The sequence below is a fragment of the Quercus robur genome, chromosome 11 (genome assembly GCF_932294415.1).
Source record: "Quercus robur chromosome 11, dhQueRobu3.1, whole genome shotgun sequence".
NCBI classification, from domain to species: domain Eukaryota; kingdom Viridiplantae; phylum Streptophyta; class Magnoliopsida; order Fagales; family Fagaceae; genus Quercus; species Quercus robur.
This window is the reverse complement of record NC_065544.1, coordinates 20,651,959-20,724,047: the sequence shown is the minus strand read 5'-3', so window position 1 is coordinate 20,724,047 and position 72,089 is coordinate 20,651,959. Positions and strand designations below refer to the sequence as shown.

The 72,089-nt window shown below is 35.8% G+C and overlaps 1 protein-coding gene and 2 pseudogenes across 1 annotated transcript; all 3 read left to right on the top strand.

The window, feature by feature from the left end:
• Nucleotides 1–31,106: 31,106 nt before the first annotated feature.
• On the top strand, nt 31,107–37,814 carry LOC126704825 (cationic peroxidase 2-like; annotated as a pseudogene).
• A 2,584-nt stretch (nt 37,815–40,398) lies between these two features.
• On the top strand, nt 40,399–43,679 carry LOC126704572 (cationic peroxidase 2-like; annotated as a pseudogene).
• A 6,160-nt stretch (nt 43,680–49,839) lies between these two features.
• Nucleotides 49,840–52,108, top strand: LOC126704569 (cationic peroxidase 2-like). The gene is made up of 3 exons (XM_050403567.1): nt 49,840–50,314; nt 50,631–50,793; nt 51,596–52,108. The coding sequence occupies exons 1-3, from the start codon at nt 49,922–49,924 to the stop codon at nt 52,003–52,005; spliced, it is 966 nt and encodes a 321-aa protein (XP_050259524.1). The 5' UTR covers nt 49,840–49,921; the 3' UTR covers nt 52,006–52,108.
• The last annotated feature ends 19,981 nt before the right edge of the window (nt 52,109–72,089 follow it).

Below are 72,089 nucleotides of genomic sequence, written 5' to 3'. Positions count from 1 at the left end.
AAGGAAGTGCACCTATCACCTGGAAACACTCGATGGTAAAAAACTGCATCACCTATGGAACACCGAGCACCTAAAGAAATATTAACAATAGACGATATAGTATGCAGACTACCACTCCTCACTCCCAGTCTATCTTTTATCTTTATTTATAGTATTTTTTGGCCAAGAGACAATTTTAATGTAGTTTTCAGGCAATATGTGGTTTATGCATTTGTTTTACCATAATAAGAGGAGTTATTCAGCAACATTGTGCAAATGTGTACTTTTCAACAAAGGTGTGGGTATGTCTGTCCCTTAGCGGACAGATCAAGGAACCCAAGAGGTAACTTGAAATTTATCTGTCCTTTAGTAAACGGATCAAGGAACCTAAAAGGTAAAATTTATCTATCCTTTAGTAAATGGATCAAGGAACCTAAGAGGTGTTGGGGGCGGAAAAGTGTTCCTTCCGACAAATGAGATTTGTGTTGGGTTGAGGGCCTAGATCGAAACTCAACAATGGGCTTGAAGCACGGTCCAAAGGCTATTGGTGAATATTTAAAGAATTTGCCTTATTTTATGCCTTGGGCCTAGGATGAGATTGACAAGGGCTATGGGATGGCCCAAAAAAACTTCCTACAACAGACACGTCAACACAATAAAAAGCATACTGCAATAAAGAAATAGCCCAGTAGTAAAATAATCCAGTAGTAAATATTCCAGCAGTAAAGCATTCCATCGGTAAAATGAAACAAAGCAGAATGAACTTCTAGTCGTTAATTATTTTATAGATTAAGGAAAGTATTTGCATCTTCAAAATCATAATTCTCTGGTTCTGGAGAAGAGTCCTCTAATACAATAACATGAGGAAAAAATTCTATAGTAACAATTACATCATAACCTTCAATAGTAAATGAATAAACAAATACCATGGACTCCATTATAACAAATGATGAGGAGACTTAGTGTGAGAAGAAGGGAGAGAGAGAGATTCCAGCTAGTGCAGCAAGATCATTACGATGTCAGGGTATGCTTATGGATATAGTACATGTAGTGAGTAGTGAGGTTCATTTTTAGGTAGTATGAGCAGTGAAAGAGAGTGTTTAGTAAAGTTGCCAGGGCTTGCTACTGGGGATGAATAAGAGCTTATAGGCAGGGGTGTGAGGGGTATTTGTGAGCTAGGGGCTAAAGAACTTAGTTCCTAAGTTTGAAACTAAGAACTCAAAGACTCAGAACCTCACTAAGAGTTTAAAGAAGATTAGAGAGGAAGAAAATAGAGAAGTTTATGGAAGAGTTCTTCTTTATTAGTGTATCTATTGGTGTGTGTTGAAGGATTAGTGGAGAGTTCCATTTATAGTTGAGTTTGAGGGGATAATTAACAAATAATCTCTGTTAAATCATCCTCAAGCTTCAAAAAATCCTTGAAGAATCGTTCCTAGGATTTGACCAAGAGTGGTAAGTTCAACTTTAGAATGTTCTTTGCTGTTTTGGGTAATGGCAGCTGGAGTTCTGACTTAGCATTAAATGTTGATTGCCCTCAGCTGATAGGATTACAACATGTATTAGGTTAATGATCTGGGTTTTGCTGCTGCTAGAATCAGAGCTCCCTAAGGTGGATTGTATCACCCCAAGCCAAGTGTCAATCTTGGAGCCCTTTGCTGGAAACTCTGCTGGAGATCTCTTTGGTGCCTTCTAAACCACATTTCCCTAAGTTTTCCCATTTGGGTTCATGTGCTTGGTCCATGAACCAAAAAGTACACGTTTTTGCCATGATAATGAACTGTTTTCAAGCTATTCCAGAAGCTTTCATGGTCTGGTTCTGGTTACCTTTAGTCCTTGACCGAATAGGTTGGAGAAGAAAGGGAAGATGCCCTCCCCAGCTTTATGTCATATCATCTCAGCTTTATATCACATGAGAAATGATGAAAATCAGCTTGGCAAGGAAGGGAAGGGTTTAACCCCTGCTGGACACGTGTCCTTTTTTGATTTGATTTGACAAGTTGTAATTGATAGTAATGGGCCCCTAGCTGTCTAGTTGTGTTGAAATTTGACGCTATTGATACTGAATTTTGTCCGCCCTCGATTTGCGTGCCGGACCCTAGAAAACCCAAAAATATCATTTTCTCTTCATGGGGTCGCAAGAAAATCCAGAATGATGTGGCATAACTTGTTCAGACACTACAGCACCCAAAGTGCCTTTTCCAGCTAAAATGACTAAAATGCCCCTAGTCAACCTAGGGTTAACTGAAGGTCAAACAAAGTCAAAATCCACATAAAATAACACCTTTCATAGTTTTTCATCAAACCCGAGCTTTTAGAAGATTTTTAGCCACTTTGACCAAGTTTGACCTGAAGTTGACTTATGATGGGCCCAAAAACCCTAATTTTGATCCGGCTGTCGGAACAGGTTGAAACCAATCTCATTGAGAAGATTATCAAATTCTTATTCCAATGACTATTCATGGGTCGAAATCGGAGTTAGAATGGCTGAGATATCATGAAAACTGGGTTAACGCACTAATCGATGCACTGTAAACTTCCAAGGGCCAAAACTTTTGATCCGACCGATGGATTTTTGAGTTCCATACCTTTTTAGAAATTGAAAATTAAGACCTATCCAAAGGAGTCATGATCAGCCCGATTAGGTGGGGTTTGAGGCCGGCGGCCTTACAATGGCCGCCGCCTCGATTTTCGCGCCTAGGGCTATGAGTTTCCCCAGGCACGCTCTAGATGGAGGAGGATAGATTTTTCTGAAATTTTACCTTCAGCCTAGCTTCTATCTACATTTTCTCTTCCAAACACCAAAAAACACCCAAAAACACTCCAAAAATCACATAAAAGTTTCTTGATTCTTGCATCTCCACCAAGAACACATGGTATTATTTTTGAACCCTATCTTCCTTTCCTTGGTTCTACATCTTGGATTGGGGGTTTAGGGGTGTGGATTTAGCTTTTTAGCTATCATCCACACCTCTAACCTTCTAAATCTTTTTTCTAGCATGTTCTTGCTCTTTTTACCATAATAATATGTTTTATTGCTTTCTTTGACATGTTTCTTACTTTATCTTGTTTCTAGCATGTTTTTAGCTTAGATCCATGTTCTTTTATGCTTGTTCACACGGTTATTTTTCATGATCTACATGTTCTTGTGCTTTTAGGCCATGTTTTGTGCTTAGATCTGTTAGGACATATGTGATTTGATGTTAGGAACATATGTCAATAGTTTATGTAATTGGCTAATCCTTTGACAAAACCCACTTTACTTGTAATTGGGTAGATCTAGGATGTGTTTAATGCTTCAAGAAACAAAGTTTCAAGTTCAAGTGTTAAAGCCATGAAAGTTTGTCCAAGAATCAAGTGAGAAAGTGCAGGATTTTAAAGCTCGACAGCTAGCATCTATCGAGGTTTAAAAAGCTGTGAAGCCCGAAACTTGACATTTAGCTCGATAGATACCCTATTTGTCGAGGTTTATGAAACTCAATTTTTCAAAATTGTTTTTCATTCAATCCGTGAGTATGTGTTTAGGCATTCTTTTCTCACAACCCTAAACATATATAAAGATTGTTTTAAGGGTCGTCACAACCGTTGCAACTTAATGCAAAAGTTTTTCATAAGCATATTGTGAACCGGAAACATATGCCCTAGTTCATCTTTCTCTTGAAGAAGTTGTTGTGTTTGTACACCTTAGGGTTTTGTGACCAAGGAGTTTCTTGATCTTCATCGTGTGATGAACTGAAGAACTTTGCAACAAACATCTTTCTCAAGTTAGTGATTAAGTTGCGTACTGAGATCCGCGTAATTGGTTAGTCACATACTAAGAGTCATGCATTGAAAAAGAGAGATTGTCACTACAGAACAAGTCCAATTGGGTATTGGGGTAAGGGTTCAACTGTAGGTTGGTATAAGGTACTGGGATTCCTTTACTTGTGTAAAGTTGTGATTTACAATTATGTTTTATGTTGGCTTTATTCCATGACAAAAAGTGTTGTAATTGCTTTAATTTATTTACTTGTATTTTGTGGGATTTTATTTTATTGGGTTTAGTATTAAGTTGGTGAAGACTCAAGCTTAATTGAAAATCAGTGCATTTTTCGACTAGCTCGCGAGAAGTTCGCGAGAAGGGTTCTTGCGAAAAGGGCATGTGAGGAAAACATGAATGGAAGCTGAAGAGTCATGCCAGACTGTCATTTTTGCGAGTGTCTCGCGGGTAAGGCCTTCCCGCGAGGTAGTTGCGAAACATTCTGCTTGAAGGATTTTTAAGTGTGACTTCCCTACCCTTCACTCATACTATATATACCCTCATTACCCACAAATATATAGGAGGCCATTTAGAGAGAAAAACCCTAGATAGGTTTTCTACAACACACACACCCATCTTTTAGAGAGAGAGAGCTACTCATCCTTAGTGAGAAATTATTGTAGCCTCTTCTCCTTCCCTCTTCCATTGTCATACCTTGAGAGGAGATTTGTACCCAAACACAACCCACACCTTTTTAGAGTGTCAAGAGTATTTTGGAGCTTGGGAAGCTTTGAGGAATTTCCAAAAGAAGTCGATGAGGCTTGGTGGATGCAATTGGGCGTATTGCGAGATCCGGAAAGCTAGGCAAGACACGATTCCGAGAAGTTTTGTTGGAGTAGGAGCTTGGAGGGTTTAGGTACATTGGGTAGATTAGGCTTGGAGGGTCTCTTGCTAACCCATGTATCCCAACTGATTGTCAAGTGGATCAATTACCGCTTGGAGGGGCGGAGAGGTTTTTCATCGAGTTCTTCGATTTCCTCTTCGATAACACATCGGCGTGTTATCTTGTGTTTGCATTTTCTCTTTCCTTACTCTTGTGCTTTACTTTTAATGTTTGTTGTTCATGTTTATGCACTAGAGTAGTATCGGTTTATTGTGCTTCATTTATTCTTGTTTCCACACTTAGATAAGTTAGAGTAAAAACAATCTAGCCGTAATTTTTTATTGGGGGTCTAAACAGCTCTTGTGTTTTTAACACATTTTCGAGCTTTCAACTTGTAACCGCTTGTTTTGACAATAGTGGATTTTCGGGAGTTATAATCTTAAAATCACCCGGTGGGGTTTTTGCCATGTAAGTTTTCCCCATTCGTAAACAAATCACCGTGTCAATTTATTTTCCACTACATATTTAGTTATTTGGTGATTTGTTTGTGCTACCACACATCTTGCATGTTAATTTGATTTATTAATAAACTTGGTTAATTAATCAATTAATTTATCATAAGGGGTCAATACATTCTTGACCTATCAAGTTCTATGTTTCTACATGCTTATATGTTTAAATCTACATGCCTAGGGTTTTATACCATGTTTCCTTTGTTTTGTTCCTCTCTTTGCTTTGTGTTGTCGTTAGGGTTACATGTTCACATGTTTTTATGATTTTGTTGGCTATGTCTTGCTTGGATCTATGTGTTTAATGTATTTATTTCCATGATATATGGTTAGATCCTTGCCTTCACATACTTATATGCTTGGATTCATGTTCTTCCATGTTTATGTGTTAAGTTTCTACATGTTTACATGCATGTTTCTATGCCTATATGTCTAAATCTATGTTTTCACATGCCTATGTGATTGGATCTACGTTCTCTACATGTTTTATGCTATGCTCCATGTGCTTGTGCTCTCCATGCCATGTTTGTGTGCCTAGACCTAGGCTATGTTTGTCATGCCATGTGCTATTGTAGCCCTTTTGTCACTTTATCTTTCTTTCTGGCGTTTTGGCCTATTGGTTTGGATCCGATCTAGACCCTATGGTCTTTGTCATTGTCCATACACCTTGGCCTACATCAAAGGGTTTGGACCACCATTTTGCATGTCTATGCTTGCTTGCTTCTATGATTTATGCTCGTGTTAGCTTCTCTTATTCTAGGCTTTGCCACGTTTGACACCCTTAGCGGGTATGTGGTTGTGCGGTTGCATCCGACACCTAGGAGGCCATGTCGGGTTGCTCCGTGTGCACCCTTCCCTTTTCTACTCCGTGTGATGATATGCTTGCCATGCTTGTTTATGCCACCCATTGGCTTTCTACGCATCTTTACACGCTTGTTTACATGTTTATGCATGAGTCTTACTTGCTAGTGTGTCATCCATGCTTCAACACAATAAAGTTATGGACATCCAATCCAAACCTACATTTGTCCCTCGCGGATAACTCCTTTTGTTTGCCTTCTTAATTTGTTTGTTTGTTTGTTTGTTTGTCTGTTTGCCTGCTTTCTCGTTTGTTTGTGCATCTTTCTTGTCTTATCTCCTGCCACATGCTATGCTTGCCATGTCTATCATGTTTATCTATTTTATGCCCCTTTTATATGTTCTTTGTATCTTTTCCTTCCATTGCTTGTCTGCTGGTTTCTTGTCTTTGCCTTTGCATGTATGCATGTGGAGCGAGGACGCATGGAGCTAGGGCACGGTCTCCTAGGTGTAAACAAAAAGGGCGAGGATGCGAGCATGCAGATGTGGGTTGAGCGGCTGTAGTCAGTAGGTTTAGGGTATAGCTTTTTCCCTTTTGCCTTTTAGAGGTGCTGTTGCAATGGGCTTTAGAGGTGCCGTGTAGCAACGGGCTTTAGGGTGCCATGTAGTAACGAGTTTTTAGAGATGTCATGTAGCAATGGGCTTTGTAAGAGGGTTTTGTTGGGCTTTTTTGGGTTTTGCCCACAAGGTAAATGAGTTTGGGCCTTTTTGTGGAGATAGTATGATTTTGTGGCCCAATTTTGGTAGTAGTGTGATAAATTGTATAATATGCAGGATATGATGGGTATTATTTGTGAAAGGGCCCAAGATAATTTATGGGGCTTATATGGGAAATATTTGTGGGAGCCCAAGTTGGGTAATAATATGGAGAATATTTGGGTAATATGTGGGAAGTATGTAGGAAATATTTATGTGGGCCCAAAATAGTTTATGGGTTTGTATGGGTATTTTTCAGTGAGTGGGCTAATGAGATTAGGACCCGAAAATTTGTACCTCAACAAGAGGTAACATGAAATCAACCAAAGTCCCTTAGTAGATGGACTATGGCTATCTTGAAAATCTACTAAGTCCAACCCGTGAGGTGAATGGACCATGGCTATCTTGAAAACCTACTAAATTCAACCCGCATGGTGGACGGATGACCAAGGATACTGATGGGTACCTTGTCCTAAATTTTTTTACAAAGTCCTACCTACAAGGTGGACGGATGAGTAAGGATACTGACGGGTACCTTGTCCTAAAATATTTTACTAGGTCTTACCTACAAGGTGGATGGATGACTAAGGATACTGATGAGTACCTTGTCCTAAATCTTTTTCCAAAGTCCTACCTGCAGGGTGGACGGATGAATAAGGATACCGACGGGTACCTTGTCCTAAAATGTTTTACAAAGTCCTACCTACAGGGTGGACAGATGACCACGGACACCGACGGGTATCTTGTCCTAAAAATTTTACTACGTCCTACCTACAGGGTGGACGGATGACCAAGGATACCGATGGGTACCTTGTCCTAAAATTCTCTAGGTCCTACTTACGAGATGGACTGACAAATAAAGGATACCAATGGGTACAAATACTAAGTGAAATACCTTAAGTAAAATACTGATGCGATAGGAGCATATTCAAAATTTCAATAAAGATAAATGTATAAGTGACAGATATAAAAAAGAGAGGCAATAGATAAAAGCCCATAAAGGGAAAAATATTTACATCAAAGCCCGAAAACGAAGGGGCACCCATTATTTTTTGAAAATAAGGTAGAATACTTAAATACAAGTTTAAAATAAAAAAGGAAAAAGCTAAGACGGAGGAGCATCCACGGCAGTCGGGTTCACAATATTTTGGTCAGATGGGACTTCAGCAGATGAGACCACAGGGGCGATGGGGGCTTTCAAGAACAGGCTGAGCGATGACCACGTCGTTATCCTTCGGGTCTTGTTCCACCGTATGGGCGGAATCGTCAGGTTCTTCACTGACGGTGTCATCTCCCCTAAGAGTCATCTGTACTGCGTCGTCCAAGGTGATCTTGGATAGGTCAAGGTCGGGGTAGACGAACCTAACTTGCTTTAAGCAGTCGTCGAATCCGTCGCCATAGTAATTCCACTATGGCGTTGGCCTTGGCCTTATCAACCTGTTCACGGAAGGTAATCAACTCCAGCCTCAGATTAGCCTTTGCCTTCTCCGCTTCTTCTTAGAGACGGGATTCCTCCTTTAGTTTGGTAGTTGTAGCCATCAGCTCCTCGTTGAGAATGTGGACGACCTCTTTAGATTGGTCCCGCTCCTTATTCTCTATCTCTTAACGCTTGTGGTACCGACGGATCACCCTTTCGTTGGCAATGCACCTATCTTGAAGCTCCCTCTTACGTGCCTACGCCTAAGTCAAGATGTCCGTCAAAAAAAGAATGAACAAAAAAGCGCATAAAGCCATAACTTGAGAGGAATGTACCCTGGACAAGTCGAAGAGGCCCGACACCCCTAAGTCCTTCGTGGTCTAATCAATGCAAGGATCCAAGTTCGTCTCATTGATGATTGAGTCAACCATCTCGACGGTATGATCCTTGTGTGTAAGCAACCTACGGACGGGGCCTTGAACGACGGAGCCCTTCCCCGTCATCAACCCTTTACCAACCTCGTGGCTAGGTTTGGGGGCGACGACTGTTTCGGTTGCTTGTCACTGACCTTGGAGGGGGGGGGTCTATCCCTTTCTTGTGCGGACTGTCATCTTTGCCGTTATTTTTTCCTTTCAGCGACCCCTTAGCGACGACCTTGGAGGCTGACGCCGAGGACCCACCTTGCTCCTGCTGCTTGCGTGCCGCAGTAGCCTGCCTCACCAACGCCTTCTGCCTACCTATCTCCATCTTTGAAAAAGACGGGACAAATTAAAAATGGACGGGTAAGATGTAAAGAAAGGTTTGATAAAAGTAATGATGGGTGAAGGAGCTTACACAGTCGTGAAGAGGTGTGCAATCGTCAGGCTACAGGCCTTAGCTCTGGACCACCACAGAAGGCGTGGAGGGTGTCAAGGGTCACCAAGTCCTTTCACTTCCATTCTTCCAAGGGGATGGCCCAGACCTTCCTCAGAAAGTTTTCTTGCTTGTCAGTTATATCAGGACGGATGGAGGATGTTGAAGATATAGGATGGACTAGGCCGGAGGCTGCCAAATCCACATGGGATAAGGCAGCCCTTGCGGCAACTAATGCTAATAGCAAGACTCTAAATGCTATTTTCTATGGTGTTTCTCCAGATGAGTTTCACAGGATTTCTCATGTTACAATTGCCAAGGAGTCGTGGCAAATTTTGGAAATGACTTATAAGGGAACCAAAAAGGTGAAGGACACCAAGCTCCAAATGCTTACCATATGTTTCAAAGAGTTGAAGATGAGCGAAGATGAGTCATTCGACTCATTTTATGGGAAGCTCAATGAGGTGATAATTGGGAAATTTAACTTGGGGGAAAAGATGGAGGACTCCAAGATTGTAAGAAATATTCTACGATCATTACCCGAAAGCTTCCATGCAAAGGTTATTGCCATTGAAGAGAGCAAGGACCTTGATGAAATCAAAGTTCAGGAACTGATTGGCTCACTTCAAACATATGAGCTCTCTCTACCATCACAAAGGAAGAGCAAATATCTTGCTCTAAAGACAATCAATGAAAGAGTGGAAGCTTAAGACTTATCGGATGATGTCGAAAAAGATGTGGCATATTTTGTTAAAAACTTCTGAAAGTTCTTGAAGTTCAAAAAGAATGGAAAGTTTGCTGAGAAAGGAAAATTCCCAAATTCCTAGAAGGAGAAAAAGGATTTCAAAAAGAAAGATGGGAAGGACTCTCAATCCTCTCAAGGAATCACATGCTATGAATGCAAAGGTCATGGACATCTCAAGAAGGAGTATCCCAACTATTTGAGAGAGAAGGGTAAAGTGTATGCCACCACTCATAGTGACACAGACTCCTTTAATTCAGACTCAGAAGAAAGCTATGATGGAGAGGGAAACTACTCTGCATTCATGGTCATTGCTCCCGTACAATCTTCAGATGATTTGAGTTTGCTAGTGGAAGAGTTTGGGGAGCACACTGAAGTGGAGTCGATGGGGATAGTAGAGAAATTTGATGATGAGGAAGATTAAAGAATAGTGGGACTGCAAGAAACCTACAATTTGCTCCTTGAGAAGACCGGTGAATACGCAAGAGTGGCTAAAGCAACCATTAAGAAAATGAAGAGAGCAAAGCAAGATTATAAAAGTCTTCTAGTGCAATATAAGGAGACTAAGTGTGAAGTTGAGACATTGAACAGAGAGTTAACCGAAGCCTATTCAAAGATCAAATTCCTTGAGCTTGAGGTGATTCAAGCTAATGCTAAAGTAGAGCGGGTTTCCTCCGAGAAGCTTGATGAAGTGCTTGCTCTTCAAAAACCTTTCTCAAACAAAAGTGGATTGGGATAAACTGGAGGGAGAAATTTGAGTACTAATATATCCAAGGATATGAAGTTTGTGAAAGCTAAGGAACCAATGGTAGCTATCACTATTGCTGAGAAAGTAAAGGCAGAGAAGAAGAGGAATGTGACTGACCAACGGGTTTTGATAAAGCCTCCTAACCAATCAGTGGTTAAACCTAAAGCTAAAGGGAAATCACTTCCAAAATCACAAAGAGGTTTGAGAACAAAACATTTTTGCCATCATTATGGACTTCAAGGACACATCAGATCAAATTTTCATAAGCTTAAAGTATTAAAGAATGCAAGTACTCAAAGGTCAGGAGGAACAAGAAATGACATAAGGAATTGGATTGCTGAGCAATCAAAAAGTCAAGAAGGTGATCTTGGAGTGCGGGATGTGATGAAGATGATTGATGCCTTCAATGCCTGTTTGAAAAGCTTCACCAGAAGGTTTGAAAGTCACAACAATTGTAAGGTTGAATTTATTCAACCATCTAATTGGCTTTATTCCGTGCCAAATTTGCTTGTAATTCAGCATTTAGTAACCCTGTATTTAGGTGGGATTGTTGTAAGGGTAGTGAGTGAGATAGTGTGAAGATTGCTCAAGAGTGTGCAAGAAAACAGAGTGTCGCGGCTGGGACTCGCGGGTGGACTCGCGGCTTCAACCCGCCAGAAGATGCACACGTGCCAAGCATGCTGGAAGATGAACAGTCATGCTAGCTGGAGCACTACAGGACAAAACAGGACAACTGGCCATACGGTTAACTCGCGACTGGAACTCGCGACTTAGTCAAGCCGCGAGGTCAAGCCGCGAGCCACCCCTGTTTTGGAAAAACCTGACGTTTCGCATTCCTCTTCACTCCAGTATAAATACCCTTTTAACCCACGATTGAAAGAGAGCTTCCAGAGAGAATTTTGAGAGAGAAACCCTAAAGAAAAACCAGATTGTTTCACCCACAATCTCTACCTTAGAGTCTCATCAAATTCCCTCACTCTCTTCCTCTCCATTGTCAAATCCTTGAGAGGCCATTATACCAAACCTGGTTCTCACCATTATCATCTCTGTGAGACAGACGTTTGGAGTTCTGGGAAGCAGTTAGGAAGGAGCCAATCTTTATTGGTGGATGCTACGGTGTAGTAGCGGAATCCGGAAAGCTAGAAAAGAAAAAGGTTCGGCGCAACCTCGTTGGAGCAAGAAGCTTGGAGGGCTTAGGTGCATTGGGTAGATTAGGCTTGGAGGGTCTATTGCTGTCCTTGTATCCCAACTGTATTTTCTAGTGGATTGATTACCGCTTGGAGGGCGGCGGAGAGGTTTTTCGCCGAGGTCTTCGGTTTCCTCTTCGATAACATATCTGGTGTTATCGCTGTGTTTGCATCCTCCTTCCTCTCTATCTCTGCCTTTACATTATCTGCTGTGATTTATTTTGTTGTGGCTTAGATAGTTGTTTAATCAATTCCATGATATAGCATATGTTAAGTTTCCGCACACTAGTTGTTTAACATATTGCGTGTGTTGATTAAATTGGTTTTTGGGGGTCTAAACGTTCAAAAGTGTTTTTGTACACGTTTTTGAACTTACAACAATCGTACCCAATCCTTTAGGGATATTACCCCAAATGCACGTGTCGTGTGGGTGAAGAATGGTACACATGTCTAAGCATTACAACATGTCCATGCATTAATACTTTCTATGTAATGTGACATTAATTGTTTGTATGCTCTTTGTTATCATTCTAGGCTGGTTTAAAAATTTGTGTTTGTTTGTTATTTACTTTGAATGTTTTTACTTTCCTTTTTTTTTTACTAATCTTTACTTGCTTTTGTGTCAAAAATCCAAAAACACATAAAAAGTAAAAAATCCAAAAAGTTTGATCAGCATTTTTATGTTATGTCACATGCATATTTTGCCATGTACCTTCGTACAAATGGCTTTGTGCATTTACAAGCATAGCTTGTTCTTTATGCACTTATATCATTGTGGGAAAAATCTTGACATCTATGTGACTGTTGTAAATAGATCTTCAAACTTGTTATGAATAATCAGTCAATGGTTTTGTTGATCTTGAGACTTGCATAGATTTGTGCCTATATATCTTCCCACTCTTTTATTTTTGTTTGCTTAAAGAGCTCAACCAATGTAAATCTCATAATGAAAAGAGATAATGAGCTGCAAAAGCCGTCGCACATACTAGTATTTGATTAGGAAAAAGGGAAAGCGACTTATATGAAAATGTATGATGCCCAAAAAGCCAAAGGCTTGTTCATCAATTTGAAATATAAAAAATTTCAGGCATCGATCTCAAAATGAGATGTATTGATTCAAAATGATCAGATGTTATGATGTGTATAAAGCCAAATGAAAAGCTTCAAAGTTTATGTTATCTAGTTTTGTGGGAGGTCATATATGCATTCTTCTATAATTGAGATTGGTCACATTTCCTCGTGCTAATTGTGTATGTTTTGGTTGAATTGATCATTGAAGTTTCACATTAGACTAAGGACTATCTTATCTTTGATACCCACACACATCACACATGTCTATGTTCAATGAATGCCTTATTCATTTGTGTGATTGTACTTCTTTAAATGTGTTGCACATACTCAATTATATGTTGATCAAACATAAATATTTTTGCGTGTTTTAATTGTTTTTGGAAAGTGTTTTTGTTTTGAAAAATTTCAAAAACTATGCAACTCTATTTTGGTGACTCACTCTCGCGAGTCAATCTAGTCGCGAGCTCCTAGTTGCGAGCTTACTCAGAAGCTTTCGCAACTCTCTGGCGAGTCGGGCCACCAGTTGCAAAAAAGACTTAGAGATTTTTTCAAAAATTTGGGTTTTTAGGATTTTCATGACTTAGTTTGGCGACTAGTTCACGAGTGGAAGCTCTAATCACAAGTTTTACTCATAATGTTTGGCAACTCCCGTTATGATTTACTCGCAAGTGGACCTTCCAGTAGCAAAAAAAGCTTAGAAAATTTTTTCAAAATTTGTCACTCGGGTTTTTGGCGACTTGCATTTGTAACTTGTTCACGGCTTATTACAGTTACAAAAAACGCGTGTTTTGTGCTTTGAGGGTTATTTTCAGGACAGTTTTCAAAAACTTTTCAGTTTTCCCTCGCATATTGTGACTGTTCATCATCTCCCTCTTCCAAACTCATCATGTTTACTCACAAAACCTCCATTTTCTTCATCATCTCTTCACCAATCTTCAAGAACAAGGTATGGGTTTTCTTATTTTCTCAAAGAATTTCATGTTTCAAGCCTTTGATTTCTTGGATTTTGTGTTTTTCTTGAGTTTTGAAAAATATGATGTTTGAATATGGTTTAGGTATATCTTTGTTGAGTTTGTTATATGGGTTTTGTTGGTTTTGATTGTTTAATGCTCACAATACATGTTCTTCATGCGTGCTTCTCACTTTTGAGTATTATACCTTGTTTGTGTTGTGTTGTGTTGTGCATATCATGCTCATGGTAAAATGTCTCATAGACATTTCCTTTGTTACTGTGGACTTCATGGTATACAATGTTTGTAGGGATGACCTTGCTTCGCTGATTATGAATTTTTTGTTTGGATATATGATTTTCAATATGCCCTAGGTTGTACATGGTATTATTTGTTAACATAACACACACTGTGGTATGCTAGTGGACTTAATGCCAAGACTCTGTTTTGCTTTGATGATTTGTGCCCTCTCATGTCTTGTTGCTATTGAACTATGCTTTAGTTTAATCTTTGGCCTTATCCTTAGTCCATTTTATTGCTACTAACTTATTACTTATCTTTGGTGTTTCCATATGTTGTGCCTTGTGTTGTAGTCTTTGCTACTATGTTGTGTACAATACTCGGTTCCACTCTATCCAACACTTCGAAAGATACAATCAGTTCTACGCAAAGGCTCCAATCATCCTAGAGCATTTTGTGGACTTGACTGATTTTAAGGATTACTTTATCCGAAGTTGTTTTCAAAATAGAGGTTGGGACAAACTCCTTGGTGATCTCCCTGGGGTGTGTGAACCCTTGATTCATGAGTTCTATGCCAATGCCATTTTACGAGAGGATGAAATCAACTGTTGGATTAGAGGCCATGAGTTCACCATTGACTTGGAAGATATTGATAATGTTCTTGGTTTTGAGGACCTAGAGCATGATTTCACTCACTACAAGGACAGAATGCTATCCATTGAAATGGTTCAATCCCATATTGGTGTTGTTCGAGAAGGCATATGTCTTAATACTACGACTTTTCCACCGGATCTTTGATGTCTTACATACATTATGATGTTCAACCTGTATTCGGTGAAGAAGATGACCACCATCAGTAATGCTAGAGCCATTTTTCTTAGAGAGATGAGGAGAATACTTATATTGATATTAGTGCTCATGTCTACTCCATAATTGCTGATGAAACATGGACAACTTCAAGGGTAAAGCTGATTCTTCCTAGTCTTCACATGAGGCTCTTTCAAGCAAAAGGTGTGGAAATTCCTCAAGACATCAATCTCATGCCCACTCCTCCAGCTATAAATGCTTTAACAATTGCACGGATCAAAGTACGTCTTCCAGGTGATGAAGAGGAGGGTGATCAAACACAAGGAGAACCTATGGATACCAAGACAGAAGCAGAAGGACAACCCTCAAGCTCCAAAAGCCGTGGTAAAAGAAGCCAAGCGTCATCATCTTCTGCTGTACCTCTAGATGCATTTTAGATCATCCCTGAGAGGATTGACAGGCTGCAAGATGTCCAAATGTGCAATCTGACAGGCTGACTACTATCCAAGAATAGCTGAATTACTTTCAGCAAAGTTTGACAACTTCACTACACAGCAGTAGCCCTTTGGCCATTCTTGTAAAAAAGGGGGAGATATGGAATAGGAGTAGCTCTTGAGGGGGAACATCATTTTGAGGGGAAGAAACTTTCAGTGCTCTTGTTTAAAACTTTTGATACTTTGGTTTGATTTTTTTCAGTTTCTATTCAGTACTTTATTTTTGTACCTTTGCTTTGTAGCTCATTACTTTTAGTTAATGTTATGCATTTTCTTTAGTACTACACTCTTGTGCCCTCGTTGGATTTTATATCCTTGATGCAATTACCATGTGTTTTTATATTGGTTGAGTGTTGGACATGCAAATGATATTTTGCATTGAGCTTATTAACTTGCATGTCTGGATGTTCATTCCTTGTGAGAATGTTCATTGTGATCACTATTTATAGTGATTATTCCTGTTTGGTCAAGTCACGCTTTATTACTTTAATCTTTACTACTTGATCGCATTGTGCTTGCTCAATATGCATATCAAGATTTCTGCTTACAATGATCATCTTATGTTGTTGTTTTTAGGAAATATTTGTTTGTATGGTTCAAGAGCTTCACAGTTTCTAGAATTAGGATGTGAGTGAGTTTTGGCAACTGTTCCCAACTCGCATGTTAAGTCTAGAGTTTGTTTTAGGGTTTTGTCACGGAATAGCCAAAGGGAGAGATTGTAAGGTTGATTTTATTCAATCATGTGTTGGCTTTATTCCGTTCCAAATTTGCTTGTAATTTAGCAATTAGATACCTTGTATTTAGATGAGAATTATGTAAGGGTAGTGTGTGAGAGAGTGTGAAGAAATCTCAAGAAGTGTGCAATTCAAGGGAGTCTTGTGACTGGATCTCGTGAATGGCAAGTTTCCAGAATGGCACACGTGTGAAGCATGCAGGGGGAGCTGAAGGGTCACGCTAGCTGGAGCACTACAGGATAAAACTTCTAGTCTGGCCAGGTAGTTAGCTCGCAACTCAAACTCGTGACTCGTTCTAGTCGCGAGGTTGAGTTGCTAGAATGCCCTGTTTGGTTGTAATTGACTCTTCACATTCTTGATACACCCTATTATAAATACCCTTATACCCACGAAATGTAGAGAGCTTCCAGGGAGAGAATTTTGAGAGAGAAATCCTAGAGAAAAACAAGATTGGCTCATCCACAATCTTCATCTTTTGATTCTCCAAATTCCTTTGCTCTCACCCTCTCCATTGACATATCCTTAAGAGGTACATTTAGCCAAATCCTTATATCTCCATACCCATATCAGTGAGGAGGTATTTTGGTGCTTGGGAAGCAGTTCAGAAGGGACTAATTCATTTTGGTTGATGCAATGGGCTATTGCGGGATCCGGTAAGTTAGAGAAGACAAGGTTTGGTGGTTGGAGCAAGAAGCTTGGAGGGCTTAGGTGCACTGGGCAGATTAGGCTTGGAGGGTCTTCTGCTATTCATGTATCCCAACTTCATTATCTAGTGGATTATTGACCGTTTAGAGTGTTTTACCTATTTGGGTTTAGCTTATATTCATATTCTGCACATATATTGTTTGTTTATAAGCTTGTGTTGGTTATTTTAAATTGGGGGTCTAAACGTTCATAGGTGTTTTACACACTATTTGAATTTTCACTACGCTTGGAAAAGCATTTTGAAGGGGAGAGAGGTGATCCAAATGGGTGCTAGATTCAGGGTGGGCAATGGAAAAAATATCAAAATATGGCAGCATCATTAGCTGGCCATTAAGCATCCACCATTAGTCTCTTCCCCAATCATAGAGTCTATGGAAAATGCCACAGTGGACTACCTGATTGACAATAACACGGGTAAATGGGATGATGAAAGATCAAAGGGGTGTTCATACCAGCTAAAGCGGAACTTGTTTGTAAGATACCACTGCCTCGAAGCCAAATAGAGGATGTTTTGTATTGGCCATTCATTGTAGATAGGCAGTACAATTGCAAGTCTGGGTATAAGTTTCTTAAGGACTCGGAGGAACATTTAGAGGTTAGCACTCTTTTGGAGGTGGATAAGAAAGTTTGGAAGTGCATTTGGTCCCTGGAAGTTCCAAACAAATATAAGAACCTATTGTGGCGTGCATGTAAAAACTCACTACCAACAAAATAAAATCTGGTCTGGAGAACCATATTACAAAACCCAGCTATGACCGTTGCTCCTTACAAGTAAAGGATACTTTGCATGCACTTTGGAGTTGCACAGGCTTGGATGAGGAGTGGGAAGGTGACAGATGGAATTTTCGATCAACGACGCATTTTGCTGATTTTAAGGAGTTGTGCAGCTGGATTCTTGAAAATGGGAAGCCAATGGACCGATTTGCTATCCAGGTAGGGCAAAGGAGAGCTAGAATGGGATCCGAAGATGCAATCTCAAGCATAACCGAATCACTTCAATGCCTCAAACAAACTGGACAACACCTGCACCAAATACTTACAAGATCAATTACGATGGTGTACTATCAAATGCAGACAACAAATCTAGGATAGGAGTAGTTGTTCGGGATTGTCAAGGGGAGGTAATTGCGTCACTTGTGCAGCAGCTAGATTAGGTATACCAACCCGTGGAAGTTCAAGCTATGGCAGCGTGTAAGGCAGTGGAGTTTTGTAGTGAATTGGGACTCCATAGAGCTATTGTTGAGGGTGACTCGGTGTTGGTTGTGAAGGCCCTAAAATATAATGATAATGGTTTAGCTCCTTATGCCCATTTGATAAACGATGTGTCGTTATTTTCTGGTTCATTTTCAGAATTACCATACTCTCACATAAGGAGAAATGGTAACAAAGTTGCTCACAGTTTAGCTAGGCTAACTCTGACATCACCAAGTTGTACTGTATGGATGGAGGATGTTCGATCTCACACTTTACCTTTTGTTTAGGCCGATTTGGCCGCTCTTTAGTTTCTTTCAATAAAAGTCTTCATTCTCAAAAAAAAGAAAAAGAAAAAAAAAGAAAAAAAGAACAGGACGATGAGTTCCAGTTTAGACACAGGCTAGGATGTGGTGGATACTTTGGCAGTGAGGTGGAGGCTTTGACAGGTCAGATTGAAACTGGCAAGCACATGGGTGGATAGTCATCATTAGAATCTTTAAAATCACTTAAAAGTTAAAACACCAAGTCATTCAAGTGACCATACATCTCCTCCCAAAATCTCTTTGGCATCATATTCAAGACTTGGTCATCAAATGATGACTATTATTTTAATTGTCGATATGTCTTGTTAACTTATTATTTTAATTGTCGATATGAAATTATGCCACACCAAATGTAGTGAGTTTAATAAGATTGAATTTTATAGTATTTTAATTTTTAAAAATGCCACATCAATTAAAAATATGTCAAGTCATTATTCCATTAGTCATATAGGTAATAACATTAATGACTATTAACAAAAAACTAATAATACTCATTATTGAAACTTGAGGGACCAATAACACTCACTTAGAACATAAGGGACTAATTGTGCTTACATGATAAACTTTAGGAACCAATATGTTAAGACATATGTGTTTCACATGTTAGGAACATATGTCACTATTTTAGGTAATTGACTAATCCTTTGACAAAATGCACTTTACTTGTATTTTAGTAGATTTAGGATGTGCTTAATACTTCAAGAAACCTTATTTCAAGATCAAGTGTTAAAGCCATGCAAGTCTGCCAAGATTCAAGGTGAGAAAGTGCCTGTCATTAAAGCTTGACAGCTAGCATCTATCAAGTTTTAAGAGCTGTTCCAGCCTCGTGGCTTGACAGCAGCTCGACAGATAGCTATTTGTCAAGGTTTAAGAAAAACATATTTTTCTGTTTTGTTTTCTTTCAATCTGTGATTATGTGTTTAGGCTTTTTTTTTTCTCACAACCTTAGACATATAAAAGGATTATTTTAAGGGTTGTTAAAGGTGACACAAGTTACACACAAGTGTTGAGCAAAGTTTGTTCATGCAAATTGTGGCCGGAGACATAATTTTCCCTAATTCATCTCTTTTGTGAAGAAGCTGCCGTGTTTGTGCACTGTAGGGTTTTGTAACCAAGCATCTTCTTGATCTTCATCGTCTAGATGAATTGAAGAACTTTGCAGCCAACAACCTTTTCTAGTTGGTGATTAAAGTCGCGTACTGGGATTCGCGTAATTGGTTAGTCACGTACTAGGAGTCGTGCATTACAAGGATAGATTGTCACTACAGAACAAATCCAATTAGGTATTGGGGTAAGGGTTCAACTATAGGTTGGTAGAAGGTACTAAGATTCCTTTACTTGTAATCACTTGTTTTGATAATAATGGATTCTCGGGAGTGGTGACCTTAAAATCACCCGATGGGGTTTTGCTATGTCGGTTTTTCCCATTCGTAAACAAATCACCATGTCAATTTAATTTCCGTTGCGTACTTAGTATAATTGGTGATTTTTTTGTGCTACCATGCGCTTTGCATGTTAATTTGATTAATTAATAAACTTGGCTAATTAATCAATTAGTTCATCACAATGGGTTAATTCGTTTTTGGCCTATCAAGTGGTATCAGAGCAGGCACACTCTGATTAGGTTTTAATCTTTACTATGTGATCCATTGACCCTTGTTTGTCATGGATAGAGGACATGCTCTTATCATACCTCCATTATTTTATGGAACTAACTATGCATACTGGAAAGTACGCATGAGAGCTTTCTTGTTGTCTCTAGATGAGAAGGTGTGGCAAGCTATTGAGATAGGTTGGACCAAGTCGAAGGAAGCACCGGCCGATTGGGATGATGCCAAGATCAAGGCGTCAAACTTCAACAGTAGGGCATTGAATGCTTTATTCAGTGCGGTCACTAATGAGGAGTTCAAGAAGATATCCTCCATTGAAATTGCTAAGGAGGCATGGACCATGCTCCAGACAATCTATGAGGGAACCAAGGCTATCAAAGATTCAAAACTTCAAAGGCTTACTACAAGCTTTGAAGAAATCAAGATGGAGGAGGATGAGTCATTCGATGAGCTTTATGCCAAGCTCAAGGATATAGTGAACTCAGCTTTCAATCTTGGGGAAACCATTCCTGAACCCAAGATTGCAAGAAAGGTGCTCAAATCTCCACCCGAGAGATTTCATGCCAAGATCACTGCTATAGAGGAATCAAAGGATATTGACAAGATTCCTTTGATAGAGCTGGTTGGCAATCTGCAGACCTACGAGCTAGGGTTAACAAGGATTGGTAGGTCGGGTAAGAGCAAGAGCATGGCACTAAAGGCCAAGATCAGTGACACGGATGAGTCTTCACAATGAAGATTCTAAGATGAAGTCCTACATCACTGGGCAATTCAAGAAGTTCATGAAGAATGCCAATGGGAAGGGCTTTGATAAGGATTGTAGGCAATCTAGTTCTTCTTAGTTCAAGAGCCAAGATAAAGGGAAGAAGGATGCTAGGGATGGTAGTCAGTACACTATTCCCTCAGGACCAAAATGCTTTGGGTGTCAAGGCTTTGGACATATGAAACAGGAGTGTCTTACATATTTGAAAAGCATTGGGAAGAGCAAGGCACTTGCTACTACCTTGAGTGACACTAAGCCTGAGGATGATTCCAACAATGAGGATGAAGAAATCCTGAATGCCTTCACTACCACTGTCAATCCTACTAAGGGGATTGTTGAAGATGTAGATGAAGAAGAGGACTTGGTGGATTCTAAGTTCGAGATGATGGATGATCAAGATGATATCCATACAGCCTATGAGAAACTATATAAGCTTTCTGAGAAGAATGAGAAACTTTATAGGCTAGCCACCAAGAAGCTCAGTGATGTGGAACTTGATTGTGAAGAGCTTTTCACAAAGTATGATGAAGCAAATCAGACTATTGGAGCACTGAGCTTTGAGAATAATATCTTGGCTGAGAAGACCAAGAAGCTTGAAGCGGAGCTATTTCAAGTTAGAACTCAATTGGAGAGGACTTCAAGTGCAAAACTTGATGAGATGCTTAGTATTCAAAAATCTGCTTTTGATTGAACAGGTTTAGGGTATGATTTCTCTTCTTCCAGTATTGCTTCTGCTAGTACTACTGTTTTTGTTCCTCTTGCTATTAATGTTAAAATTGAGAACAATGATAAAACTAAATTAGCTAGTGAGAACTTAGACAAGGATAAATCTATCTTAAGAGCACCCCTTAAGCAGGAGAAGAAAGAAGCTAAAAACCCTAAGGCTAAGCAGGCTAACTCTCAAAAGCCTAAACAAGAGAAGCAGCATCTCTGTCATCATTATGGAGTTGCTAGTCATACACGACCAAATTACTATAAGTGGTTAGCCACTTAACAAAGCAACGACATGATAGCTTCGGGAAACTAGAATCAGCTTCAATCCTTTCTTGCTCCTCTTGGAGATCTTTTCGAAGCCTTCATATTCCTTTTGAACTTGAACGGTTTTAATTCTTCCCCTCACTATCGGTTCAAGGGTTTACTCAAAGGAAAGTTTCTTCCAAGGTGTGGAAGGAAAATGACTTCAAGTGATTCTATCACTTTCTTCTCTCTCTTCTTGTTTTTGTTTTTGCATTACTTGTGTGTTTTGCTTTTATTTTGAGTCAGTCTAGTTTTATGATTTGCTTTGCTTAACATGTTTTTGTCTGTTTATTTTTAGTTTTATATATTTTGTTTTTCATGAAAATAAAAAAAAATTGAAAAATCAGAAAAATACAAAAACAGTGTGTGTTTTGTGTACATTGGTACTTGTGTACCTTGGATGGCCATTGAAACAAAATTTTCTAAATTTTGTATCTTTTGTAGCTTAGATAAGCATCTCTATGCACAACTAAGCAAATGAGCTTTGTGGCTCGTGTTTGTGATAGGTAAGGTTAAGTAATCTCTTGTACTTAACACTCGTATCACTTTTTTTGACGAGAAGGACTAGAAAATCTTAAGAGAAAGGCATAAATAACCATCTCACCATTATTGCTCGCCAATCATGAATGACATTTGTGTGAATATGCAAAGAAAAACAAAAAGCAAAAAGATCAAAATGCTTTTAAATATGATTGCAAGCGTGTATTATAGGAAATGTGGGAGTTATAGGATGTACCTTGAAGGTGATAGTCCCCATCAAACAGTTATGATTGTGTGTGAGTTAAAGTGATTTTCTAATATCTCAAATCGTCATAACTAGTTGATACTTATGCAATCTTGCAATATTTTCACATACAACATGCAATATTCTTTGCTACTCTTGATATATGTGCAGGTACAATGTGATTTGGCCATCACAAGATTTACATGTGTTAATGTATGCTCACTAAACTGTTTTGACTTGTTTTTAAAATATAAAATTGGTTAGACTTTTTTAGTGTGTGCGTGTGTTTTTGGGATCTATGTGCTTAAATTTTGTCTGTTTTTAGATTCCTTAAAACACAATCAGATTAACCTAGTTAAATAGCCAAATGATTACTTAGTCAAATTATCAAATCTAGGTTAACACAAATATCATATTATTGTAAAGTGAGGAAAATAAAGAACACAACAATATGATAACCCAAGAAAACCAAACCGGTAAAAACCCTAGGGAGGATTTAACCTAGCTATTCTCAAGGTAAAACGAATCAACTATGAAAGAATTGAAGTTTACACAACAGCAACTTAGACCACTAACATCATATTGCTACCTCGAGTAGAAAACTTACTATCATGACCCCATGATAGATCCGAGTCCACGGATTACTTCTTTCTTGGATTCCCAGCAAGATCAAGCACTCCCGCTTGTGTATCTTTAAGCTCTTGAAAGCAGCAACTGAATTGATCACCAAGCTCTTGACATTAATCTTGAGATTGGAAACTTTAAGTGTATGTGAAGGCAAACACCTCTAGATCTTACAGAAGATTCACACACACATCATAAAGAGCAACACTAAAACGTGGCTAGGGTTTTCCCTTTTATACTTAAGGCAAAACATAAAACCCTACACGTCAAATGGGCTTGGGCTGAGTTGGAAATTCTGTAGAAAAAACAATCTACACGACTTTCGATCGATTGAGTCCAATTTTCGTTCGACCGAGCCAGGCAGATTTACACAGTAAATCCTGCAGTAACTCGATTCCAACTTTACATAAAAGCACATACTTTGAGCAAGTTTAAACGAGACTAAAACGTTTTGATCATGATTTGCCAACATTACAAAATGAAGTTCTAATACATTAGTTCCTAAGGAAACTTAACAAACTCTCCCTTTGGCAATCCGTGACAAAACACAAACTAAACAAATTGCACAAATTACATAAAAATAGCCCATTACAAAAATATAGCCCAAGACAACAAATTCAACCTAACTAACATCTATCAGTTGCAAGTGTAGATAGCAGCATGACTTAATTAACCTGTATATTCTTGTAACACTTAACAAACACATAAATGCATGTGTGGAAAATACAAATAAAATAAAGTAACTTCTTGATTTCACATAACATAACAAATAAAGATATATATCATGAATAACCTCATAAATATAAATCAATAAATAATGTGAAACAAGAAACATATATCATCAATGTATCTCCCCTTATCATGAACAACCCAATCAAAAACAAAAATACATCATAAGCCAAAAAATGTAAATACATAATGAAGCACCTAGATACAATCTAAAAGCTCCATAGCTCCAAAACACAAAAATCTTCCCCTAACAATAAAATCTCCCCTACATATGTACTCCCCCCTTTTTGTGATGAATTGCCAAAGGGCACGCATTCATCATCAAAAGGAGATGGCGGAGGTGACCGTCTAAAGTGCTTCAAATTTGCTCGCAAGGCACGAAACTCATCAAGCATGTCCACCAAAAGCTGACCATGAGCCGCCTGAACGGTCATGACAGCCTCCAACGTACGACGAATGTTTGAATCGTCCGAGGTAGAAGGTGGAGGAACAGTAGTAGAAGCAGCAAGATCAACAGAATCCTCAGTCGTAGTATCACCTATAGAAGAAGGAGGAAGAGGTGCGACACCAGAAGACTCAACCCTAGGGCGTTTAGAGCTTACTCTCATTTGAGCAGCCCTCTACCTAAGAAAGGTGGCATCGATAGGAGCGATAATATGAACAGGCGCAGATGCCGGAAACTCATCTAATTCTAGATGTAACAAAATTCGATGAATAAAAATGAAAAAGAAAAGAGCATGAGTAGTAGAACCACTCCTATGAACCTCAATCAAGGAAAGAATAAAAAGATGAGAAAAGCTCATAGGAGCATCAGAAACAAGGACATACAAAAACGCACACCTTTCCAAAGGAATGGTGTGCAGATGCAAGATAGGCCAGATGGAATGACAAGAAATTTGAAAGAAAAGATAGTGAATCTTGGTCAACTTGTGAGGGGTGATCAGAGGATCAGAACCCCACTAGATAGTAGTACCAGTAATAAATGACATAATGTCATCAAGGGGCAGAGACTCATCGTACAGATAAACAGGATGTTGGACCAATGGCACCCTAAGAGTAGCAGCCACTACTGAAGGAGTAATGGTGTACTCATCATCCCGTATCCAACTTCTCACAAGAGTGTTGGAATCAGAGGAATGGACAGAGAGGTTTGAATAGAACTCTCTGATCAAGGTAGTCGGAGGAGGATGATCAACATCTAACAAAGGTAACCAGCCCTGACGGTCAAAGTTTCTTTTAATCTCACCATCTAGTTCGTCTAATAGAACCTTTCTCTCAGCCCAAATGTTCCTACGAAGGTTCAGCTTCTCATAAGCTTCCTGGTTTTTCTCACTCAAGAATCTCTCACTATCAAAGGTGGGGGAAGAAGTAAAGGTGGATTTCCTATTAGCTCTAGTCTTCCTAGACATGATGCTAAAGAGCAGAAGGACAGACACAGAAGAGAAGAAAAAAAAAAAAACAGAAAAATCAAGGGCAAACTACAAGTTAGCACAAAACAATATAGAAATAACAATTCTATATGATGCATGAACAATATCAACATATGATACATGCTCTAATGCAGTGAGAATAAGTTCAATTTTACTCTAAGATCACAAAATTGGCTTGAGCATAGAGTTTACATCAAAAACCCCAAAATTTGAAAAACCTATTTTCACAAAATCCAACAAATTGATCAATTGATCATTACAAAAGAGAGATAACACATTATAATGATCAAATGAATCAATCTATCAAGTCAATTTCATCAAATTAAGCACAATTGAACAAAATCCCCAAATCGGGTAGATACAAGCCCTAGAAATTCCAATTTTTCACAAATCATCAAATTGATCAAATTAATTCACAAAGATCAGTTTTATATTGTCCCATAACAAAACCCCATTGATCAATTTCCAAAGAAAAGGCTTAAATTATCAAAAAATCCCAAATTTGCATAGGTTCGAAAATTACCCAACAATGCATGAATTAATGCATGAAAACTGAAAATAAATGAAAAAGGAAGGGCAATATGGTCTTACCGGTCTTGGAAGAGAAAAACCTTGCAAAAAGTTCGAAGGAAAACGACAAAAAAATTGCTTTGACTCCTTGATCGATCGAAGAGAGAGAGAAAGGCTTTTGAAACTTTTGAAATAGTGAATGAACACATGAGAAACAAAGGTTTTTAAAAAACTCCCTATATGATTTTCGATTGAACAAAAATTAGGTTCGATCGATTGAAAATGCCTTCAATTGATCCAGAACCAATCGAGCAGCGATCGAAACGATTAGGTTCAAACCAAAATTTTAATCGCATTTTTGATCGGTCGAAAAATAGGTTCGATCGATTGAAAATCTAGAAAACACAATTTTTTGAAAAATAGAGCAATTTTTTTTTGCAAAAACTCCTCAAAGCATTGAATTTTATGAATAAAATGCACAAGTATGAGATGGAATGCTCTTCAAAAACACTTGTATTGAACCTAGATTTCCCAAAAATATGGTTTTCAATCAATTATCCTTAAATTCTCAAACAACAAACATGTTTTACATAAAACTCAAGGAATTTTCAAACTTAGTTGGCCAAACCAAAATCACACACAATAACATGTACAAAGTTTAGTAAAGAATAATTTGTGTAGTGTATGCAACTAGCAAAAGCTTGAGATACATGTGAGGTGACATGTAAATAAAAATCAATCACAATTTCTACAAAATTCATCACATAAATTTGAGAGAGACTATCACCTAAAGAGGTACATCATATAACTCTCACATCTCCTAGAATAAAAGTTTGCAATAATGTAAGTTTCTTGATTTTTCCTCATAATATACACACCAATTTTATTTGATTAGAAACTTATTAAAATAGCCAGGATAATGTACACACCAATTTTATTTGATTGTGAAGTTATTAAAGCCCAATAATGTACACACTAATTTTAGCATTTAAACCGAGGCTACACCTTATGTTCTTTTTGTGCATGTGCTACACTTTCTCGAGCATAGAATCTTACGATATGCACTAAGGCGTTCATGATTGGCTAGTAAATAGTGGTGAGATGGTTATTTATACCTTTCTAAATAAGTTCAAGTCCGACAATCAAAGGCATGTGACTTCAAGATCAAGATCATGTGATCAAAAACTATAAACATCTTCCCACACAACATGCATTGCAAAGCTCAGACTAGTAAAGTGCAAAAAATAAGCTCATCAAAGCTAAACAAGGTACATACACATGTTATGTAAAAATAAATTGACCAACCTTGATATCAAATCCAAGACAAATAATGCAAAACACATTTTGCTTCCCTTTTCCTTCTTTTTTTTTTATTTTTTTTATTTTTTTTTTATTTTATAAATTTTTGAAAAGAGATAACAAAAAACCTAGAATGAAATGCATGAATGTTATGCAATGCAAATCCTAAAAAAGAAAAGAAAACAAAAGAAACAAAGAAGAATGGTCACAAGGAGTAGAGTGATGAAGCACAAGGACTATGTCAGAAAGACTTAATTAGACTGAGCCTTTTGCATACAAAACTTTTTAGATGCACCTCGAGTATTGGAGTTCTTATTCACACTAGAATGATTACCAACTCCAAGATTGGAATAAAGGTTTAGAGCCTTTACCAATTCACCAATAAGTACCATAGGATCTTGTGCTTGAGGCACAGGCACTTTTGGCTTGTTTGCTCACTTAGCAACTTGCAACTTGAAACAGTTTGGATAAATGTGCCCAGACTTTCCACAAAAATGACAAATTCATGCAGGTCTATCATGCAACTTGCCCTTACGAGGATTAGAAGTTTTAGGTTTAGATTCTTGAAGATCAACCCTAATTTTCCTAGGCGATGTAACTTCTACGAGTTTGACAACCTCACTCACAGGGGGTTCAGAAGAAGGAACAAAGTTTGTGGAATGTGGTTCAGGCACAGGGATGCTTTCTACAAAACCTAGACTAGTTTTGTTTGAGGGAGACTTTTGAACACTCAGCATATGATCAAATTTGGAGCTTGCAGACCTATTAGTTTGTTCTCTAGCAACAGATAATTCAAGTTCCAAATTCTTAACTTTATCAAGCAAAAACATGTTCTCAGTTTTCACATTATTCAACAATTCATTAGCATCAAACAGTTTCACAAGCAAATTTTTCTTATCAAGTTCAAGAGATACAATTTTCTTTAAGCCTAAATCAACACTCATAGTATCCTTTGCAGCAACTTTGCAAAGTTTATTATAAGCTTCTTGTAATTCTTGTAAATCTGCATCCTCAGAGAGTTCCCCATCAGAAGGGTTCTTTTCAATAACAACACTTTCAATAGTAATTGTGAAAGTAATGAAGTTTCCATCCTCATCACTACCAGACTCATTGTCAGAAACTTCATCATCACTAAGGGTTATAGTCATAGCCTTACCCTTAGACCTCAAGAATGTAGGACATTCTGATTTCATATGACCATACCCTTGAGATCCAAAATATTGTTGACCCATAGAATTATTAGAAGGTTAACCTACTTTCTATTTAGGTTTTTCAGTGTTATTAACCTTAGTGGGATCATTCCTCCTAAAATTTCTAGGTTCAGCATTGTTTTTACCACTTGCCCTTTTGTTATTGTTCCTAAGAAAGTTTCTAAAGTTCTTGGCAAGGTAAGCAATCTCTGTAGTAGACAGCTCATCATCAAATCCACTCACATCAACATCATCAACAGACTTAAGAGCCATTGATTTGGATTTGCTAGTCTTAGGTAGGTCCAACTCATAGGATTGAAGAGATCCTACAAGTTCATCAACAGGGATGGAGTCCACATCCTTGCTTTCAGTGAAGACAGTCACTTTGGGTCTAAAATCTTCAATCAAGGATCTAAAAATCTTTCTAAAAATTTTAGATTGATCATAGATTTCACCCAGATTATAAGCAGAATTAACAATATCATTAAGCTTAGCATAGAATTTATCAAAAGATTCATCATCAGACATCCTAATTCTTTCAAATCTAGTTGTTAATTGTTGTAACTTATTGATTTTAACTGCCTTTGTGCCTTCATGCACAGTCTGGAGGATATTCCAAGCAGTATAAGCAATCTCAACATTAGAGATTCTCTTAAATTCCTCCATAGAAACAGCATTGAAAATAGCATTCATAGCTTTGCTATTAAAAGCGGCTGCTTCTTTCTGAGAAGTTTGCCACTCACTAACAGGAGTAGTGGGCTTCTCCCATCCGTACTCAACGGAGTTCCAAATCTCTCATCAATAGATTTCAGGAATGCTTTCATCCTTACTTTCTAGTAAGCATAGTTGTTCCCATCAAAGTAAGGTGGAATAACAAGAGAGTGTCTGTGTTCCATGACAACCGGGGTCAAGGATCAGCTCCTAGATTAAAAGATCTACAACAAGAGAGCAATCTACTTTGACACCACTTGTTTGTTTTTAGACCCCTTAAAACACAATCAGATTAACCTAGTTAATTAGCCAAGTGATTACTTAGTCAAATTATCAAATCTACGTTAACACAAATATTATATTATTGTAAAGTGCGGAAAATAAAGAATACAACAATATGATAACCTAGGAAAACTAAACTGATAAAAAACCTGGGGAGGATTTAACCTAGCTATCTTCAAGGTAAAACGAATCCACTATGAAAGAATTGAAGTTTATACAATAGCGACTTGGACCACTAACATCCTATTGCTACCTTGAGTAGAAAACTTACTACCACGACCCCATGATAGCTCCGAGTCCACAGATTACTTCTTTCTTGGATTCCCAGCAAGTACAAGCACTCCTGCTTGTGTATCTTTAAGCTCTTGAAAGCAGCAACTGAATTGATCACCAAGCTCTTGACATCAATCTTGAGATTAGAAACCCTAAGTGTATGTGAAGGCAAACACATCTAGATCTCATAGAAGATTCACACACACAGCATAAAAAGCAACACTAAAACGTGGTTAGGGTTTTCCCTTTTATATTTAAGGCAAAACATAAAACCCTACACCTCAAACGGGCTTGGGCTAAGTTGGAAATTCTGCAGAAAAAACAATCTGCACGACTTTCAATCGATTGAGTCTAATTCTCGATCGATCGAGCCAGGAAAATTTACATAGTAAATCTTGCAGTAACTCGATTCCAGCTTTACATAAAAGCACATACTTTGAGCAAGTCTAAAAGTCTAAACAAGACTAAAACGTTTTGATCATGGTTTGCCAACATTACAAAATGAAGTTCTAATACATTAGTTCATAATTCCTTAGAACCTAACAAATTTGTTGTTGAAGGGATGTTTTTGAGAGTTCAAAATGTTGATTGGATCCTTGGTTGAGTTGCATGCTTAATTGCATTCATATTTGTGTTTTTCCTTTCTTAAAAAACTGTTTTTAAGCAATCTCAACACCTCCACAACACCTCTCGACACCTGGCTTATCTATTGAGCTCTTCAGCTGGTTTTTATCGCAATCTCGACACCTCTCAATAGCTAGGTGGATCGATCGACATATCTTCTAAATCCTCGATAGCTTCTCGACAGCTAGTTGGATCGATCGAGCTTCTTTATAAACTTTTTTGTTGAATTGTTCCTCGACAGAACCTCGATAGCTAGGACATGCGTTTAAACCTCGACAGCTCCTCGACACATCCCGATCGATCGAGCTTTAAAAGGTTCCTATTTAAGCACTGTTCGCGATTTCTTTCTCACTTTCCTCCATCTCTCTTGACAAGTCTGTCTCCTCTCCTCCCAAACACTCACTTCTTTCTCAAAACCTTCAAACCCACGTGATTTTCGGCCTTTCCTTGCTTCAAATCACTTGGTATGATCTCTTTTTCTCTCATTCTTCATGCATTTCATGCATTTAGATCTAGGTTTTGGGGTTTTGAAAAATTTTGGGGTTTTTCAAAATTGTTGAGTTTTTGTTCAAATTTTGGGATGAGTTTTAAAGATTTGATCTTAAAAAACTTCATGCATTACATCTCATGAGCATTATAACAGTATTATCATGCATTTAGATGTGTGTAATTGATTGTGTGCTGGTAGGATTGGATTAGGCTAAGCCCATGATACTTTTTATATTGCATGTCACATGTTCATGCATTCCCATGCATACGTTCTTTCTCTTCAATATATCTTGATATATTTGAATTGTTTTCGGGACTTTTCTGATTGTCTCTCTCTCCCCCTCTTTTTTGTTTGCGTTAGTCTGTGTCTATGGCACCCAAGCACAAGTCTACTCCGTCCTGAAACCCTCTTCGTTCCGAGGCATCCACTTCATCTGATCCTACTCCTTCATCTGTTCGGTTCCGTGATGAGGATGCTCAAAAGGCCTTCTCGGAGAACTTTTCTCGACGAGGCATTCATTCTGAACGCCAAGTCATCCTGGCGGACTTCGCCAACATTGACCTACCCACTGTCATTCACAGTTGGGGTTGGGAGTCACTATGTGATGTCCTAGTCACATGTCCATTCATGCTGATCCAAAAGTTCTACTCCAACATGCATGGATTCGATTATTTAGTACCTTATTTAATCTCTCGTGTTCGAGGTATGTGCATTATTGTCACACCACAAATTGTTGCAGATGTGCTCTATGTCCTTAGGGTAGAGTTTCTTGACTACCTTGGTTGTGATCGTCTGAAGACTATGTCTAAAGACGAGCTTATCTCTGCTTTTTGTGAGCGCCCTTCTGAGTGGGGTGACCGTCAGTTCACTTACTGTTCGGGCTTTGCAAAAGGCCCTCGATTTTTGAACATGGTCATGACTTTTGTTCTCCACCCTCTTTTTCACTATAACTCTATCACAAAGCCTCGTGCTCGATTTTTGTTGTCCCTTCTTAAGCATCTTACTATAGATTTTCCTTCTCACTTTATTCTTTCTATCATAGATGTTCATAGGGATTTGGCGACTCATGATAAGCTTATCTTTCCTTCGGCTATCACGAAGATTTTACACCACTTTTTTGTTCCCTTTCCAGCGTCCAACCACTTTACCTACATGTGTGCCATAGATGCCGCTACCGTTAAACGAAGTGAGGTGCAGTTTAGGTTGAGGCAGTTTGGGTCAGTAACTCCTCCCACCTGTTCGGCTCCATCCACATCCACTCCCTTCTCTTTTGTGAGCGATGTGACTCTCGGGGACATCATGGCACAGCTTCAGCACATGGATGCTTGCCTTGATACACTCTCTACTGAGCTGTATCAGGTGAACATCTGTGTCAGCTGTATTGCACAACAGCAGGCAATCATGGGTGGTTTCATCTTTGAGACTTCTCCTCCACCTACTCCAGAGGTTTCTGAGGCTGAGGATGAGGATGACGATGATGGTGCTATTGCTTCTAAGAATGATGATGATGGAGATGCTAGCTATTCCGGTACAGATGAGATGTCTACTTGACACTCTTACCCTTTGTCACTTGTGACAAAAAGGGGAAGTAGTTTTAGATATGAGAGTGGTCATACTTAGGGGGGAGAGTTAGTATAGGACCATTTTGTTAGGGAGAGTGTTGATATTTGAAGGATGTAGTGAGGATTACTTGTATATTTTTCTTTTCTCTATTTTAGATACATTTATTCTTGTACATGGGTCTTGTGACCATTATTGACGTACATTATACTTATTTTTTTTATATGTTGATGTATGTTTCTTTCACCTATCCTTACATGTGTTGTTTCTTTTCTCTCTTTATGCACATTACTTATATGCAATCTATTATTTCTGTTTCACACAAAGATGCCTTGATGAGTTTTGTTTAAAGTGTTTCAAAAATACAGGTTGTCAAAGTGTACTTGCCATAAACTCTCTTCTTGCAAAGTTTTTCAAGAGTTTGTGTTAGGATAAATTTTATTGTATTCAACAAGTGAATATGAGTTGAGTGATTTATGACTTCTCTCATATGTTCATTTGTTTGTTGTGGTTTTGTCTCGGATTGCCAAAGGGGGAGATTGTTAGGGCATATGTGTTTCACATGTTAGGAACATATGTTACTATTTTATGTAATTGGCTAATCCTTTGACAAAATGCACTTTACTTGTATTTGGGTAGATGTAGGATGTGTTTAATACTTCAAGAAACCTTGTTTCAAGATTAAGTGTTAGAGCCATGCAAGTCTGTACAAGATTCAAGCAGAGAAAGTGCCTGTCATTAAAGCTTAACAGCTAACATCTATCGAGCTTTAAGAGCTGTTCTAGCCCCGTGGCTCGACAGCAGCTTGACAGATAGCTATCTGTCGAGGTTTAAGAAAAACAGATTTTTCTGTTCTATTTTTTTCCAATTCGTGATTATGTGTTTGGGCCTTCTTTTCTCACAACTCTAGATATATAAAATGATTATTTTAAGGGCCGTCAAAGGTGACACAAGTTGCACAAGTGTTGAGCAAAGTCTATTCATGCAGATTGTGATCGGAAACAGAATTTTCTCTAGTTCATCTCTTTTGTGAAGAAGCTGCTGTGTTTGTGCACCGTAGGATTTTGTAACCAAGCATCTTCTTGATCTTCATCGTCTGGATGAACTGAAAAACTTTGCAACTAACAACCTTCTCTAGTTGGTGATTAAAGTCGCGTATTGGGATTCGCGCAATTGGTTAGTCATGTACTGAGAACCATGCATTACAAGGAGAGATTGTCACTATAAAATAAGTCCAATTGGGTATTGGGGTAAGAGTTCAACTGTAAGTTGGTAGAAGGTACTGTGATTCCTTTACTTATAACTGCTTGTTCTGATAATAGTGGATTTTCGGGAGTGGTGACCTTAAAATCACCCAGTAGGTTAATTCTTTTACTTGGTCCAAAATTTTGGCTTCACTGATGCCTATATATAACTCTGGCTCACAAGCCAAATCTTTAAAACAATTTGCATGAAATAAACAATACTTTTGCTGTCTTTATTTTCTAAGTCATAATGGTGAGTGGAAATTCCAACCAAATATTCATTTTTTGGACGTTTCTCTTGCTTGCCATGGGTGCCTCCTTGGTACAAGGCCATAAAGGCACAAGAGTTGGGTTTTATTCCACTACGTGTCCTCATGTTGAATCCATTGTTAGCTCAACAGTTCAAAGCCATTTCATTTCTAATCACACTGTGGTTGCTGGATTGTTGAGGATGCATTTTCATGACTGTTTCATTGCGGGGTTGTGATGCTTCTATCCTTATTGACGGTCCTAACACTCAGAAAAAGTTGTAGCTAACCTTGGATTGAGAGGATATGAAGTTATTGATGATGCCAAGACTCAGCATGAAGCTGCATGTCCTGGCATTGTTTCTTGTGCTGATATTCTTCCCCTTGCTGCCCGTGATTCTGCTGTTGTTCTGGTAATTATTTTATAGAAAATCTTACCACCAAACTAGTTCGGAGGTCAATTCCTCCAATCAATTACGTGGTGAATAACAAAATCACTTATCATTTTAATCATATGACTTGCTTAATGAATCATGCAGCTTTGTTTAAACTTGTAAATTGTTTTATAAGTTGTCACGTAATAGCTTAGAGGAAATTTTTTTTAAATCAGTAGGAAAAAAAAACTTTATTCTCTTCAGATTTGGTGGAATAAGACGAGGGAAAATTAGAAATAGGATGTTGAATATATTTGTGTGGGTACTTGTTATTTTTATTTTATTTTATTTTTCAATAATTCATCATGCAGGTTAATGGATCAAGTTGGGTTGTTCCCACAGGACACACAGACGGGAGGGTTTCATTGGTATCTGATGCTGATAATTTGCCAGCATTCAATGACTCCATCGATATGCAAAAGCAAAAATTTTCTGCTTTGGGTCTCAATACTCAAGATTTTGTGGCCCTTGTTGGTAATTTAACTTAATTTTCTTTAACTCAAGCTGGCAAGGTTTTGTAACAAAAGTGAGGAAGAGTGCTACTAAACAATGAAACCATGATTGTTGTTGGTAATGACTAATGAGACAATAATCAACAAGTTGAATTAGAAAACGAAAATAACACACACAAAAAAGGTAATCCAAGAGATACCATAAATTTTGATGTATAAAACTTACAAGTTGATAGGTTACTAATATACAAAAAAAAAAAAAATCAAATCAACAATTCATTTTTTTTTTCTTTTTTTTTCTTTTTTTACAAGATAAAAATTCTAATCTAGCCTAATCTAAGTGTATATGTGTGTGAAACTCCCTTTTGGAGACTTGAACCCCAACCCTTGCCTCTTACACCCTAAAAGCACTTATACTTGTGGAGTGATAATTGCACCAAGGGTGTGTGGTGGTAAAAATTTCATTTTGTTGAAATGAGACTGATCCTATTTTACGATGTTAGTATGTAATCTTTTAGCAGTATTATATATATATATATATATATATATATATATTTTTTTTTTTTTCCCCAAAAGTCTTGACAATTTCACACTTCTAACTATTACAGTTAGATCCGAGAGAAGTATTGTTTAGCAAGGAGTAGCTAACAAACTATACATGGGCATTAGCTGCATGGGACTGGTCTAGTAACACGAATCTCTTAGTTTTTGTGTCTTAAAGAAGAAAGGCAAAAATTTCTCTTTTGAGATTGTGGCCCATCGTGGAGCACTTTCTCACTTAATTAGTGAGATGAGTATTAAATCATATATATATATATATATATATTTTGGGGGTTTTGGATTGATTGTGAATAAAATATATTACATTGAGAATAAATATATGCCATAATTTAATCTATATATATATATAAAACCGAAACCTTTAGAGCTCCCACAATTTTCCACGTCATCACTATTTTCTTTTTCTTTTTATTTTAGATTCTTTTTATTTTTGGTTCAATTTTCCACGTTATCACTATTTTCTTTTTCTTTTTCTTTTTATTTTGGATTCTTTTTATTTTTGGTTTTATATCTTATCAAGTATTACAATAGTTTAGTTTAAATAAAATTCTATTAGATATATGTTTCAAAAGCTTAAAAATAGCCTTTGGAGCTCCCACAATTTTCCACGTCATCACTATTTTCTTTTTCTTTTTCTTTTTATTTTAGATTCTTTTTATTTTTGGTTTTATATCTTATCAAGTATTACAATAGTTTAGTTTAAATAAAATTCTATTAGATATATGTTTCAAAAGCTTGAAAATTCTATTTCAACTAAAATTCTATAACAAAAATTTTCACAAATATAAACTTCTGCCAAGGTCGAAACCCTTCATACTCACTCAAATTTTCACAAAGAAAACACACATATCAAATTGAAGCCATAGCAGGAAGCAAGTTGATTCTTCAACGAGAACAAATCCTGTAGTACAAAGGCCACCTAATTGCTTTTAGTTTTGAACTCGATTGTCTTATTAACAACAAAGTCTATGAATTGCAGTGATGGATAGCCGTCCACAAATAACATCCACGCAAGGGCTTGATGTTCTTCTTAATTATCTCATATAATTCTAGGAATTATTTTATTTAATTTTTTTTGGAATTAATATATTTAGATGGTTGGCATAGCAGACAACGTAAAAACAATTTTCTGTCATTTATGTTGCCTTCTGCATAACCCTAAATCAATGTTGAAATGTTGTGTTTTACAACCATCTGATCTTGGTAACCAAACCCTGCACCTATGATTGTTTATGATTATTTTTGTTCATTGTTTGTAGTTTAAACCCATTAAAACTTATTGGCTGATGGTATTTCATGTTTTTTTTTTCTCTTTACTTTTACTTTCAAGGTTGCTAGGAACACAACCTAACATGTGATTTTTTTTCTTTGTTTAAAGTTTAGACCCATTAAAATTTAAAACTAATTACTTTATAGGTTCATGTACTTTTTTCTTCTTCTTATTTTTCTCTTTTGAATAGTCATATATTTTGTGTTAGTTTTTGCAATATTTGAACATGTTTAGCAGATTTCAACAACTATACCATGTATTATTCTTTTGAAGGTAATCAATTTTTCTTTTATATTTCTCTATTATAAAATCATTTATATATATATATATATATAGTTTTGTTTCAATAATTTATAGGATGTAAATCTTATGATTCCTTAATATTTTTTGGCCTTTTGGAAGTTTTAACATCTGACTTTTTGAGTTATATTTTTGTAATATCCAAAACTATCTGGAAAATTTCAATAATTATAACCATGAATTATTATTTTAAGTGTAACAAATTTTTCTCTTATATTTCTCTGTTGTGTAGTCACACACACATATATTTTTATAATTTTTAAGCTCTTAATCTTTTGATTCTTTTCAATAGTTATAAGTTTATAGTCATGAATTATTCTTTAATATTTTTCGTAAGTCATTGCACGTTCAAACAATGACTTCTTTATCAAATTGTAACACAAATTGAAGTTATACAAGAGCAATTCATGCAATAATATAGTTTCTTAATCAATTAAAAATTTTATAAAATCAATTTAGTTCACCACATAAATAGGTAGGTTCCCGTGCATAGCACGAGTTGGCGACTAGTTAAGACAATAATCAATTATTGCAAAAGAAAACAAATATGAGACACACACACACAAGACCCTTGATGAGCAAGGCGATCTTGCTATATAGCCTTTTTAATTTCACACTATAGACCATTATATATATATATATATATATATGAAAGAGAGAAATTCTATTCTAACATAATCTAAATGTATATGTGTGTGAAATTTGCTCCTAGAGACTTGAACTCCAACTCTTGCTCTCCACGTCCCGCAAGTACACAAGTACTTATACTTATAAAGTGACCACCACACTAAGAGTGCACAGTGATCACACTATGGACCCTTATTACGAAGGTTTTGTTCTGTTTTTTTTTTTTTTTTTTTTTTTTTTTTTTTTTTTAATTTCGTCAAATACTTCTACATAACCAAATGTAACATTTTTTTTCTCTTTCTAATTGGAGGACATGCCATAGGAACTTCAGCTTGCTAGTTCTTCCAATATAGAATGTACAATTTCACTAAAGTAAGAAATGGTGTTGTCGACCAATCCATCAACCCTGCATTTCTTCCTCAACTCCGAGAACTCTACCCACAATATGGAGATGTTTCAAAGCGAGTTGCATTGGACACTCATAGCCCTAATAGGTTTGATACCTCTTATTTTAGAAATATGAGAAATGGGCAAGGGATTCTTGAGTCTGATCCAATGTTGTGGAATGATGCTTCAACAAATGCCATTGTCCAACACTTTTTGCTTGGTCTGAATTTCAAAGTAGAATTTGGGAATTCCATGATTAAAATGAGTAACATTAGTGTGAAGATAGGCAATGCTGGTGAAATTCGCCAAGTGTGTTCCAAAATTAATTGATGATATAATCCCATAGTATCAACTCACTTGGTGGTATTTTGTGTGTGTGTGTGTGATGGACTCAATCAAACGAGTGAGTGACAATTTAATATGAAAGTAGATGTGAAATTTTGCCTACAAAAGTATTGTAACTTATAAAGTACACTTACCTCCAAAATTAGAAGGAGAGGGATCAAAAAAGAGTATTGCAACTTATAAAGAGTATTGTAACTTTATTTTTCGCTGCATAGTAACTTAGTTGGTGATTTGTTTGTGCTACCATGCGTATTGCATGTTAATTGAATTAATTAATTAACTTAGCTAATTAATTGGTTAATTTATTACAAGGGGTTCAATACATTCTTGGCCTATCAGCAATTACTTACACCCTTCTCTCAACACAAAAGACAAATGCAAAACTCTACTTCCGTCTCTTTATTTTTCCAAGATTGTTTATTAGACTAAATTCATTATAAAATCTCTCCCCTAGCATGTTGACCCAATCTCCACACTCAATTGCTAGCCATTATCTGCCCTTCAAAACTAGATATTTTTTTCCCTCCAACCTAATAATATTGGAAAAGTCACAAGTTTTGGGTATTTTTTATATCCTAATAGGTTTTAATACAAGTTTGATCCCATTTAAGTAGTGGAAGAATGTCGCTTTATCCCACTTTGTAAGTGGAAGAGTGTTATTATCACTTATAAAGTTATAATGTGAAAGAAACAATCAAAATCATTTGGAGAGTGCATTTATATTTTATAATGTCTAACAAATGTCTAACAAGATTTTTATTTAACCAAATGTCTAACAAGTGTGCAATGAAAGACTCTACCCAAAGCTCGTTAGATACTTGGTTGACTGAATGTCTAACAAAATTGTATAAAATTGTGTTTTTTTACTATAATTATTGACAAGAGTTGTGCTACTTGATAATTAAACGTTTGTTAATGTTGGAGATTATTTCTAACTATTTTTTTTAGCAATTATAACATTTTATATGTGACTTTAATGGTCTATATATAATGTCTAAACTTTTATTACTCCCCATACATATATAAATTTAAAAACACTAGATATCTTGTGGGGTTTTTCCAAAATTGCTAGGGTTTGTTTAGTTAGAGGCATTGGTGGCTCTACATGCAAGCCAGGCAGCTACACATGCAAGTCAAGGTGGTCACAGGACTACCCTGACTACAAAAAGATGTATATATACATTGCTAAAAGAATATTATATACTAAATTAACCTATTGTGACTACCTTAATTAAAATATTGAATACCCTAACTTGAGAATTACAAAAATTTGGGTTCAACAAAAAAGAGAGTAATGCTACATTTACAACATCTTCACAATAATTTAACATCAAATCCAATGTGGTAAGTTGTTACTAATCCTAATTTAGGCCAAATACTGATTTTTTTTTTTTTTTACCCACCAATAACAGTTTTTTGCCTAAGATTAATTGTAAAAATTTGTGGACTTAGCATTAATCCAAAATTAACTTTGCCCCCCAAACATAATCCTTAATCCCTTTAAAAATCACTAATAATTCAAATTTGTAGCTCGTTCAACCTATTCAATTAAAAATATCTCTAATTTCATTTTTCTTAAAAAATGGTACCAAGAAAAATATTGTAGTTGTGAGTTCTCTTTGATGGTGACAGTAGTTTTATTCTTTTGGCTTTGTAGTCGTAACAATTTTGTTTTCCATAACGACTCGACTTGCATGCAATTGTATCAAATATTTAAGTTATCGATTTATTAGATTTTGTATAATTTAAATTTCTTAGTGATTACCCTAAAAAAATTTCTAAAGCCGCCACTGGTTAGAGAGATGGAAAAGTGAGAGGCTAGAAGTGATTTTAGTTTTCTCTCATTGTGTTTTGTTGGGGGTAGAAAAATGGAGCGATAAAAAACTCTTTTGTTTGGTTGTGGAGAAAAGTGAGAGGATAAAAAATGTAATTACTCAAATTAATTATTCTTATGTCTTTATTACATTAAATAAGAAAAATATTACTTATTATCAATTAAAATTACCAAAATCACATCTTATAAAAATTAACACATTACACACATTATATTATTTTATTAAAGAGAATGGCACTAGTAGAAGAAAAATATGAACACAATGAGAGAAAACTATGCAACAATAACCATTGGGTTAGCTTGGCCAGCCATTCTAACATGACTAATAGTGTAGTTTCGCCAATAATGTATGAGTTGTTGGGCCTTTATTTTGCAAGTTGTTGATGATATACTACTATGCAACAAAATACTATGCAGATGACATGTTGATGATATTTTTTGATAATAAATTGAAGCGGGCCATCCTATTAATTACCCATCATATGATATTTTTGAATTTTTCAATTTGATTAATCGTATTCGCTTACTTGGTCAAAAAATATGATGTATTGATGATATATTTTGATAATGAATTGAAGCGGGCCATCTTATTAATTATCCATCATATGATATTATTGAATCTTTCAATTTGATCAACTCTATTCGCTTACTTGTTCGAAAAATTTGGTTTCACCAATGCTTATATATAACTCTGGCTCACAAGCCAAATCTTTAATACAGTCTGTGTGTAATAAACAATACTTTTGCTGTCTTTATTCTCTAAGTCATAATGGTGAGTGGAAATTCCAACCAAATATCCAATTTCTGGATGCTTCTCTTGCTTGCCATTGGTGCCTACTTGGTGCATGGCCATAAAGGCACAAAAGTTGGATTTTATTCCACTACGTGTCCTCAAGCTGAATCCATTGTTAGCTCAACAGTTCAATGCCATTTCAATTCTGATCACACTGTGGCTGCTGGATTGTTGAGGATGCATTTTCATGACTGCTTCATGCGGGGTTGTGATGCTTCTGTCCTTATGGACGATCCTAACACTCAGAAAAAAGCTGTAGCTAACCTTGGATTGAGAGGATATGAAGTTATATATTGATGATGCCAAGACTCAGCTTGAAGCTGCATGTCCTGGTGTTGTTTCTTTCACTGATATTCTTGCCCTTGCTGCCCGTGATTCTGTTGTTAAAGTTACCTCCAAAATAGTTCAGAGATCAATTCCTCCAATTAATTAGGTGGTGATTGAAAAAATTACGTATCATTTTAATTATATGACTTGTTTAATGAATCATGTAGCTTTGTTTAAACTTGTAAATGATTTTACAAGTCGTCATGTAATAAGTTGGAGGAAATTTTTTCAAATTAGTTGGAAGAAAAACTTTATTCTCATCTCATTTGGTGGTATAAGACGAGGGAAAAGTAGAAATAGAATGTTGAACATATTTGTGTGGGTACATGTTATTTTATTTTTTATTTTTTCAATAATTAACCGTGCTTCTGGACTTATCATGCAGGTTAATGGATCAAGTTGGGTTGTTCCCACAGGACGCAGAGACGGAAGGGTTTCATTGGTATCTGATGCTGACAATTTGCCAGCATTCAATGACTCCATCGATGTGCAAAAGCAAAAGTTTTCTGCTTTGGGTCTCAATACTCAAGATCTTGTGGTCCTCGTTGGTAATTTAACTTAATTTTCTCCAACTCAAGCTGGCAAGGTCTTGTAACAAAAGTGAGGAAGAGAGGTTCTACAAAACAATGAAACCATGATTATTGTTGGTAACGACTAATGAGACAGTACTCAACAAGTTGAATAGGAAAACGAAAATAACACACAAAAAAGGTAATGCTAGAGATACTATAAATTTTAATGTATAAAACTTACAAGCTGATAGGTTACTAATACACACACAAAAAGTAAATAAAAAATTCATTTTGTTGAAATGACACTGATCGTATTTTATCATGTTAGCAGGGGCGGAGCTAGGGGGAGTCGAGAGGGGGCAACTGCCCCCCCTGACCTTCCCCCAAACAGTCTAACGCTTATTTTCCTCACCCCCCCCCCCCCCCCCCCCCCCCAACCCCAACCCCAACCCCAACCCCCCTGCCAGAATTTTAGATTAGTTTGCTCTTTTTAACCAAGAGTCAAGAGACAAGTATTACAATTTATTTTGCTAAGAAAAGATAAGTTTTACATTTTATTTGAAAAAAAGAAAAGAAAAGAAAAAAACCAAACTCATAACTTAATTATAGACTCACGATAGTTTTTTTTTTTTTTTTTTTTTTCCTGATAATTATTAGAAGTCTTACGGCACTTTTGGTGTTTTACAATGATTGAAAATCAATATTTTTGAGGGAATATCGATGAGCTAATCCATGGGTTTTATGGGTCAACAAGTTGCTATTGCTGCAAAGTTTCAAAAGGTGGGAAACACACTCTGTTTTAAAGTGATGAATCAGGGGAGTTTCACTCTAGCTCCCTTGGCTCTCTAAAGTTTTGAATTTAAAGTGTCTAGAGGAAATCCTTACTAGTTTTTAAGATGTGTTTAAAGTCACATCATTTCCAAAAGGTGTTTTGTAACTTTTGTTTGTTCTAACCAAAGTCATCTATAGCCAAGGTTCATTTTGACGTTTTTGCATTTATAATTCAAAATCATGAACACAATTTCAGCTATGTGTTTTGTACACATAGTATGTAACTATCGCTGTTCTTTTTAATCTTGCCCCCCCTAAACTAAAATCCTAGCTCCGCCACTGCATGTTAGTATGTAATCTTTTAGCAGTAATTTTTTTTTCCAAAAGTCTCGACAACTTCACACTTGTAACCATTACAGTTAGATCCGAGAGAAGTATTGTTTAGCAAGGAGTAGCTAACAAATTGTACTTGGGCTTTAGCTGCATAGGACTGGTCTAGTAACATGCATCTCTTAGTTTTTGTGTCTTAAAGAAGAAAGGCAAAAATTTCTCTTTTGAGATTGTGGCCCATCGTGGAGCACTTTCTCACTTAATTAGTGAGATAAGTATTAAATTTTATATATATAGGCCATAATTTAATTAAGAAAATAATCAATTATTGCAAAAGAAAACAAATATGAGACACACACATAAGACCTTTGATGAGCAAGGTGATCTTGCTATATAGCTTTTTTAATTTCACATTATGGACCCTTTTATTTAATTTTATTTTTTATAGAAAATAAAAATTTTATGTGTGTGAAGTTCACTCCTAGAGACTTGAATTTCGGTCTTTTCCCTGCACACCCCATAAGTACTTATACTTGTAAAGCGATCATCGTACTAAGGGTGCGCGGTGATTACACTATGGACCCTTATTACAAAGTTTTTATTTAACCAATTACTTTTACATAACCAAAGGTAACATTTTTTTCTCTTTCTAATAGGAGGACGCACCATAGGAACTTCAGATTGCTAGTTCTTCCAATACAGAATGTACAATTTCAATAAAGTAAGAAATGGTGCTATCGACCCATCCATCAACCCTGCATTTCTTCCTCAACTCCGAGCACTTTGCCCACAATATGGAGATGGTTCAAAGCATGTTGCACTAGACCTCTTATATTAGAAATTTGAGAATTGGGCAAGGGATTCTTGAGTCTGATCAAATGTTGTGGAATGATGCTTCAACAAAAGCCATTGTCAAACACTTGTTGCTTGGTTTGAATTTCAGAGTGGAATTTGGGAATTCCATGATTAAAATGAGTAACATTGGTGTGAAGATAGGCAATTCAGGTGAAATTCGCCAAGTGTGTTCCAAAATTAATTGATGATATAATCCCATAAGTGACAATTAAATATTGTGTGTGTGTGTGTGTGTGTGTGTGTGATGGCCTCAACCAAACAAGTAAGTGACAATTAAATATGAAATTTGGTGTGAAATTTTGCCTACAAAAGTATTGTAACTTATAAAGTACCCTTACCTCCAAAATTAAATGGAAAGAAAATTAATGGAGTGTGAAGAAGAGATTGATAAAGAGGCCTCCTATTTGACCCACTGCTTGTGGTGGAAAGCTGGCTTTAAAGTCATGATATTTTGTACTAGTGTGAATAGTAAATATTATCGTAAGCACTGAATTTTAAGTTTGGAAATCAAATAATCGAAATAGTTTCATAAATGAATATTTGTATTGATGAATGAGTAGGCACAATTTTTTGAAATTAAATTCCATTACAACATAATTCTCCTCCGATTCGATCTCTTTGAATAAATCTTTGATTTAAGTATAATCTTGATTCAAACACTAGATGCTCCTCAATTTTATTAGGAAACGGATCGAGATATCTTTGAAAAGAAATTATGATGAATTTCTAACTATATGTTTTTTAGAAATCCTTCGTTCTTCGTGTTCTTGTGTTCTTTGCCTTCAAAGATTGTAATGGAAGTTCTTCAGGACTTTAGACTTGAATCCATAGATTTTTATTAATTTGCAATCTCTTGAAGTTTTCTAACGATTTGGAATTTGATTCCAGTGCACTTTTAGATCTAGGAGGATGACTTGAATGATTTATATTTGAAGGTTGAAGTTCTTGAAGTCTTTAAAGTTTGATTCCTCCAGAGTTTTGAAACTTCTAAATGTTGTCTCACAAGATTGAGGAGGAACTCTATTTACAAGAGTCTTGAGAAGTTGTGATGGCACATAATTCACTATCATTGATGACATGTGTCATAATTTAACGTCTTGTTCTCCAAGGGACACATGACATAATTTAATTAGCCAAATTGTCTTAATTTAAAATATCACATGGCAGCATTTAATTAGACCCCTAATGTCACTTAAATTAATATGTTAACATATGTTGATGTGCGATTGGCTCTTGGGAAATCTTTATAATTCTTATTCAATAACGATTGAAATATTTTCATTGGTCTCTGAATAGTGATAGTGGAATCCACTAAGTATATATCACTTGGCATCTTGTAATTGGCCGCTTTAAACATACTACGTAGAGTTGAATATGACCATTTGTGATCTGTTGGAAGAAATGCTTTAAAATATATATGATTAAAGTAAAGTTACAAATACAATATATTTTTCAAAATTTCAGAACTATTGATGACTACAGCTGGTAGAATGTTTTTATTTTCTTATCATAGGATTTCAGAACTAATGATAAGTTGGTAAATTGTTTTGAATCTCATATATATAGATCTACTGGACTCTAGACTTATTATACTGGTTGAAAAGGAGAACTGTAGAAGCTAGGCTGTACGTACCTCTTAAAATCTCTCTATCGCCTGTCTTTTCCATACTTTTGAAGTATTTGACCTCTGTCATATATCCTCCACAAAACAATGCTTCCTAAGTTCCTATCACGCTATATAATACGCCAACTGCAATTTTGACTATTTCACAATAATGGATGAGTGGCTCAAGACTCAAGTGCAATCTATGGCGACCTGATTGATATCTTTCCCTGCTGTATGTATAATCGACGAGAAGAATATTTAAAATAAGCATCGGAGTGAACTAAATAAGTGGGGATTTTGCTTAAAAGTAATCACTACTCCTGAATCTACGAGAAGAATATCCAAAATGAGAGAGACGATGTCAACGAAATCATGTGGCCATTTTGCATAAACGTAATCACTATTAGCCGTATAGCTAGGGTTGTCTTTTACTCCAATAATAATTATTGAGAGACAAAATTAGAGTTTCATAATGTTTTGTATCAGGTGACATAATGAAATTGATAAAACTGATGTTAATAGTATGTACGTGTAAATAGTGTGTTACTTTAATCACATAATAATAATAATAATAATAATAATAATAATAATAATAATAATAATAATAATAATAAGAGTATTAATTTTTGTCCTTAACATTCGTCTTTTGGCCTTCTAATAAATATTGAACCTGTCCCGGGTTCGCTATCAAGTTGGATTGGTTCCTAATCCTAATAATTTCATAGTCATTCTCTGCTTTGAAAGTCGGTATAATGCCCTTTTCAATAGCAACTTACAACCAACGTATTGTCTTTTTTTTTTAGAGTACAACCAACGTATTGTCGGGCCTTTATTTTGCAAGTTGTTGCTTACGGATGTTTTATACTTTATTGGTACCAAGGTGGGGTTAATTTTTCTTATTCACTGAAGAAATACCCAGAGATTAATTCAGTTTGTGTGTACAGAGTACTAACCTATCTGCAAGTTGGTATATGCGTGCAACAAGTTTTATATATATATATATATATATATATATATAGAGAGAGAGATGGGTTCAAGTTACACTCGGTATAACTTGACAAGAATTACACATTTCTGACCATAGATTACCATTAGATCTAACCGTTAAAAAATTATACATGCCTTATCATTAATATTCTAAATATTGCATTAATGAGTTACCAAAAATCTTCCTTTTATCTCTCAAAAAAATAAAAATAAAAATAAAAAAGCCTTCTATTTATTTCTTATTCTTTAAAATTAAATGCATCCTCTCTCTAATCACCAAGTACACATCTTCTCTCTCTAAATTCATCTCCTTCTCCCATGGCTTCACTCCTTAATCCTTTCCACAACAGATACATGAATCTCATATCTTCATCTACGAATAGCTGTTATAGGCTTTCTTAAAAATTAAGCAGTTTATTCAATTATGAGAAATCAAATGTTGAGGCAGTATTTGAAGTTTGCATAGTATGTTTCGGTGTTTTGCACTTCAATCATTGGGATGACAAAGAAATTCCGGTAAAAAGAAAGAAAAAAAAAGTGCTAATGATATGGGTATTGCAATTTCTGAGTTTGTAAGCCATCAAATTGACAACTTTTCTCTTAAATGCTCTTACCTCCAAATCCTTTAAAATAAACACTTAATTTGATAAGAATTGTTGATATCCAATGTTGTGGTGGAACTACGGAAGCTTTCATTAAAATCTCATAACGTTTGTTAGAGTTTGTACCAAACTACCAATCATGTTCCAATTCAAAAATTGGGGTTTTAATGTCATAAGTGGTGGAAGGTTAAGATTTCATGTTCACATCCCTGGTAGAAATTTGCTAGATCCACAGTCATAGGGGCCCAAGCAAAATAATAAATTAATAAATAAATAAAAAGGAGGGGGAGAGGGAGAAAAACTTGGTTGTCCTTTAAACACAATACAAATGGAGTGATTTGGCTCTTGCTTAATTTCTTTTCTTTATTATCAGAGATATATATATGAGATGTCATGTGTCTTGTGGTGGAAAGGGTGAAGCCATGGAGAAGGAGATGAGATTAGAGAGAGAATGTGTGTGCTTTGGAATTGGAGAGAGAAAACATTTAATTTTAAAGAATAAAATAAAATGGTGATTTTTGGTAACTCATTAATGCAATATTTAGAATATTAATTACAAGGCATAGAATGTTATTAACCATGAGATCTAATGGTATTCTATGGTTAGAAAAAGGTGTAACTCTTGTCAAGTTATACTAGGTGTAGCTTGAACTCATCTCATATATATATATATATATATATATTCGATATTTAGGGAATGAGGAATTTAAATCTTGACGACTTTATTGAAAACACCAAAAAATGATTACCAGATGAGTTACATAGGGGGTGCTTGGATTTTGAGTTTCCATAACTCATAACTCAAAAATGGTGAGACCTATGCAGAAAAGCTTGTTTGGATTTTGTTTTCAGTTTTTGTTTCCATCACTCAATTTTCTGATTTTTGAGTTATGAGTTATGGAAACTGAAAACACATTTTAGGTGTTTTCAGTTTCCATAACTCAGTTTCCAATGACATTTTTGTAATTAAACACACGTTCATAGGACCCACAGCCAGAGACAAGTCACGTTAGGCGCACCTTTTTCTTCTTCTTTCTTTCTTTCTTTCTTATTCTTTCTTTCTTTCTTTCTTCTTCACAGACTCACTCCAACGGCCATTTTTTTATTCTTCTTCATTCTTTTTCTTTCTTTTCTTCTTCACAGAAACACCAAATATACTTTATCAAAAAAAAAAAAAGAGAAACACATGGGTACCGATTTCTCAAACACAGAAAATCAAACCCATAAACACATGAGTTAGATCATACACACTAACACAGAAACACAAACCCACAAACTTTTCTCTCCTTAATCTTGTTTTTGTGTGCTTTCTCTTCAGCCAAGCACCAATAGAGGTAACCACAAGCACCATTAAAAAAAAAAAAAAAGAAAAAAAAAGAAAAAAAAAAGGGCAATAAAGTGCAATCAACAAAGACAAAGAAAGGGGCATGAACAACAACAGAAAAAACAGAGCACAAACAAAACAATACCCACAAAAATCAAGCCTTGGGGTTTTCAAAAATCAACACCAATAAAACGTGGAGATCGGCGTTGGGTTAAGAAGGTGGGAGATCGGTGCCAATCTACGCCACTACACATCGAAGGTGGGAGATCGGCACCGCCGCTACACCGATCGGCGTCGCTGCTACACCGATCGTCTTCTATCTTACCTGGGTTTGGGTTTGTGTTGGGAGAGTGACAGGGCAATGGTGACTGAAGGAGAAGAAATTGAAATGAAAAGAGTTGAAGGAGGCGGGTAAGCTAACTATACTCACTGACATGGTGCTCCGACAGTGGGTCCCACAAACAGTAGAAATATTTAAGTGATAGGAAGTGAAAAAAAAAAACCAAACAAGTAGGATATTTTAAGTGATGAGTGATGGGTAATAAGTGATGAGTGATGGGTAATAATTGATGAGTGAAGAAAATTGAGTGATGAGTGATGAAAAAGATAAATCCAAACAAGGCCATAATTTCTGGCTAATATTTATCTTGTATACTAAAATTTAGGGGAAACTACAAAAAAAAAAAAAAAAAAAAAAGGAACAGATTTATCATAGCAACAAATTAAACTCCGTACTTTTAAATTGGACACTTTAAACCCCAAACTTTCATAAATGTACCCAAAGAAAAAAAAAGAAAAACAAAAAAAAATGATTCCACGGTCAGGAGATGAACACTTACTATTTATGAAAGTATAGGGTTTATTTTCTCAAAAAAGAAAGTGTAGGGTTTAAAATATTTCATTTAAAAGTCTAGCGTTTAAAGCGTGCAATACAAAAACTGAGTCTGTCTTTTTTTTGATAAGCTTGGTATCTCTTTCCTTCATTCATTCTCGGAAACAACCTATATAGTAACTTGTCCGTAGGGGTGTGCATGGGTCGGGTTGAGGGGATTTTTTGACCCAACCCACCATGGTGGGTCAAAAAAAAATCAACCCAACCCAACCCATCACATAAGTCCAACCCAACCCAACCCAACCCACATGGGTCGGGTTGGGTCAGGTTCAACCCATGAGTTAGACAATTTTTTTTTTTTATTATTATTATTATTATTAAATTGAGTAAAAAAAAATATAAATATTAATATATTAAAAAAAACCTAAAGATTAGTATCAATATAACTCCTTAAAGGCTCAACACTAATGACTAAATAACAATAGTAATTTATTAAGATTTGTATGAACTAATTGGCTTTTATATAGGATAATAAGAATTGGTTATTTAAAAAAATTTATTAATTATATAATATATTATATATATATATATATATATTAAATTAGTATTAGTAGGAGGAATTGAGGAAATGTTGCTCTACAACTAGTTTTTTTTTTAAATTATTAAATATATAATATATATACCTACAATTGATTTTTTTTAATTATTAAATATAAAATATATATTAAATATGGGTGGGTCGGGTCGGGTTTGGTGGGTTTGTAATTTTATGACCCAAACCCAACCCGACCCGCTATAAAATTATTTTTTGTAACCCAACCTAACCTACCAAGCCTTAAAAACCGACCCAACCCGATGGGTCGGGTTGGATTGGATTGGGTTTGGCAGGTCGGTGGGTTTTCTGTACACCTCTACTTGTCCTATCACTTTTTCAACAATGTAGGTGGGGTTAAGTTATAAATGGATATGGTTAAGTAATTTTAAGACAAAAAAACTCTGCCTCGTGTTCACGTGAAAGTTGAAACACTATTACGTGAAGACAGCCATGCAAATTATGGAAATGATTGGGGGACAAACTCTTGAAGCCAGCTAGAATCCGGGCCATACATTATCTAATTTTTTGGAATCATTTCAATTTGAATAGCCGTTTTTGTTTACTTGTTACAAAAATTTGACTTCACTCTTGCCTATATATAACTCTGGCTTACAAGCTATTTCTTTAACAATTCAAAATACTTCTATTAAGAATTGAACTGACTAGTAGTAGTTATTTAGTAGTTTGATTTTCTTTCTCTTGCTGTCATTGTTCTTTAGTCACAATGGCGAGTGGACATTCCAGCCATATATGGATTTCGCTTACGTATCTCTTGCTTGCCTTGGTGCATGGCCAATGCACAATAGTTGGATTTTATTCCGCTTCGTGTCCTCTAGTTGAATCAATTGTTCGTTCAACAGTTCAATCTCATTTCCGTTCTGATCCCACTGTGGCTCCTGGATTGTTGAGGATGCTTTTTCATGACTGTTTTGTGCAGGGTTGTGATGCTTCTATCCTTATTTCAGGGTCTAACACTGAAAGAACAGCTGTTCCTAACCTATCACTGAGAGGATATGAAGTTATTGATGATGCCAAGACACAACTTGAAGCTGCATGCCCTGGCATTGTCTCTTGTGCTGATATTCTTGCCCTTGCTGCCCGTGATTCTGTTGTTCTGGTAGTTATCACATGGAAAAAGTTAAATTCCAAACTAGTATAAAAGTAAATTCTTCTAGCCAATTGGTAAATGATAAAATCATTTATGTGTACATTTTGTTACATGATTTATTTAATAGATTATGTGACTTGTTTAAATGATACACGTAAATGGTTTTATGAGTAACCATGTTAATCGGTAAAAGGAAAGTCCTATTTGAAGGAAAACTTTATTAAAATAGAACAATGTATGCATTTGTATTTCGGTGTAGTGTTTGTTCTCTGTTCTTTGAAAAGTTTGGTTAATAATTAATCCCCCTTTGGGACTTATGATGCAGACAAATGGACCAAGTTGGGTTGTTCCCTTAGGACGCAGAGACGGGAGGGTTTCATTGGCATCTGATACTGCCAATTTGCCAGCATTCACTGACTCAGTCGCTATGCAAAAGCAAAAGTTTTCTGCTTTGGGTCTCAATACTCTAGATCTTGTGGCCCTCGCTGGTAATTTTTCTTTGACTTAAGCAGGCAAGGTTTTGACGTTTTGTAATGAAAGTGAGTAAGAGAAGCGCTACTAAACAATGAAACCGTGATTATTGTCGGTAAAGAGAAAAAAAATCAATAAGTTGAAAATAATACGCACATAAGGTAATGCTAAGAATATTACAAATTTTAATATATAAATCTTACAAATTGACATATTACAAATAACGAAAAAAAAAAAAAAAGTAATTTAAACATTCATTTATTATATAGTTATTGAAATGATATCAATTTTATTTTTGTTACATTAATTTTTTAAATCTTTTGTGTGTGTATAAAGCCTCTGGGATTTCATACTACTGACTGCACAGTTAGATACCTTTGTTATGAGAGTAATATTGTTTAACAAGGAGTAACTACCAGACTATATTTGAGCTTTACTTATGAGGAACTAGTCTAGTAACAAGAATCTCTTAGTTTTTGTCTTAAAGAAGAAGACAAAAAACTTCCATTTTGAGCCGTGGTACCCATTGCGGAGTGCTTTCTCACTTAATTAGTGAGATAAGTGTTAAATTATCTTCCTCACTTTTTTCAGGCTTTGGACTGATGGTGAACAAAATATATTACAATAAGCATTAATATAGCAATAATCAATCATTAAAAAAGAAAACAAAAATGACACAAGAGATCTAGTGAGAGAGATATACCCTTTACAGTTTTATGCTATGGACCTTTATTACAATTTTTTATTTTATTTTATTTTTTTGTTTCATCAAATACTTCAACATAACCTAACATTTTTTTTTTCTGTCATTTCTAACAGGAGGACACACCATAGGAACTTCAGCTTGCCAATCCTTCAAATACAGAACGTACAATTTTACTAAAGTAGGGAATGGTGCTATGGACCCAGCCATCGATCCATCATTCCTTCCTCAATTACGAGCACTTTGCCCACAAAATGGAGATGATTCAAAGCGAGTTGCATTGGATACTGGTAGCCCAAATAGGTTTGACACCTCTTATTTTACAAATTTGAGAAATGGGCGAGGGATCCTTGAGTCTGATCAAATGTTGTGGGCTGATACTTCAACAAAAACCATTGTCCAGCACTTCTCAATGGGCCGGAGCTTTAACTTGGCATTTGTGAAGTCCATGATTAAAATGAGTAACATTGGGGTAAAGATAGGCAATGCTGGTGAAATTCGCAAAATATGTTCCAAAATTAATTGATGATATAGAGGGATGGAACCACCCTTGGACTAAGGGAAGCAATGGCCCCCCTAAATTGTTTTAAATAAAATATTATTATATATATGTGTGTGTATTAATTTTAGCAATTTTGTTCTATAAAATTACATTTTCTTTCCCTTTAACAATATCATTGATTCTTTTTGATAGACCAAGAATGTATTGACCTCTTAGGTAAATTAATCAATTAATTAGTCAAGTGAATTAATTAAGTCAATTAACATGAAATACGCATGGTAGCACAAACAAATCACCAAATAACTAAATGCAGAGGAAATTAAAATTTATACAGGTGATTTGTTTACGAATGGGGAAAATCACTGAGGCAAAACTCCATCGGGTGAATTTAAGGTCACCACTCCCGAGAATCCTCTATTATCAAAACAAGCGGTTACAAGTAAAGGAATCTCAGTACCTTATACTAACCTATATTTGAACTCTTACCCCAATATACAATTGGACTTGTAATGTAGTGACAATCTCTCTTTTCAATGCACAGCTCCAAGTACGTGTTTAACCAATCGATGCACGGATCACGGTTGGCAATTACTTTAATAGAGAAACTGAATGAACAGATAATAATTTATTAGATCCAATGCCTCACCAAGTGAAATACCCTAAATAGCCTTCGCCTTCTTAGAAATTTCATTGCCATTATGTATTTTTCATTTCCTTGTACTTTTGATAATTGTATTTAAGTAGATATAATCTAATGTTGAACAGTTTGGTCTGTATATTTGACATTATATTTAACATATATTTGGATTAGTGCTATGTGCATGTTAAAGAATATATTTATTTCAAGAGAAAGAAAATATAAATATGAACCATGGCAACCCAACCAATTATTAGAAAGACAATGCAAAAATAAATTGTCATAGCTATATGCAATTTCAATCAACATAGATACTTTTTAGGAAACGTCTCAACATAATACCAAATGTGCAATTTCAATCAACCAAATGGCCATCAAATTTTGTTACTCTTCTAAACAAACAAAACCAACTATTTGGGACAGCCTAGACAAGAATGTGTAAATCTATGTTCAAGTGTATGCAAAATAGTTAAAATGGTGAGAGGGGGGGGGGGGTGTAGGAAGTAGTCTATACATAACTATCAGACCTAAAGGGTAGATAAACCAAGAATTTAAGGTATATTATGCAAGTTCTAGTTAAGTCACTGATAATTATCAGGATCCCCAAAGAAGTAAGTTTCCTCAGCCAGCTTTGGGCTTGAGAATTGCCTGTGCTATAAAATAACTAGGCCAAAGCTGGACTATGTAAAACTGAGAGTAGGATCCGTGAGCCACCAATGCAATGACACACCAAGAAAGACCAGGACAACCAGCAACATAGGCAAACTAGAGCCATGCACGAAAAGGTCAATTTATATAGGACAGAATTACTTGATATAATGTAATAAAATATGTATAAATAATTAATTATAAATAGTATATGTATTTAAAAAGATTAAATTATATAAAAATAATTTTAAAATATATTAAATAAAAAATTTATATACACACTCAAATGACTCATGGGTTTTGATTCTATGATCTCACCCTTCATCCTATTCTTATGGGGGAAGGAAGAAGTGTCATTTGATTTATAGTACATTGGGTACTTGATTTCTTATATGTAACAACTAGTTATTTTGGAAACTTTGTTGAATGGGGCAAACGGATTTTTAAAAGTATATTAGATGAGTCAAGTCATGGTCAAGCACAAAGTAATATGCAATCGAGTAGCTTAGTTGGAAAAATGGTGGAAGATGAGAAGGAAATGTTTGAGGTACAAAATGGAGATTATTGAGTAGAAGTAGATAATATATGCTAGTAATGTGAACTATGTAATCATTTTGCTGGAAAACCTTCTAATAATGGAGATAGAAAATTAGAATTTACAAGAAGTAAATCGCATCACAGAACTCCCCCTCCAACTCATAATGCTGCACGTTTATGCAAGCAGGTCCTGCTTATGAGTGGATTGGGCGTCAAGCCTTTGAATCAATATTTATAAGTAGAATGGGGCTATATTCTATTGCAGAGACCTGAGAAACCATCAGAAGAACAAGCAATAACTACTAATAAGGAAAAACAATACCCAAGTTCAATATCATATAAATAATTTAAATTCCAATCTATTCTCTCAAATATTAATAAAGTAATAACAAACTCTTCATAAAGACATACAACCAAACTGAAACTTGTTGCAACAAAATCTATCTCCCCTCTACATCATCAGTATCCCAAGCATAGTACATTTTGACCTGAAATAAAAAGCATAAAAAAATGTAAAGGTCAACTAAATTATATGACAAAAATGCTTACTAAATACTTTTAACATCCATGTAAGATTTTCAAATTTGTATTGGACAATATTCACCTTAGACTAGCTACCAAATCTTGCCATCAATACAGCTATTTGACATCTTTGTTCCTTATACTGACTCTGTAACTGTGCCACTTGTTTCTGTGTTTCAACCAATTTTTGATCCATCTCACCTTATTTTTGCCCCGCATCAGACAGTTTCAGCAACGCATTGGACAAATCTTGCTTGCAATTTTCTAACTCTCTATTCATGCTTGTCTCATATCACAAATGAGAAGAAGAGGTTGGGGTAGGAATCACAAATTTCCCCATCCCTCTTACAAAGCCTCGCCTTGTCCTAGCACTTCTGTAAAAATTTCCTCCTCAGTGCTTTGATTCTCTTCATCAGCTACGTTTTCTTTCATTAAATTCTACACAGGTGACATAAAATTTTATTAAATAATTTATGCAATTAATTCAAAATTTACTCTATAAATTATCTATATGAAATCAAACTGGAATATTAATTACGTATTTTTCTTCACTAATCGTAGTCATAAAAGAACCATCTCTCTTTATGCGGGTCATCTTATAAAAATCCACTTTTCCAATCTCTTTGCCGCTTTGTTTTTTCTGCATATAATAAAGATAAAATTAACATATATACACTAGCATCATTATAAAATAATAAAGAATTAAATTGTTGTAACCTCTTCATAATAAGCAATAAATGATTAGGATCCACAAGTGTGGCCAATTTTATTCTTTCCTCTGTTCTCCTTATTTTGTTCTGACTTACCCTAACAAGTATAGTTGTCAAAACGTAAATCGTATTGTGAATCGATTTTTTATTTTTTAGTATCGTGTATCGTAAGATACACAAACACTTAATAAAATTTATAAAACATTATAGATATACATATATAAAGGGTATAATTCATTATAAATTTTGAATGTATTCAACTAGTAATTAATTTATTCATCACTTATGTAATAATATTTAACAAGCTAACTAAATATATCAAACTGGCATGTGTTTATAACATACTCAAATTGCTTTAATTCAAAAGTGATAATATATTACAAATGACCTAAAAATAATAATATATTTTCATCATATTGGCTAATCAACCCTATCTAAGTCAATGCTATCATCATGTTTATCATTTTGCAAACTTATTTCTTCATTAAAAATTTCTTCATTGTCATTAGCATTTACTATCTCTTCATATTCTTTTTATTTTAATAATTTTAAAAATAAAAATCTTCTTGGCATTCTAGTTTCTTGGACTTATAATAAAACTGACAAAAATAAAAAATAATTATATTTTCAATTAATATCCTATTCATAGTTGTTAAGACATATGTGGAACATGTTATGAACATATGTCATATAGAATTGGCTAATCATTTGACAAAATGCACTTTACTTCTAATTGGGTAGATCTAGGATGTGTTTAATACTTTAAGGAATAAGAGTTCAAGTTTAAGTAAAGCTATGCAAATCTTTCCAAGAATCAAGTGAAGAAGTATTGTTCATTAAAGTTCGATAGATGTATCTATCGAGATTTAATATTTGAAGCTTGATAGATAGCTCGACAGATGTATCTATCGAGAATTACGAAATTCAGATTTTCAGATCTGTTTTCACGCATATCCAAGTTATGTGTTTAGGTTTTTTTTTTTCTCACAACCCTGGACATATATAAGGATTATTTTAAGGGCTGTCATAAGGTTGTTGCACTTGTGGTTGCATGCATATTGTGACCGTAGACAATTTGCCCTAGTTTATCTTTCTCTTGGAGAAGCTGCTGCATTTGTACGCCAAGGATTTTGTAACCAAGGAGCCTCTTGATCTTCATCGTATGGATGAACTAAAAACTTTGTAGCCAATATCTTTCTCAAGTTAGTGTGCTAGTCACATACTGGGATCCGTGCATCAATTGTTAGTCACGCACTTAGAGCCGTGCATTGAAAGGAGAGATTGTCACTACATTACAAGTCCAACTGTGTATTGGGGTAAATGTTCAACTATAGGTTGGTATAAGGTACTAGGATTCCTTTACTTGTAACCGTTTGTTTTGATAATAGTGGATTTTTAGGAGTGGTGACCTTAAATTCATTCGGTAGGGTTTTGCCTCGGTAGTTTTCCCCATTCGTAAACAAATCACCCATGTCAAATTTAATTTCCGCTGCATTTAGTCATTTGGTGATTTTTTGTGCTACCATGTGTATCATATGTTAAATTGACTTAATTAATTCATTTGGATAATTAATTAGTTAATTTACCCAATGGGTCAATATATTATTGGCCTATCAAGTGGTATCAGAGCAAACACACTCTGATTAGGGTTAATATTTGCTGTGTGATTCATTGACCCTTATTTGTCATGGATAGAGGACAATTTTTAATTATCCCTCATTTATTTGATGGCACTAACTATGCATACTGGAAAGTACGCATAAGAGATTTCTTGCAATTATTAGATAAAAAAGTGTGGCAAGCTGTGGAGATTGGTTGGACTAAACCAAAAGAAGCACCAACTGATTGGGATGATGCAAAGATCAAAGCGACTAACTTCAACAACAGAGCATTGAATGCTTTATTCAATGCGGTCACAAATGAGGAGTTCAAGAAGATATCCTCCACCGAAACTGCAACAGAAGCATGGACCACCCTCCAGACAACCTATGAAGGAACCAATGCTGTCAAGGATTCAAAGCTTCAGAGGCTTACCATGAGCTTTGAAGAGATTAAGATGGAGGATGATGAGTCATTCGATGAGTTCTATGCCAAGCTCAAGGACATAGTAAACTCTGCCTTTAATCTTGGGAAAACCATTCTTGAGCCCAAGATTGTTAGAAAAGTGTTAAGATCTCTACCAAAGAGATTTCATGCCAAGATCACCGCCATTGAGGAATCAAAGGACAATGATCAAATTCCTTTGACAAAGCTAGTTAGCAACTTGCAGACCTATGAATTGGGTTTGTCTAGGATCGGGAAATCGAGCAAGAGCAAGAACATGGCACTGAAGGCAAAAAGCAGTGACACTGATGAGTCTTCCGATGATGAAGATTCTAAAATGAAATCCTACATCATTAGGCAATTCAAAAAATTCATGAAGAATGCTAATGCGAAAGGATTTGACATGGATCAAAAACAATCTAGTTTTTCATAGTTCATAAGCCAAGATAAAGAGAAGAAGGATGCTAGGAATGACGGTCAGTACACTGTTCCCTTCGGACCAAAGTGCTTCGGATGTCAAGGTTTTGGACATATGAAACAAGAATGTCCAACTTATCTCAAGACCATTGGAAAAAGCAAGGCGCTTGCTACTACATTGAGTGACACCAAGCCTGAGGATGATTCAGATAATGATGACGAGGGAATCTTGAATGCCTTCACTGCCATGGTAAATCCTATTGAGGGGATTGTTAAAGATGTAGATGAAGAAGAGGACTTGGTGGAGTCTAAGTTTGAGAAAATGAATGAACAAGATGACATCCATACTGCCTATGCAAAGTTGTACAAGGTCTTTGAAAAGCAAGAGAAATTGTATAGGTTGGCCACCAAAAAGCAGAGTGATGTGGAACTTGACCGAGAAGAGCTCTCCACGAAGGTTGATGAAGCTAATCGGTGTCACTGTTCCAAGTCAATACACTGTTCCAAGTCAGAGCTCAATTGGAAAGGACTTCCAGTGCAAAACTTGATGAGATGCTTAGCTTTCAAAATCTATTTCTGATTGAACTAGTTTAAGGTATGATTTCTCTTCTTCTAATATTACTTCTTCTAGTACTACTGTGTTTGTTTCACCTGCTAATAATGTTGAACCTGAGAATAATGATGTGAAAACTGTTTTATCTAGTGAGAACATAAACAATGGTAAATCTATCCTAGGAGCACCCCCTAAGCTTGAAAAGAAAGAGACTAAAAACCCTAGGGCTAAGAAGGGTAATAACCAAAAGTCTAAACAGAAGAAGTAGCATCTTTGTCATCATTGTGGAACTACTGGACATATTCGACCAAATTACTACTAGTGGTTAGCCACTCAACCAAGCAATAGTATGATCTCATCCAGAAACTAGTGTCAATTTCCTTCATCTATTGCTCCTCTTGGAGATCTTTTTAAGGCCCTCATGTTCCTTTCGAACTTGAACAATTTCAATTCTTCCCCCTCACCGCCGGATCAAGGGTTCGCTAAATGGAAAGGTTCTTCCAAGGTGTGGAAGGAAAAATGTTCAAAGTGATTTAGTCACTTTTTCTCTTTCTCCCTCTCTTTTTGTTTGTGCATTACTTATGTGTTTTGCTTTCTTGTTTTAAGTCAATCTAGTTTTATGCTATATTTTGTTTAACATATTTTTGTTTGTTTGTTTTCATTTTTTCTTTATTTTGATTTTCATAAAAAAATTTTTAAAAAAAATATTGAAAAATCAGAAAAATACAAAAACAGTGTGTTTTGTGTACATTGGTACTTGTGTACCTTGGATGGCCATTGAAACGAATTTTTATAAACTTTATATCTTTTATAGCTTAAATGAGCATCTCTATGCACACCTAAGCAAGTGAGCTTTGTGGCTCGTGTTTGTGATGAGTAAGATTAAGTAATTTCTTGTACTTAACACTCATATCACTCTTTTTGACGAGAAAGACTAAAAAATCCTAAGAGAAAGTCATAAACAACCATCTCACCACTAAAGCCTGCCAATCATGAATAACATATATATGCTTTGGCATAGGAAAATTGATGTTTAAGCTTAACATAATTGGATATTTATTCTCTCTCTTATATGCCCATGCATGATATGCTTGAAAGAAAAAGAATATGCAAAGAATAATCAAAAGCAAAAAGTATCAAAATGCTTTTAATTATGGCTATAAGTGTGTTTCTAGGAGATGTGGGAGTTATAGGATATACCTTGAAGGTGATAATCCCCATCAAGCAGTTATGATTATGTGTGAGTTACATTGATTTTCTCATATCTGAAATCGTTATAACATGAAACACTTATGCACTCTTGCGATGTTTTCACACACAACATGCAAATTCTTTGCTACTTTTGATACATATGCAGATACAATGTGATTTAACCATTACAAGAAATACATGTGTTAATGTATGCTCACAAAACTGTCTTAACTTTTTTTTTTGAAATATAAAATTGGATAAACGTGTTTAATGTGTGTGTGTGTGTGTGTGTGTGTGTGTGTGTGTGTGTGTGTGTGTGTTTTAGATCTAAATGCTTTACATTTTTCTTGTTAAGAGATGATTTTGAAAGCTTAAAATGTTGTTTGGATCTTTGGTTGAGTAGCTTGCTTTATTGCATTCATTTTTGTATTTTTCCCCTCTTTGAAAAATTGTTTTTATTAAGCTTGAGTAGCTTGCTTTTTCTCGATAGATCTTAACGCATCTTCGATCCATCGAGGCTTACTGGAATTTGTCTCAATAGCTTCTCGATAGATTCTCAATCCATCGAGAAAGTTTTTGTTTGGCCGATAGATTCTCGATAGTAGCTCGATCCATCGAGGCATTTTGCCGTCGACAGATTCTCGACAGCACCTTGATAATTTCATTTGTCGAGAATTAGTGCTTGACAAATCCTTGACAGATCCTCGATCCATCAAGATGTGTTTTCTATATATAGATCCAACATAATTTCAGACTTCATTTCCTCGATATCTCTCGATAGTTTTATGTCTCTTCACCTCCCAAACACTTTTCTCTCTCTCTAAACCTCAAACTCTTTTGATTTTCGACCTAGAGTGTTCTTCTCTTCACTGGTATGATCTCACTTTTCTCTCTTTTTCATGCATTTCATACATTTAGACCTAGATTTTTGGGTTTTGAAAATTTTTTGGGGTTTTTGGAAATTGAAGAGTTATTTCTAAAATTTTTGGGTTGGGTTTTTCTTAAATGATGTTATATGCTTATGCATTGCATCACATTTGCATTTTCACAATATTTCATACATTTAGATGTGTGTTTTATATGTTGGAACCTTGTGTGCCGGTAGGATTGGATTGGACTAAGCCCATGATGTTCTTTTTGTTGCATGTCACATGATCATGCATTATTCATGCATATGTACCTTCATTTCCTTCTTTTTGGTACTATATGTTGATTGGTGCTTTTCTACTTGTCTCTCTCTCTCTCGGATAGTCTGCACATGGCACCCAAGCACAAAACTACTCTGTCCCAGAACCTTCTTTGTTCTGAGGCATCTTCTTCTAACTCTACTCCACTTCATGTCAGGTTCCGTGATGAGAAGGCCCGTCAGGACTTCTCGGAGAACTTCTCCAAACGTGGAATTAATTCTGAATGCCACGTTATCCTATCAAATTTTTCCGATACTGCTCTACCCATTGTCATTCATGGTCAAGGGTGGGAATCTCTGTGTGAGATACTCGTGAGCTGTCCCACCGTGATCATACATGAGTTTTACTCCAATATGCATTGTTTCAATACCTCTATACCTCGGTTTGTTACACAAGTTCAAGGTATACGTATTGCAGTCACACCGGAGCTTATCTTAGATGTACTACATGTTCCGAGGGGTGGAGTTTCCTTACTACCCCAGTTGTTCTCGTCTGCTGACTGTGTCCAAAGATGAACTCTCCTCTCTCTTGTGTGAGACACCGTCTTTATAGGGTGATCATCAAAACACTCCATGCTCGGGTTTTGCAAAAGGTCCAAGGTTCCTTAATATGGTGATGACATTTGTTTTACATCCTTTGTCTCACTATAACTCTATTACCGAGCCTTGTTCTCGCTTTTTTCTTTCCCTCATTGAGGATCTTACCATAGACTTCCTTTCTCACTTCATTCTCTCTCTCATCAATGTTTATAGAGACACAACGACCCGTGATAAGCTTATCTTTCCTTCTGCTATCACGAAGATCATTCACCACTTCTTTGTCTCTTATCTCGAGTCTCATCATTTCTCCATCATGAATACCATCAGTGCAGTGTCCGTTCGACGGAGTGAGGTCCAGCTTCGACCGAAGTAGCCATGGATCGAAACAGCAACTCCTCCAGCCCATTTCGCTCTATCCACCTTCTCTCCTTCTTCCGCGGGTGGTGTGACTCTAGAGACCATCATGGCATAGCTTAAGCACATGGATGCTCCTCACTTTGACACTCTCAGTGATGAGTTGTGTCAGGTGAACACCCATGTTGGTCGTATCGCACAACGACAGGCTATCATGGGTGGCTTCATCGCATCTCTTTCTCCATCTCCATCTTCACTGGCTTCAGAGGACGAGGGCGATGATGGTAACTCTGATGGTGATGATGATGCTAATGAGGGGTGTCAAGGAGATGTCTGCTTCTCAGTGACTTGCCCTTTGTCATTCGTAACAAAATGGGGGAGTAGTTTTGGGTATGAGAGTAGTTATATACTTAGGGGGAGAGTTAGCATAGGACATTTTTGTTAGGGGGAGTGATTTTGTTTATGGGGGATGTAGTGAGGACTTTTGTATCTTTTCTTTTCTTTCTCTTTTAGATACATTATTCTTGTACATCGGTCTTGTGACCATTTAGTGATAGCAAACATTGTATTTCTCTTTGATATATATTTGATGATGTTGTTATCACATTTTCACCTATCTCTCCATGTGTTGTTTCTTTTTTCTCTTTATACACAAGTTTCTTATTATGTATGCAATCTTTTATTTCTGTTTCACACTAAGATGCCGTGATGAGTTTTGTTTAAAGTATTTCAAAAATACAGGTTGTCAAAATCTTCCATGCTATGAACTCTTTTCTTGCAAAGTTTTTCAAGAGTTTGTGCTATGGTAGATTTTATTGTGTTTAACAAGCGATTATGAGTTGAGTGATTTATGACTTTTCTCATATTTCATTTGTTTGTTGTGGTTTTATCATGGATTGCCAAAGGGGGAGATTGTTAGGACATATATGGAACATGTTATGAACATATGTCATATAGAATTGGCTACTCCTTTGACAAAACGCACTTTACTTGTAATTTGGTAGATCTAGGATGTGTTTAATACTTCAAGGAACAAGAGTTCAAGTCCAAGTATTGAAGTCATGTAAATCTGTCCAAGAATCAAATGAAGAAGTATTGTTCATTAAATCTCGACAGATATCTCAACAGATGTATCTATCGAGATTTAATATTTGAAACTTGACAAATAGCTCGACAAATTTATCTATTAAGAATTACGAAATTTAGATTTCTAGATCTTTTTTTCATGCATATCCAAGCTATGTATTTAGGTTTTCTTTTCTCACAACCCTAGACATATATAAGAATTATTTTAAGGGCCATCAAAAAGTTGTTGTACTTGTGGTTGCATGTATATTGTGACCAGAGACAATTTGCCCTAATTCAGCTATCTCTTGAAGGAGTTGCTGCATTTGTATGCCAAGGGTTTTGTAACTAAGGAGCTTCTTGACCTTCATCGCGTGGATGAACTGAAGAACTTTGTAGTCAATATCTTTCTCAAGTTGCTGTGTTAGTCACGTACTGGGATCTGTGCATCAATTGGTTAGTCAGGTACTTGGAGCCATGCATTGAAAAGAGAGATTGTCACTACATTACAAGTCCAATTGTGTATTGAGGTAAGGGTTCAACTGTAGTTTGGTATAAGGTACTGGGATTCCTTTACTTGTAACCGCTTGTTTTGATAATAGTGGATTCTCGGGAGTGGTGATCTTAAATTCACTCGGTGGGGTTTTGCCTTGGTGGTTTTTCCCATTCATAAACAAATCACCCATGTCAAATTTAATTTCCGCTACATTTAGTCATTTGGTGGTTTGTTTGTGCTACCATGCGTATCGTATGTTAAATTGACTTAATTAATTCACTTGACTAATTAATTGGTTAATTTACCCAAGGGGTCAATACATTCTTGGCCTATCAATAGTATAGAAAATAAATTTGTAAATGTTGAAGTGAAGTGTGAGTGTGTACTGTGTAGTCCAAATTTTGTTGAAGAAAGAGAAGGGAAAAAAACTTTTGAATATGTTATTTTATTAGGTTAAATTAAGTAACCTAATAATTTTGTGTTTAAAATAAGTTTAACAACTCGTTAGATTCAAATAAAAGTACAAATTTTAACAAAAAATCTCATTTTAAAGCATTTGTCTATGTATCGTATGATACGTACGATTTTACGATATAATACACATATTGTATTGTACGATTCCTGAGCACTTATGATACGCTGATACGATATGGAACGTTTTACTCATGATACGATATGTATTGTGTATCATACGATACTGACAACTATATTAATAAGTATTAGATAAAAAACAAAAAATATAACAATTAAAACGAAGAGAATTAATAATTATAACAAAGAATATATCAAAATATACTTGTGTTAAAAATTATTAAAATTTTATTATTAACAAGATTTATCACCCATTTGTCTATTTCATATAAATCACATAAAGTATCCTATTTGTCCTATGTCAAATCTGGTGGAACATTGGCCCTCACTTCCTCCTTACTAAATTTCAAGTAGTCCTTGTAATAGTTACTACGAACATTACTATAGGTACTTGACAATGAAATCTCTATACATTTCTTATCCTTAACGTGATTTAGCTCCAACATGAAATCAACCTAAAACATAATAATTTAAAAAAAAAATTTATCAATAATTTTTTTACACAAATTTTAAATACCATAGCCTATGTAGTAACAACTTACCACCAAACGATTCTTCAACATTTGTCGGTGTTCTTCTAGGGCCTTAGAGCAAGATTGATAACTAAGGTTTGCATGTTCACGAACGATGAAGCCCACCCTTCTTGTAAACACACTAGCATTTTCGCCAATAGGTCCTTGAGCCCCTGGAGGGATGGTTATCGGAATGCGTCCATTTTCCCTTAGTTTTTTTAAACTTGGTTCATAGATTTCTATCTCTTTTCCGTTTGTTGGCCATAGTAGCTATTAGGAAAAATAAGATAGCATAGTCAGTAACATTTTGGCAAAGTAACTTATTCAAAGTCTATACAATAACAAAGATAACTGCATGAAAGATTAAACTTTCACTCACCAGATGCAGTAAGGGCTCTTTGTTCACTTAAAATGGGAGTTAGTCAACCATCTTATGTGGTGGTCCATTAGGTGGAGACATTCTTCTTAGGGGGGGCAAAAACTAATACATATTGACAGAGAGATAGGAAGACAACAAAAATATAATTGACAAAGAAAAATAATCATCGTAAAGAAAATAAAGTAAAAGAATTTTAAAAAAATGAAAAATCATTATTATGGTAGTAAACTTACATTTTTATTATTTTATAATGGTGATATGGTATTAAAATTTAGCATAGCATATTAAAATTTCAGCCTTTTCTTAATGGCTACAAAGGACAACAAACACAATCAGAATAAAATCACAAACCACAATCTTTCTTCTAAAACTAATGAAATCATAACAAATTTTAAGGAAAAAAAAAAAAAATTTGTCCCATACAGGCTGCATGCCGTTGGCAATGGGTAAAAGTCACTATTCACTCACCTACTAGTATCGTCCCTTTAAAAATGATTTTTCAAAAATTAGTATTTTTTATGAAAAATATAATTTTAAAGGTAGAATTTTTAACTAATACTCCTGTCACTTTCATGTGTAATCTTGGGAAAAGCATAACTTTAAAGGAAGTACTTGGGAACATAATTTTAATCGAATGGTTAAATTATGAGAACAAGGACAACCGAATCTTCATGGGGCCACATGGCATGTGACTGTCATGCTCCAATTCATATTCAAATCTTGTTCATTGGGATTGAAGAGTATGGTGACATATTGGTGTTGGTAAAATTTGAGACCAATTGGATGGTTGGAGTGAGAGAACATAGCCATACAATTACACAACACATGTCCATCGTGCACCATACTTGGATTTGAAATCTAACCGCTGGACTTGAAGAGTGTAATGAAAGGTTAATTTTGGTAAATTATGGTCATGATCAAACGGTCGGATTTAGAAAAAGGCGCGGTCAAAATTTAGTTAAAGTTGGTCAAACTTAGTAAATGGTCCCGAGACCACTAGACTTGGTGAAATTCATATTCAAATCTTAATCATTAAGATTGAAGAGTATGGTGACGTATTGGTGTTGGTGAAATTTGAGACCAATTGGATGGTCAGATTGAGAGAACATAGCCATACAGGTACATAACACATGTCTATCACGCGCCATACTTAGATTTGAAATCTAATCGTTGGATTCGAAGAGTGTAATGAAAGGTTAATTATAGTAAATTATGGTCACAATCAAACAGTTACATTTAGAGAAAGGCACGGTCAAAGTCTAGTTAAAGTTGGTCAAACCTAGTCAAACTTAATAGATGGTCTTAAGACCACTACACTTGGCGAAATTCATATTCAAATCTTGATCATTGGGATTGAAGAGTAAGGTGACATATTGGTGTTGGTGAAATTTGAGACCAATTGGATAGTCAGATTGAGAGAACATAGTCATACAGGTACACAACACATGTCCATCACGCGCCACACTTAGATTTGAAACCTAACAATTGGATTTGAAGAGTGTAATGAAAGGTTAATTCTAGTAAGTTATGGTCATAATCAAACGGTTAGATTTAGAGAAAGGCGCGGTCAAAATTTAGTTAAAGTTAGTTAAACCCGGTCAAACTTAATAGATAGTCTTGAGACCACTACACTTCGTGAAATTCATATTCAAATTTTGATCATTGGGATTGAAGAGTATGGTGACATATTGGTGTTGGTGAAATTTGAGACTGTTAGGACATATGTGATTCAATATTAGGAACATATGTCAATATTTTATGTAATTGGCTAATTTTTTGACAAAACGCACTTTATTTGTAACTGAGTAGATCTAGGATGTGTTTAATACTTTAAGAAACGATGTTTCAAGTTCAAGTGTTAAAGTCAAACAAGTCTGTCCAAGAATCAAGTATTGAAATGCAGGATTTTAAAACTCGACAGCTAGCATCTATCGAGATTTTAAAGCTGCTGAAACTCGTGGCTCGACAGCTAGCTTGATAGATGGCTATCTATAGAAGTTTATGAAACTCAGTTTTTTAGAGCTGTTTTTCATCCAATCCGTGAATGTATGTTTGGGCTTTCTTTTCTCACAACCCTAAACATATATAAGAATTATTTTAAGGACTGTAAAAGGTTACATAAGTTGCATAAGTGCATAATTCCACAAGTGTGAAGAAAAGTGTGACTAGAAACCTAGTTTGCCCTAGTTCTTCTTTCTTTTGAAAAAGCTGTTGTGTTTGTACACCTTAGGGTTTTGTGACCAAGTAGCTTCGTGATCTTCATCGTGTGATGAACTGAAGAACTTTGCAGCCAACATATTTCTCAAGTTGGTAATTAAGTTACGTACTAGGATCCGCGCATCTATTGGTTAGTCACGTACTAGGAGCCGTGCATTGAAAAGGAGAGATTGTCACTACAGAATAAGTCCAATTGGGTATTGGGATAAGGGTTCAATTGTAGGTTGGTATAAGGTACTAGGATTATTTTACTTGTAACCACTTGTTTTGATATTAGTGGATTCTCCGGAGTAGTGACCTTAAAATCACTCAGTGAGATTTTTGCCGTTTAGGTTTTCCCCATTCGTAAACTAATCACCGTGTCAATTTATTTTCCACTGCATACTTAGTTTAATTGGTGATTTTTTTGTGCTACCACGCATATTATATGTTAATTTGATTAACTAATAAACTTGGCTAATTAATTAATTAATCTATCACAAGGAGTATTGAGAGAACATAGCCATACAAGTACATAACACATGTCCATCACGTGCCATACTTAGATTTGATATCTAACCGTTGGATTCGAATAGTGTAATGAAAGGTTAATTTTAGTATATTATGGTCATAATCAAATGGTTGAATTTAGAGAAAGGCATGATCAAAGTTTAGTTAAAGTTGGTCAAATCCGGTCAAACTTAATAGATGGTGCCAGACCACTAGACTTGGTGAAATTCATATTCAAATCTTGATCATTGGGATTGAAGTGTATGGTGACATATTGGTGTTGGTGAAATTTGAGAACAATTGCATGGTCAGATTGAGTGAACATAGCCATACAGGTACACAACACATGTCCATCACGTGCCATACTTAGATTTGATATCTAACCGTTGGATTCAAAGAGTGTAATGTGTTAGGACATATGTAGAACTTGTTAGAACATATTTCATATAGAAATGGCTAATCTTTTGACAAAACGCACTTTACTTGTAATTTGGTATATCTAGGATGTGTTTAATACTTCAAGGAACAAGAGTTCAAGTCTAGTATTAAAGCCATGCAAATCTGTCCAAGAATTAAGTGAATAAGTGTTGTTCATTAAAACTCGACAGGTATCTTGATAGATGTATCTATCGAAATTTAATATGTGATTCTCAACAGCTCTCGATAAAAGCTGTATCTATCGAGAATTAGCATAGGACATTTTTGTTAGGAGGAGTGATTTTGTTTATGAGGGATGTAGTGAGGACTTTTGTATCTTTTCTTTTCTTTCTCTTTTAGATACATTATTATTGTACATCGGTCTTGTGACCACTTAGTGATAGCAAACATTGTATTTCTCTTTGATATAAATATATATATATATATATATATATATATTTGATGATGTTGTTATCACATTTTCACCTATCTCTCCATGTGTTGTTTCTTTTCTCTCTTTATACACAAGTTTCTTATTATGTATGCAATATTTTATTTCCATTTCACACTAAGATGCCATGATGAGTTTTATTTAAAGTGTTTCAAAAATACAGGTTGTCAAAGTCTACTTGCCATAAACTCTCTTCTTACAAAAATTTTCAAGAGTTTGTATTAGGATAGATATTATTGTATTCAACAAGTGAGTATGAGTTGAGTAATTTATGACTTCTCTCATATGTTCATTTGTTTGTTGTGTTTTTGTCACGGATTGCCAAAGGAGGAGATTGTTAGGACATATGTGTTTCACATGTTAGGAACATATGTCACTATTTTATGTAATTGGCTAATCCTTTGACAAAACGCACTTTACTTGTATTTTAGGTAGATCTAGGATGTGTTTAATGCTTTAAGAAATAAGCTTTCAAGTTCAAGTGTTAAAGTCATGCAAGTCTATTCAAGAATCAAGTGTGAAAGTGCTACTCATTAAAACTCGACAACTAGCATCTATTGAGGCTTAGAGAGCTGTTTGAATCTAGTGGCTCGATAGCTTCTCAACAGATATGTATCTACGAGGTTTATGAAGTTCAGTTTTTTAAGACTGTTTTTCATCCAATCCGTGAAAGTATGTTTGGGCTTTCTTTTCTCACAACCCTAAACATATATAAGGATTAATCTAAGGGCCGTAAAAGGTGACACAAATTGCATAAGAGCAAATTTCCCAAGAGTGAAGAAGAGTATGATCAGAAACCTAATTTGCCCTAGTTCTTGAAGAAGCTGCTGTGTTTGTACACCATAGGATTTTGTGACTAAGCAACTTCATAATCTTCATCGTTTGGATGAACTGAAGAACTTTGCAGCCAACATCCTTCTCTAGTTGGTGATTGAAGTCGTGTACTGGGATTTGCGCAATTGGTTAGTCACGTACTAGGAGCCGTGCATTGAAAAGGAGAAATTGTCATTACAGAACAAGTCTAATTGGGTATTGGGTTAAGGGTTCAACTGTAGGTTGGTATAAGATACTAGGATTCCTTTACTTATAATTGCTTGTTTTGATAATAGTGGATTCTCGGGAGTAGTGACCTTAAAATCACCAGGTGGGATTTTTGCCGTGTAGGTTTTCCCCCTTCGTAAACAAATCACTGTGTCAATTTATTTTCCACTACATACTTTAGTTAATTGGTGATTTTTTTGTGCTGCCATGTACAATTGCATGCTAATTTAATTAATTAATAAACTTGGCTAATTAATCAATTAATTCATCACAAGGGGTCAATTCATTTTTTGGCCTATAACCCACCACTTTTTGAGAGTGAAAAGTTTCCCCTCCATTATATTTTGGTAGATATATTTGTGACGACATGTTGTGTTGTTGCTAAAAGGTGATTATTAGAGATGAAAAATTATATCGTCGCTAATAGCCTTCTAATAGCGACTACCAATGTGTCATCACTGATAAATAAAGCATATTTATAATATATTTACTATATTTTTTCCGCATATCTGTGACGAAACACAAGGTCATCACTAAAGATGATTATTAGCGACGATAGATATCGTTGTTAAAATAAATCTTATTTTAGCGACATAAACGTCGTCACTACAAAATTTATTGTCGTTGCTAAAGTTTCCCTCCATTTTCCAAAAGTAAATAAAATTCCCTCCACGGCGTTAGCGATGACTTACTAGCAACTACCTTAGTGTCGTTGCTACTATACACTTATTAGCGATAACCATATATTATCGTCACTAATGTGTGCCTAATAGTGACAACTTTTTGGTAATCGCTAAAACATTGGTTGTAAAAGACCAAAATTCTTGTATTGTATCTAGTTTTGTTTTGTTTTTGTTTTGTTTTTTTTTTTTTTTTGTCTGTCTAACAGAAAAATTGTCATTGTTTTTTAATGACATGATAGCATGTTTATAATAAAAAATGATACATTAGCAATCTATGAATGGACCTGTATATTCTGTGTTCGTCTACTTCTAAGTTGATTGTTCTTACATTGTTCAGCTCAAAATTGGAAAGAAAACCATATTAAAAATAAATTAAAAAAAAAAAAAACTATTAGGCCATTCATAAATTTATTTTCGCTCGACATTTTTTTTTTTAATTTTTTTATAATATGATTGATAGGCCACAAACTGAATGACCTCTTGTGATAAAAATTAATTAATTAATTAGCCAAATTATTAATTAATCAATTTATCATACAAAGCGTGGTAGCACAAACAAATCACCAATAAACTAAATACGCAACGGAAAATAAAAGACACAGTGATTTGTTTACGAATGGCAAAAACCTAATGGCAAAAACTCCACCGGGTGATTTTCAGGTCTCCACTCCCGAAACTCCACTATTATCACAACAAGCAGTTACAAGCAAAAGAATCCAAGTACTTTACCAACCTACAGTTGAACCCTTACCCCAATACCCAATTGGACTTGTTCTGTAGTGACAGTTCCCCTTTCAGATGCACGACTCCCAGTACGTGACTAACCAATTGCGCGGATCCCAGTACGCGACTTCAATCACCAACTAAGAAGGTTGTTGGTTGCAAAGTTCTTCAGTTCATCCACACGATGAAGATCAAGAAGATGCTTGGTCACAAAATCCTACGGTGCACATACACTGCAACTTCTTCAAGAGAAAGAGATGAACTAGGGTAAGAACTTCATCTCCGGTCACAATTTGCTTGAACAGAGTTTGCTCAAAGCTAGTGCAACTTGTGAACACATTGACGGCCCTTAAACTGATCCTTTTATATGTCTAGGTTTAGGAGAAAATAATGCCCAAAAACACATTCACAGATCTCAAGAAAATCATATTGAAATTCTGAAAATCTTAAACCTTGACAGATAGCAGGTGTCGAGCACACCGAATGAAGAACAGCTTCCTTAAGCTCGATAGATGCAGCTGTCAAGCCAACTGTCGAGCTAGCTGTCGAGCTTTTATAATTTTGCACTCTAAATTTGTTTTCTTGAACAGACTTGAAAGATTCAATACTTGATCTTGAAACAAGGTTTCTTGAAGTATTTAAAACATCCTAAATCTACCCAAATGCAAGTAAAGTGCGTTTTGTCAAATGATAAGCCAATTACATAAAATCATGACATATGTTATTAACAAGTGAAACACATATGTCCTAACAATCTCCCCCTTTGGCAATCCGTGACAAAACCACAACAAACAAATTAACATATGAGAGAAGTCATAAATCACTTAACTCATATTCACTTGTTGAATACAATAAAATCTATCATAACACAAACTCTTGAAAAACTTTGCAAGTAGAGAGTTTATGGCAAGTAGACTTTGACAACCTGTATTTCTGAAATACTTTAAACAAAACTCATCAAGGCATCTTTGTGTGAAACAGAAATAATAGATTGCATACAAGTTTAAGAAACATGTGTATAAAGAGAGAAAAGAAAACAACACATGAAGGGGTAGGTGAAAGAAAAACATACATCAATATAAATAAAGAGATAAGTACAATGCATGTCTAGAAATGGTCACAAGACCTCATGTACAAGAGTAATGTATCTAAAAAGAAAGAAAAGAAAAGATACATATTATCCTCACTACATCCCTAAAAAATGTATCAATACTTCCCCTAACAAAATGATCTTATACTAACTCTCCTCCTAAGATAGACTACTCTCATACCCCAAAACTACTCCCCATTTTTGTCACGAATGACAAAGGGTAAGAGTGTCAAGTAGATATCTCATCGGCAGAGCTAGCATCTCCATCATCATCATCTGAATCATCATCGTCATCACCATCATCATCATCCTCATCCTCAGAAGCAAAAGCCACGGGAGAAGGTAGTGAAGGAGTAGCCTCAAGAGCAAAGCCACCCATAGACGCCTATCGTCGTGCAATACGACCGACACAAATGTTCACCTGATACAACTCCGTAGAGAGTGTATCGAGGCGAGCATCCATGCGCTACAGCTACGCTATGATATCTCCTAGAGACACATCGCTCGAAGAGGAAGGAGGAGCCGATGTGGATGGAGCCGAATGGGATGGAGTAGAACGAGAGGAAGGAGTTGCTAAATCCGACTGCCGCGACCGAAGCTGGGCCTCGCTATGTTT

Coding starts and splice junctions, on each gene's coding strand:
- LOC126704569 (XM_050403567.1), top strand. CDS start 49,922: ATGGCGAGTGGACATTCCAGCCATATATGGATTTCGCTTACGTATCTC. Junction 50,315..50,630: donor CCCGTGATTCTGTTGTTCTG/GTAGTTATCACA, acceptor CTTATGATGCAG/ACAAATGGACCAAGTTGGGT. Junction 50,794..51,595: donor AGATCTTGTGGCCCTCGCTG/GTAATTTTTCTT, acceptor CATTTCTAACAG/GAGGACACACCATAGGAACT.